Source organism: Nelumbo nucifera, chromosome 7, assembly GCF_055504915.1.
Source record: "Nelumbo nucifera cultivar China Antique chromosome 7, China Antique-T2T, whole genome shotgun sequence".
NCBI classification, from domain to species: Eukaryota; Viridiplantae; Streptophyta; class Magnoliopsida; order Proteales; family Nelumbonaceae; genus Nelumbo; species Nelumbo nucifera.
In genome coordinates, this window is record NC_142655.1 from 33,044,747 (window position 1) to 33,116,835 (window position 72,089).

Below are 72,089 nucleotides of genomic sequence, written 5' to 3' on the forward strand. Positions count from 1 at the left end.
AAAAGGAAGTTATTTCTCTCTAAGACATGGTTGTTCTCACTCGATGGATGAGTGGTGTGTGTGAGTGGTTCTATTTATAGAGCCTAAACCGCCTAGAGAGAGGCCTCCATTCATGATTAAGGATCTGAAATACCAGAGGCTCAGCTAGTTCCAAACACTATTGGGTCCCCCAATGCTTGATTCATCTCAAGCCACCCAATGAACTCATAACCGAATGAGTTATAATAATCTCCCACTTGGCTCAGATGAATCTTTCTATTTATCTTTATATGGCCATCAATGACCCAGTAAAGTGAACCTAAGGGTATCTATTCTATTTAGTTGAAATGACTAATCCCAAATCATCAAGGTCGATTGAGTTCTATCAACTTGAAATGGTTATGGAGTTAGCAACTTCAACCAATATGAACAACCTGCATATAATGCTTAGACAATGTAAGCATGGCCCACATATCTCTGCCTTTAAGTTATGTGTACATGTGTAAATTGAGAGATAAGACAGAGACATATTTATTAGAGTCAATAACTTTATTGTGATCACACATCATGGTGTCAATAAAAACAATTGCACTCAATTTAAATCCAGCTTATCAAAACTGTCCACTGACCCTATCCATGCTATATGCTCCAAAAAGAGCTTGGGTGGAAGTCCTTTCATTAATGGATCAGCTAGCATGAGTGTAGTACTGATATGCTCTATTGATACAATCAGATCCTGAACCCTTTCCCTCACAATGAGGTACTTGATATCAATGTGCTTCGACCTTGTTCTCGTCTTTTTATTCTTTGAGAAAAACATGGCAGTAACATTGTCACAATAAATTGTCATCTGTCTCTGAATTGAGTCCACTACCCAAAGACCTGAGATAAAGTTACATAACCATATGGCATGACTAATTGCTTCATAACATGCTATGAATTCTACTTCCATGGTAGATGAAGCAGTCATTGCAGTTTACTTTGCACTTCTCCATGAAATAAGCCATCCTACCACCATGAAGATATAATTGGAGGTAGATGCATGTGTATCCCAACACCCAGCAAAGTCAGGATTTGTGTACCCTATTACCTCTGGTTTTCTTGTGTATTGGCCCGTTTCGGGATTGTATGGCCGATACATAATGCATATCGGCCTGTTTCGGGATTGTATCAGTCGATACATACCCGAAATGGTCCGGTACGTGGCCAATACAGACCCGTATCGGTTTGATACGAACAAAAAAATACAAAACTATCTAATTGTATATGTTTTGTGTATCGGAACTCTTTTGAAACAATACGTATTAATCAACATTTCGCAAAGTCCAAATCCATACACCCTAGAACAATCATGATTTAGTCCTTCCACTTGTTAAAGTTTGTACCAGCCAACATTTCAACACCAGATCAATAATCATTAACCAATGTTGGATTAGCAAGTACAAATTTCATAATAAGTGTATAAATATGTCATGCCATATGTAAAACATGCACATATCAATAATCTAACTCTAAATGGGGTAACTACAAGTTAGATTTCATTAAGACCATTGTATAATCCTGATTAGGTCCTGACCCAAAATCGATGTAGTATATTGTCCTGTTGGGTTGAACAATAATCTTACAGATGATCTCTATGGTCCAAACTAATTAAGTGATCTTTCTATTCGGGTATACCCATAACCGTTGGGTTTATGGTTTTCCCAACAAAACCTCTTATTTAGTCTTCCCATCCCACTCTAACTATTGTAAGTAGTATCCTTCCATTGGACCAATCCACTACCTATCATAGTTAGAGTGTAAATATATGACTTATTTATGGAGGAAAACCTCATAGTCATACCCCAAACAAAAACAATATAAGTCTTATATATGCACAATAATCATTATCACGTGCCTTTTCAAGAAAATAAATAACAGGCATTACAAAACTAATAAATATTTACAAAAAACTACAATAATTAACAAAATAACCACAGAACTAGATAAAAATATGCATATCCATAAGTTAGTTTTGAATTAAATTGTGTACATAGGTAGAAAACAGAGTCCTTTATCAGCCTTCCAAATTTCGACCCAATCCGAGGTCAAAAATCCACCTAAACTGGCCTATAGAAGAGGCGAATCAGTTATTTAACCCGCCCAATATCTCCATATGCAAAGGGAGATTTCCTCTCAAATTTCATACATAAAAGGCTTATAGGATCTAGTATGGGCCCATAAAGCTTCAGCCAAAACAAAGTCAAAAACCCCTTAAACCGGCCCCATAAAGATGACCCTGTCAAAATCTGTCTATTTGAACCAGATCAAATTTAATCAGTCCGAGTTGTATCGAGTCACAATGATCTGATCTGCGCGAATTCGAGCCAAATCAAGCTGAATTGGGTCAAGCCGAGTCAAGTTGGATCGGAACGGATCAAGCCGGTCCAAAGTGAGTCAGGGAAACCCGAATTTTTTAGTCAAATGGGTCGGGTCGGTATTTAGACGGATCTGACCCTCAATGGGTCATCTTCTTCGCCCATTTTGGGTGCTACAGTATTCACTCGATGGAGTGAACACAGTAGCATTGAATGGGCATTCAAGGGCGGTCGATCAACAGCAATCGGTCCCCATGTCGCCACCAACCACCAAAGAGCCTTTTTCCGGCAATAAACTAGCCAAAAATGACCAGAATCCAGAATTTAACAAATCTGTAATTTTCTTGAAACAAAGAAGACAAAAGCAAAAATCTCAGCCATTTCAAAGCTTAGAATGGCTCTAATACCAATTGTTAGATTCTAAATAAGCTTCTAGAAATATTAAAAGCATAAATAGATTGCTCTAGGCTCAAGAAGCGAACTGAAATAAAGATGAATCGACCTTGATCTATTGAGGTATAGGCAGCTTCCATAGCTATATTGTGACGTCTAAGGGCTCCGAAATCACCTCCTAATTTTGTCTCCTTCTCTTCTCTTCTCTACCTGAAATTGGAAACGGAGAGCTCGTCTCTCTTAGTTGAACTACAAAACCGAAAGCTGAGGAAGTTCTTTCTCAATCACAGCTGCTATCACTCGATGGATCAATGGTATGTGCGAATGGTTCTATTTGTAGAGCCTAAACTGCCCAGAGAGGGTTCCATCAACCTCTGTTTTGCAAAGTATTAACAACAAAACCATGCACTCCTTCTCTCAATGATAGACTTAGGTCGGTTTCTAGAGCCAATTTGCCATCTCAACACTACTAGGTCCCCCAATGCTTGATTCATCTCAATCCCCCAATGAACTCATAACCGAATGTATTCTAACAACATTCGGTAGAAGGGAAGATTAAAGAATCCAAAACAAGGATCCAACTTTAGATAGGCACGCACAAAATAAGGTAGAACAACATAGTCCTGTAGTCATATTTCCACAATGTTTTGATTAGATAGGGAAAGAATGAACCTGGTTTTGGTAGTTTGGAGAAGGAAAGGAAATAATCCAATTTGAAAAGTTTCTTTTAAAAGTAATTTCCTGTTATAACATGATTTGATTTATTTGATTTATTGAGAGGGAGGATGATGTGGCATAATGGGAGAGGCTGAAAGACTGGTGACATGGCTTAATGGGAGTAGTGGGAAGGGGAAATGGGAAGAGAGTTAAGGAGAGGGCAGCATAGGGGGGTTTGGACCACCTTGCTTTATATTTGTAGCATAAGCAGGGGTGTCAATTGGATTAGATTTGGTCTAAACCGATCCAGTCCAGTGTGAGTCCATTATAAATGGACCAGGTCCAATCCAATCCAATGTAATGAATGTTTTGGACCAATTTGGACCGGTCCAATTCAATGCCTTGACTGTTCAATCTGTTAAAATTCGTTTTGATTTAGATTGGTTTCAACCTAAACCCAGTCCATTGACACATATATTCTTATCTTATATCAATGGACCAGATATTGGCTTAATCCAACCCAATCCAATATAAATTTATTACGGACAGACTAGGCTCAATCCAATCTAATAAATATTTTGGACCGGATTGATCCAATCCAAAATGTCTTGTTAGTCCATCCAATCCGTCTAAATTGATTTTGAACTGAACGGAGTTCAATCCAAAACCAGTCCATTGACACCCTTAAGCATAAGGTAGAGTTTGTTAAATTTATAATAAGTTTTAAGAAATATCAAGAGATTGAATTCGTTATGATATGATAAGATAGAGTTTGTTGAGATGGGCTAGGAGACATTAAAATAGATTATGAGGTCTCTTCATATGGAATTATCTTTTATAAATAGTAATGTATTTTTTAAGATTTAACCAGTGCAATGTTATAGTGTTCTCAAATAGTTGAGTTTCACTTATCTCCTCAAAGAAAGGATGCTTTCATCATAAAAAATGTTTATTATTGGCCCACATCATTTATCTTGCCACATCAAATTAATGAATCATTATAGGACTTGTAAATGATGTTAGGTTAATTACAGGGACCTTGTTATTCTTCTCCTCCATTCTCTTCTCCCATTCATTGGCATGATTAGCAGCCGGTAACCGAGTTCTCTCACCAAAATACTTCAATCGGAAACACAAAGCATGGTAATAAATAAATCATCGATCGGTTCTTCTTCCTTGTCTTCCTACCCTCATCTCCCCTTCATTGGCATGACTATACAAGGTATGGTGTTTGAAACATACTGCAACTTTATTCAGGAAATCATATAGAACTAATTTGCTCCATATGCAAGCTCTTCGATAGAGACGGTCTGAACAATATTGGCACCAACTCACCTCTATTGCCTTAAACCATGTTTTTTTAAAATCGACCCGGAGATCAAACCAGTCAGGGGTCCGGTTACCGGGTCAAACGGTCGGCCCATTCTGACAAAAATTTAAAAAAAAATAAAAAATGGTCAAAAACCATTCAAATGGTTCAAACAGTTTGAATGGTTAATCGCCCGGGTCAACAGTTTGCTGACCAAAATCAACGGTTTTTGAAGAAATTCTGGTTTTGGAAAAAATGAGAACCGGCACCTCTGGTCCGACCGTCCGGTCCGATCCAGTTTTGAAAACCATGCCTTAGACTCCATTTTGCAATTGAATCCCTACTATAACACTCCCACATAGTGATTTAAGTTTTCTGGTGGGAGGAGTCGATGATAGTCGCACTAAAGAAGGAGAGAAGAAAGAGGATAGGATTTTTAGGGTTTTGGGGACAAACTAACCTAACTCCATTGTAAAGTCCTGCCTTCATTCATTAATCTGGTGTGGCAGAATGAAGGACATAGACCACTGATTTTAGTATTTAGGACGAAAGTGTCCTTTGCTCAAGGAGCCAAATATTTCTCCGTATATTTTACATGGTATCAAAGCCCAAGGTTCAAGTCAAAGGTCTCTCAAATGCTCTTCTCCACTTCCGGCGGGTGGTCGACCTCTTTGCGACTAGTTAGGTTTAGTCCCCCTTCTCAATTCTCTTAGTTTAATAGTCTAGTTTTATATCTTGTTTCCTTTTGTATCTATGTATATCTGTAGTTTAATTCATAGAGACACCCCACCAATCTTTCTTGATAGAGAAATCTGCCTAATTCATACATATACATCATCTAATATTTCCCACTTTGCTCTTATCCTATCCTTGAGCATAGTTCAGTTCCACTTATGGCAGTTTGGCATTTGGTTTGGTCGCATTGTGCTTCTTCTAAAATGCAACAGTTTGATGGCATTTGTTTGAATTGCAACTTAATTTTAGAATGCAGCAGTGTTAAACATTATGATCTTCTCATCCATTCATTCCACCATCATCTACAATTGTACATCATTGATCATTCATTCATTCAATGTAGGACTTAGTATTGTTGGCGAGCTACTTGGGGACTCACCCATCGATGCAGCTTTACTGCATTGGGTGTTTGTGTTTCTACTCGACTACTCATGGCATTCAATGTGCTTTTTATGCCCATGCTGCGCCACTGCGACACTCCAAAATAAATTAGAGTTATAATAATTAGGAGAATTCAATAAAGGTACAGACTTAAATTTGAATAGTTGCCATAGACAAAATAGATAATTAGGCGCTTGAATGTAAAAGTTGATGAAAGAGATTAGGAGTGCGAGAAAATTTTAAATTTAAAAAAAAAAACTAATAAAAATTTGGAATTTATCTTGGCCAATATGCTCATACCAATACAAATCAAATACAAACTGATATCGTGGGCATGGTTTTTAAAAACGAACCGGTCAGGGAATCGGTTAGTGGTTCAAAGTCCGACCGTTTGACTCAAACGGCCAGCCCATTCTAACAAAAAATAAAAATAAAATAAAAAAAAATAAAAAACGATCAAAACTATTCAAACGGTTAACCAGCCGGTTTAACGGTTTGCTGACCAAAATCAACAGTTTCGAGAAAAAAACAGTTTTGAGGGGAAACAGAGCCGATCAAGTGACCAGTTCCCAGTTTTCCGGTCCAACCGTCCTGTCTGATCTAGTTTTGAAAACCATGATCGTGGGAGTAGTGGTGAGTATACGGGTGGAATAAATTTGAGCTTTTGGGCATTCCACCTATGCCATTTATTTATAAACTTGAACCACATCTATGATCTATCACCCAATAGGCCAATACATATCAATAATTCAAGCTTTGGCATTTCTAAGTTTGACTATGATGCTGGAAAGACGTATGGAAAAACTGTAACCAATCGGGTGGGCTTTCATCAAAATTCTCGGAGAACCCTGCTTGGTCAAAGTCTTTCTGGTATCAGGTCTTTGGCATCATAGATTCTTCCCCAATACTTCGAACCTCAATTGCATAAATATAATCCAGCATTGAATTTTTTTTAAATGATATTTACATACACAATCTTCTCCTTTGGCTAATACGATTTAATCTATTTTGGAACCCAGAGAGTGGCAAATCTCTGAGAGACTACTGGTATTCTCGGAACTGCTTTGCCCCTTTCTTTTGGATCGGTTCAGTTAGCCATACTGCAGTGTGCACTATGAGTTGCACGATCAAATCCAAACAAAGAGAACCAATGTAGACCTTACTACAAAAAGTGAAAAGGATAAAGACAATAAATAAGCTATCCATAGCTGTAAACAGAAAGTTGAAATATAAAAACAAGAGAGCAAAATATTCAACTTCGAGTTTAATGCAGACTTCATTAGCCCTCAAATTCCACTTTTTCTGAAAATTGGAAGCTTTTGAATTCGGTTCATGGCATCAGAATTCAAATTGTGAGCAAGTAAAGCTCATTTGAATGTCAAGCTGTTCGGTCCATGTATAGCAGTCTACTTGAATGAAATCTTCCATACCTCCCGTAAATTAGACAAACCATCCGCAACTTCTGCAATCAAGCTAGCTTCCATAAGTCCTGCAAGATGATAAAAGGGTTATTCTGTTTAGCAACCCCAAAATGTGAGGAACTGTAAAGGACAATGATCACGCTACCCTCTTGTTCTATATTTGTGTACACAGACAACACAGCATGAGCATGGTTTGCAGATGGCAATACCATTATTGCCAATATACAGGTTAATATACAAAACTATTATGCATTATTAGCATTATGAAGAAGGCTCTGCAGAACTGAGATTAATAAGTGGATGATGGATACACTGATTTGTCAATGAAATTTATTGTGTGCGTGTGTGTGTGTGTGTATAGTAGTCTATCATAGTAATAGTTAAATAGAGAATTAAGTCAAATCAAAGAAATCAAAAGAAGAAATCATTTAACTCTAGTAAGCTGGGGCTAATTATAAAGTTGCAGTTAGGAAATGTTTATCAACTGAATTTGCAAGCAACTTGTTTATAAATCATTAACGTACATCTCAACGAGAATGTTGATAATGATGATGTATAGTACAACTTAGTCCTATATATTCATAAACACACCACAAGAAAAGGGATATAAAAGTACAACTTAGTCCTATATACTCATAAACATTTGAAACACTATAAGAAAAAGATGATGATGTTGACAATGATAATGAAACACTATGACCAATATATCACTATTCAACATTTTGGTGATGTTAAGACTGTTGTATGTTAATGCACATTAATACATACATTTAAAAATAGTGTGTTACATCTTTTAGGATTTAATAGAATATAGATTCCTTTATCCAATACAACAATGGTATCTCGTAAGGTGATAGCTCACCATCTTTTTCTACAACAGACAAGAATTGTCTTGTTCCTCCTCCTACACCAAAATAATGCTTTTTTCCTGCCATGTAAACAACTCCATGGGGCCAGCTCAGGCACTGCAAATAAACATTTTAATGTTCAAAGTGCAATTAATTTTAATGATTAGTAAATCAGCAAAAGCAACTGAAAATGCGTTAAAACATGCCTTTTTTATTAGTCCATAGAGGTTTTGCAGAGAAGAAATTGAGTAAACTGTCTCTGCCATTAAAATAACATCATAACCTGCAGGTGGATCTTGCCCTGATGAAGAATCTGATCCTTTCTGGTAATCTTTGTCACATACATGGAAAAGAAGTTTATGTATTTCACTCCAATCACCAGCAAAGAAGCGGACTTCTGCCTGTGTCTTTTCTGTCTCGTTTGTAGCCAAATAGAGCTGTTGAGGCCCCCTTAAGGTATTTGCATTTACATTTGGTATAGTTAAACATCGTAGAACCTCAGCATTGAAGTCTTGGAAATGAACCACAGACGCACCCTGATGGAACAAAGCCTAAAAATAGTCAAAAGCACAGAAAACTAAAATTTGAAGCCTGGATGTCATAAAACCAAATAAATACAACCAGATTAAGATAAATTGTATACTCTACTGTACAGATATTAGCATATCTCACCTCAAGGCATGAAAAAATCCCAGGAAGTCCATGACCACATCCAAGCTGAAATCCATGAGAAAAGAATATCAATACTCAATTAAAGGAAAGGGTAGTAGATGGATGATCTGATTTCATCTTCTACTCGCAAACATTTGAAAGGTGGGATCATAAACAATCATGATAGTTTCCTTCACAGGCATTGAAATCAAAGTGCATAAAGACTTGTGCATACTGAAAAAATATTGTCTACAAGGCAGTGCTTTTTCATATAGAAATTAAGAACCATAGGGTTTCATATTTTTGTTTGGTATAACTATATAGTTTCAAAGGTAGTCCAATCCAAGCAACTGTTAGTTTAAAGAAAAAAGCAGATGTCTTTTGAGCAAGATGGGTCTGTTGAGAATGTACAAGGCAAGGGGCTTTCGGCCTTTTTCTTGCCTAATTGAATTTGGGCACCCAAGTAATGGCTTTCTTGTAATATTCTTCTCATAATATATATCAAATTTGAGGGCTTCTTGTAATATTCTTCTCATAATATATATCAAATTTGAGGGTATGAATAGTAACACACTCCTCTCATTTGTAATTGGCTCTTCCTCAAGTAAACCCTAAATCTTACAACTTGGTATCAAAGCGCCTTAGAGGCTCCTGGGAAGACTTTTGCTCCTAACCTACACTCGAAGGATGATCTGCTAACACCAGACCTGTTCACCCTATGTGCTTTGATGATAACAAACACATTGAGAGTAATAATGGTGTATCAAAGTGTGCAGCATCTTTATTATGCTTCTTTGTGCTTAATGGATATAAAAAGCTAGAACACTACAATTAATCAAGTGGAAGCTCTGCCAAGTGGCTACATGTGCTTCATTGTTAATTTACACCATCATCATTCTCTCTCCAGCTAAGGAAGAAATATGGGGAATTCAGCCCATGAGTTCAAGGGCAAAACAAAGGGATTTGTTTCCAAAACAAGCTAGGAGATGCTTGGTAGAGCTGAGATATGAGAACTCAGCATATTTCAAAAATCAGATGGAAAATATATGATCTAGGAAAAGAAATGAGAACTCACCATCCTCTCATCGTGATGGTGTACCTGTGTTTTGATGAGAAGGAAAGAGAAAATTATGCCATAATTTGATAAAGGCATCGGTCGAAATGGGGAGCTTCAGAATTTATACCCCTAGAGAATCTTAATGCTTAAGATGACAAATTTTGAAGCCACAGACTGAAAAACAAAAAAAAAAAAACATCTAAAAAAGGGAGAGTTTGAAAAATAAACCCCCAGAGCATAATATAGCTCAGAGCATATGAATGCTCAAGAAAGTCAAGGCACTCCCTCCTTGACAGAAAAGGTAAAATGCACCTTGAATGAATGCATGAATGGTACAATTTATATTTGATATATGATATGTGATTTGCTTCTCATTTGAACTTAAATTGTTTATATTATTATTGTGATGAGAATGTTCTCAGTTGTTATGATTTGTGTTATGATGTTCACCAACTGATGATTAGATACAACTATGCTTCTCTCCCATGCTATAACTTGTCTATCTATATGATTTATTTTTGAGAGAATAACATTTGCTATCAGTTAGTGCTGAGGTACTAATCCGAGCCATTAATGTTTCCAACTGTAAGCCTCATTCAGAAAAGTTTCCCTCTCATCATATGCTTGATAATTGATGCATGATGAGAACTTATGTTAAACCCCTGCCCCCTTCCTTTTTATTGATGACAAAATCGGGAGAAAATTTTGATTGGTGAAAAATGATTGTTGCAGAATTGTTGCAAAAAATGAGGGAAAAGATGCCAATGAAAGCAATGCATCTTCCCAAATAAAAAGGGAGATTTAAATTTCAACTCCCAAGTGAAAGTGGAGGAATTTCAGCATACCTCCCATATGTATGAAATGAAGGAATATGTCAGTAACAGAAATACATCTTCACAAAGTAAAAGGGAGAATTTCATCTCATCTACCAAATGATGAAAATGGAGGGATTTCAGTTCTACCTCTTATATATATGTATGCAACAATCCAGGGGGAGATGTACAGAAAAATACCCCATATGAATCAAAGGGGTCCACATAATGATACAGGGGAAGTGATGATCAAAATAATGATGGATCCAAGTGGGAACTGAATGAATAGTATTCCCCATGAGATGACATTGTTAAGGGGTAAATATTCAGAGAATCCCCTCTATGATTCAGGAGAAGCTAAATGGTATATATGCTGAAATTGAACCATTTAGCAAATTCTTTTCTTTGTTTTGTTGTTGGTGGAATGTGCCAACAGACATTAAGATGCTGTTTGATTCTTCAACTTTTGCTTGGCCGAAAAGGAGGGAAAGATTAATGTGGAGATGTACTACTACTAGAGCAGCGGTAATCTAAACCTTGTGGGAAGAAAGAAAATGCTAGGATCTTCCAAGAGGAGAGAAGCAAACAGCAAGTTATAGACTGTGTAATGAATAGAGTAATACATTGGCTACTAACTTTGGATCTGTTTAAACAGTACTTCTTTGATGACATTTGGAGGAACTGGTACTCGGTGGCTTCATGCTCAGAGCAGAAGGCCAGAACAAGGTTGGCTTGGGTACCTCCATTTGATGATTTCTTGAAACTAAACATTGATGGAAGCAGTCAAGGCAACCCAAGTGCTTCTGGAATTGGAGAGGCCATAAGAGATAAGGAAGGAAATCTAAAAACACTCTATTCAGCACCAATGGGGATTGGAGACTCATTGAAAGCTGAGTTATATGCAGTATTACAAGGTGTCCAGATAGCAAAAGAGATGGATGTTGAAAACTTGGTGATAAAAGGGGACTCTAAGGTGGTGGTGGTGGGCTGGATAAAGAATCTGGATTCGGTGATATGGTACTATAGAGATGAAATGAAAAAGTTCAAATGGCTAACACAACATATGAATCTAATTATACAATGGGTGGGGAGGGAAGCTAATTGTTTGGCTGCTTCTTTAGCCAAGCAAGGGGTAATGAGGGATCAGTTGTTTTGGGCACAGTTATAAATCTCTTGCTGCTTTTTCTTTAAGTGTGAGGCTGCACCTCGTGCTCTCCTTGGGATGCTTGTAACTGTTACTTATTATTTTTGAAATCAATAAAATTTTAACTTTATTCATCAAAAAAAAATCAACGAGCTCAACTGTTTATGTAGCATGATCCAGGAGAATAGTACTCTTATACTAAGCTTAATTTTTTATTATTATTTTTCATCAATGGTTTGTCATCAAAAAGGGGGAGATTGTTGACCCTATGTGTTTTGACGATAACAAACACATTGAGAGTACTAATGCCATATCTAAGTGTGCAACATCTTTAGTAAGCTTCTATGTGCTTAACGGACATAAAAAGCTAGAATGCTACAATTGATCAAGTGGACTGGAACCTTTGTTGAGTGATTGTCTAAGCTTCATTGTGAATCTACACCAATTGACCAACATCATCCTCTCTCTAGCTAAGGAGGCTCCAAGAAATTCAAGCACCAAGGAAGGTTGCTCAAGAACTTAAAGGGGCTTTGGAGCTGGTAAAGTTTGATCTGCTACTACAACTCAACAAGGTGTCAAAAATCAACATCAAGCTGTATTTATTTGTTTTTATCTCTTTTAGAACCTTGATGTAAATCAATTGTATGATGTTGCAATCCATTTGTCCCACGTTGGTAGTATGGGATCCTAATGTGAGATATCCCACATCGGTAGTATGGGATACTATTGTGTGGTATATATGAGATTGGGTTCCCTCTCTCTAACAGCTAGCTTTTGGGGGTGAGTTCTCCTAAGGCACGTATCAAATGGTATCAGAGCCTACACCATGCCTCCCAATTGCAATCATGCAGCACAGGTGGTGACGTCGGTATTGCAGTGTTCCCAGGACTAGGTGGACTAGTGCAAAGCCAGCCTGCGTGGGTGTCGGGACTGCAGGGGGTGGTGGAATGTTGCGATCCATTTGTCCCACGTTGGTAGTATAGGATGCTAATGTGAGATATCCCACATTGGTAGTATGGGATACTTCATACTGTTGTGTGGTATATATGTGCTTGGGTTCCCTCCCTCTAACAGCTAGCTTTTAGGGGTGAGTTATCCTAAGGCACATATCAGATGCACTTCATAAATGCTCAACAAGATTGAAGTCAATCACCCTTAGAAACCATAATCCTATTGGATTTGGTTCCTTGGCTTTCCTAAGCTTAAATTTGTTATAGAAGTTAAGAAAATATCTTTGAAAGCCAATGGAAGTGTTTCCAAACCTCTGGGCAAAATGTGCCAAGGTTTCTAAGTATTTGGTCTGCCTATCAAGCAAATTGGTCCTAATTGTGAGAAATAATTGACTACCCAAACAAATGTGTCAACTAACTATGACAGTCGAGGCATGCATGCCTAAAACTGTGAAAAGTAGTCAACTACTCCAGATACATGTGTCGACTAACTATGACAGTCAAGGCATGTAAAATGCCCACTCTCAGAAAATGTGTCAACTATTCAGACTGACCAAGTTCACAGGCTTACTAGTCGATTGATAAGGAGAAAAACGTTTTTTATTCCAAAACAAAAAATGAAGAAGGGGTGGAGCCCCAGTTTTTGTTCCATACCTTCTTCTATGATCAATTTCCCTTTCTTGTTCAAAGATGTACAACTTGGAACCCTCAAACTTGACTTCAAATATCATACCTCTCGAACTCAACATCAAATATGATTTATCAGAAACCTTGACAAGATAAGAAATTAATGTAAAAACATATTATCTTATGAAATAAATAAAAATAATGATTCGGTGCATCATGTCTATGTTTATATTACAGACTTGGAATATAAAAAATATTAAATATACAAAAATTACAATAGGTAATATATATATATATATACATATATCATATGGCATCTAGGCGAGGTGAAACCCAAAAGGCGCCTATATACGTGTAGAGGTGTAAATCAGACTGGACCGCCCGTAACCCGGCACGATTTTGGACCGTCCCAACCCGGCTTGGCACAAAGACCCAGGGCCGTGCCAAGTGCTAGGTCGGGGGTTCGAGGCCCATGGGCCGGCACAGCACGGCCCACCAGGCCCGTAACGGGCCGCACTCAACCCACTCGGGAATATAACCGTTGGGCCCCCCCTCCCAAAGGGGCCCAACAGTTAGTTTCAACTTTTGGGGGGTTTATAGAAATACTCCCCAACAGCTATACAACAACTAGTTTAGGGGAGCATTGGGTAAAGTAACAAGTAACTTCACAATGACCAAAATACCCCTCCAAACAACTAAATAACAGATAGTTTTTTGGGTATTTTAGGCAATTGAATTATGTTCAATTCCTATAAATAGCCCTATCCTCCACCATTCTCATCACACCAATTCAACAATTCTCTTAATCTCTTCTCTCTCTCTCTCATACTCATACATTCTCAATTATCTGCAATCTGAGAAATTTTGATTAGTTGATTGTTTGATTTTGCATTCTTCAATTCTCAAGTCTCAACTTTATCGAAGTTTCGACTTTCAACAAGAAGGCTTGCTCAACCAGCTCAAGTATCTCAATTCGGGAGGCTTGGACGTTGAAAGGCTTCAACCGTTGAAATCAAGTTGGGATTTTAAAACAGCAATCCGAGTGAGTCGAATTAAATTATTTTTTATCTTTTTAAAATTAAAAAAAATGGTTGGCTCTTCTCAAAACCGATTCTCCAACATGTTCACCATGGAAGTGGAACTTTTACCCCCGGTAGTAGTGATACTAGGGGAAAAAGGAGGGCTTCTAAGCTGAGTAGCCCGGTTTGGAAAGTTTTCAAAGTAGAGGATATTGAGGGGAAGGGGAAATGTAGGAAAGACTTTAGTTATTGTTATTGTAGCAAGGGTGGTACGGGTCATTTGAGCAGACATCTGCTCACACATGAGCGAGAGAAAGATGAAGGGAGAGAAACAACCCAAACACAGATTGGGAGGGAACTAGTTTTGGTACTTTTAGATATTCACAAGAAAAAATAAGACAAGAACGTGCTAAGTATATCATACATGTAGAACAACCATTTATATTAGCTGAAAATCCAAAGCTAGAAAAATGGTTGCGTAGTTCTGTAAACCCACAATATAAAAAAAGAAAAAAAAGTTTCTAGGAATACTATAAGAACTGATGCTTTAAAAAATTTTTATTCATATAAACAAAATTTAATTTCTTTGTTAGCAAATCTTAATTCTAAAATTGCAATTACTTCGGATGTTTGGACATCCAAATTTAATATTAGTTATATTTGTGCTACTGACCATTTCATTAATGAAAATTGGCTTTTGAATAAGAGAATTTTAGGTTTTACTAGGCCTAAATGGCCACATAGTGGCCCAGCTATTGCAGCAAGTATTTTAAATACTTTGCATGCTTATGAATTGTTTTCTATTAGTTTTGATAATGCCAGCAATAATGATTCTGCAATAAATATTTTAAAATTTCAATTAAAATCATGCTTAAATGGTAAATTATTTCACATTAGATGTGCATGTCACATCTTAAATTTATGTATTCAAGATGCCTTGAATACTATTTCTACTCATATTTCAAAAATTAGAAATTGTATTATATATATTTATATATATATAAAGTTCAGGGGCAAGAAAATAAGAATTTAAATATTTATGCCAAAATTATGGTTTAAAATATAAACATTTTATATTAGATGTAAAGCATAGGTGGAATTCTACCTATGCTATGATAGAAAGTTGTATATGTCATAAACAAATTCTTTCTGATTTTTATAATTCAAAAATGCCTAATGATATGATATTTGAGGAAGTCTGGGAAATTGCGGTCTGTATAAGAGATTTTTTAAAACATTTTTATGATGCAACAAATGAATTATCTGGAATTTATTATCCAACTAGTTGTAATTTACCATATCAATTAATGGTAATTAGTAATTTTTTTGCTAAATATAAAAATAACCCACAATTTCAATGTATTGTTGAAATTATGGAAAATAAATTTAAAAAATATTGGGAGAACATTTCTCCCCTTTAATGTTTAGCTACAATATTAGACCCTAGAATTAGGAAAGATGGTTTAGATATTTTACTTGAAACATATTATGAAAATATGAATATTGATATAAGAAATAAAAAAGAAGAAATTAATAATTTATTATTTGAAATGTACAGTTTATATGAATCTGAAGTTGTAGGAATCTGCTAGTTCTACAACAAGTTCATTTACTGAACTTAATTTTTATTTGCAAGCAATTTTTTCTAATTTAAGTGAAGTATCAAATAATTTTGATATTTTAGCCTAGTGGAGTGAACACTCGAAAAATTATCCGATTCTCGCCGCCATAGCATGTGATCTACTAACCCCTCCAGTGTCTACAGTTCCATCGGAGTCTTGTTTTAGTGCAAGTACCAAGGTGTTGGATGACAAAAGAAGTTGCATGAACGATGAGAGCATAGAGATGTGCATCTATTTCAAGGATTGGCTAGATGTAGAAGATAGATTACAAGACAAGGGAGGGCATGATATAACACCGAACATTTCACCCGAAGCAGATGATGAAAGTCATGAATGATGATTCATGAATTTGACTACTTGTAGAATTTTTCATTTTTCAAATTATTGTAAATTTTTTAATTTTTATTTAACTTATTTGATATATTTTTGTAATTTTTTAACAATGCAATTTTGTATTTTCAATTTGTAACCATATTGTATTTTTTATATTTTATTAATTTATTCCATTTTTATATTTCATTCATCCAAGTATGCAATGATCCAATCATTGTATTTGTAATTCACTAATTTGTACCATTCAAATTTAAATGAAATAAAATTCCTAGTTTTCTTCCAATTTGTTATTCCATCATTCTTATTTCAATTTGGTTAAGTATTTTTTTTCATTTATGTATTAAATAACTTAGATCTCTCATTTCTTAATTTTTTAAATAGTTCCTAATTCCCAAAGTTCATAGGAAAGTTAAATATTTTAGTTTTACAATTTTACTTAGAAAAGAAATCAAAATTTTCAAAAAAAATAAAAAAATGAAAAAAAAAAACAGTGCAGCCTTGGGTCGTGGGCCATGTCGGGCCGACCCCCAAATTTTCCACCGGGGAGGACGGCACAGCCCACTTTACACCTCTATATACGTGCCTTGACAACTATGGCATGACCACTCTCCAAATATTTCCCAAGACAAAAATACATGAAGATATTTGCCTTACTAGAGTTGGTCTGGTTCAATTATTAATCTGATTATTCCCAAGAAACTTGGGCTTCCGATGAACCAAGAAAATGAATAGCACATTAAGAGATAAGAGTAGATATATTCAAAAAAATTGCAATGAAAAAAATTAGAAAGAAAATACTATGATTGTAGAAATCAGTAGCTCAAATGCAGATAACAAAGTCCCATTAATATATAGGATCAGATTTCAGCATATCAAGTAACAAGAGACTACAGCATCACCTGAGCATGAACAGCCCACCTCTAAAACATGTTTTCCTTTCAGAGATAATTGTCCACCTTGAATCTCTGAATGTAGAGCCTTCACCAGATCAAGTGAACCCTCCCATAGCTTCAGTCCTCCTACCCAGAAAAAGATATTAGCAATATTAAACACTTCTTTCAATTTTGAATATTTCCTCCAGACTTCTAGAGTCTAGGGACAATAAATAGGCTAGAACTTCAAAATACCCTCATATTTCCCAGGAACCAGATCTGAATTTGATAAGGCAAAAACTTCATGAGTACTCACCCGGCCCTGACACAAATGCAGATGAGAGTTATCTAGGAGAAATTCTTAATATCTAAAGAGATTGAAATCATGAAAAAGAGCTAGTACCTTAAGCAAAGTAAGCCCATCACCCAAATTGACAGATTCTACTGTATATTTCACAGTCGGTGACATCTGTTTGTCAAAATATAATTAATGATCATTCTTATTTACATTCTATCATTGATCTTTCCATGTTAGAGGAGAAAACATTTTAACATAAAAAAAGATAATGAAGAAATTGAAAAACATAAAACAATTAAATGGGGAAAGAAATTACCTCAGAGGTAAGAACTTCAACAGAAGGAGGTGGTGGTGGAAGAGGCTTTTCGTTAGACCCAAAGAGAAATCCGAATCCAGATTGGTTCTGGTTGTTTGGTAATGAAAAGAAAGGGAACGACTCCTGTGCTGGTTTCTTCAAATGTTTCAAGGAGTTGAAGAAGTGTATATCATTTCCACAAACCCAAAGGCAAAGGAAATAAGAAGAAAAAAGAGTTCATTAAGGCTCTGTTACCTCAGAATTTGATGCCATTATTGTTGCTTTCTCCCAACTGCAGGGCATAATAAAGTATTACATATAGAAAACGGTTCAACAAGAAGCAATTTAAACCATTTTCTTCTTCTTCTTTTGTCTGATAAGCAGTCATGTTTTAGTTTTGCAACACTGAACTTTCAATCAAACTTTTTAGTACCACCCCAAATAGAGGAGGTGATAAGCCAAGAAGATCAACTCGAGTGCCTATCAGGAATCCAAGGTATGGGGATTGAGCATGCATCACTTTGCATGGGACATGCAAAGCAACGAGTGACCTGGACCATGGGCTTACAGATTACGACTTAAAGATTTACATTAGTTGTTATTGTTGTTATTTTGTTTGCATAGGAATCGTCAATTAAGTTAGAGAGGATAATCCCATTATTGTTAGCTATTTTATTGTCAATTAGCCATTTCACTCCTTTTGTTTAGGGAAGTAGTTGAGTCCTTTTTGTATTTAAACTCCATCACTTAGCAAGATAGACAGTTAAGAATTCAAATAAAATTATAAGGTTCATTCTCACCTTAAGCAGAATATTATTTTACAAATCTCTTAAATAGCTTTGACTGGGACCTATCAGTGGTATCAAAGCTATACATTATGGCTACCAACAAAGAAAGAATCGAGAATTTAGAAGCGAGTCTTGGGGGACTTCAAGCTAATTTGAGCAGAATGGAGTTGGGTGTTAATGACAAACTACATCAGCTAGAGACTGCTATTAGCAAGATCTCCGAAGTTTTGCTTACAAGGCAAGAACCAACCTCTAGCAATGTCAACAAATGCAGCGGACAGTCCTCCAACGGGCGTTCTCGTGAAAACACAGAAGGGGGACGGCCGATGTTCTCTTCTAAGTTGGCTAAGCTCGAATTTCCCAAGTATTCTGGTGATGACCCGACTGAATGGTTCACGTGTGTCGACCAATTCTTTGAATACCAGGGCACTTTGGAAACACAAAAGGTGTCTTTGGCTTCCTTTCATCTGGAAGGAGAAGCAAATCAATGGTGGCAATGGTTACGCAGGGCTTATCGTGAGGAAGGGAAGGAGGTGTCGTGGGACATTTTTGTAGAGGAATTATGGTCTCGTTTTGGTCCAACGGATTGTGAAGACTTTGACGAGTCTTTATCAAAAATAAGACAAATGGGATTCTTACGTGAGTACCAAAGGGAATTTGAGAGATTGGGAAATAGAGTGCAAGGGTGGACTCAAAAGGCATTGGTGGGCACCTTTATGAGAGGTCTTAAAACTGAAATAGCAGATGGGATTAGGATGTTTAAGCCAAAATCCTTGAAGGAAGCCATAAGTTTGGCTAGAATGCGAGATGAGCAGCTGAACCGTCAAGAGAAGAATACACATCCATTCAATATGACCACTATCGACTCTTCTCCAACAAAACTAAAGTCTGCTTCATCAATGAAACGACTCACTTGGACTGAGATGCAAAGGAGGCGTGATCAAGGCCTTTGTTTTAATTGCGATGAGAAATTTGAACCGGGGCACAAATGCAAAGGACCGCAGTTGTTGTTGCTTGAAGGAAATTATGACGAAAGCAAAACAAGTATATCAACTTGAACCTTGAGGACAAGGTTCCACTGAAAGAATGGGGCAATGATAAGCCAAGAAGATCAACTCGAGTGCCTATCAAGAATCCAAGGTACGGGGATTGAGCATGCATCACTTTGCATGGGACATGCAAAGCAACGAGCGACCTGGACCATGGGCTTACAGATTACGACTTAAAGATTTACATTAGTTGTTATTGTTGTTATTTTGTTTGCATAGGAATCGGTCAATAAGTTAGAGAGGATAATCCCATTATTGTTAGCTATTTTATTGTCAATTAGCCATTTCACTCCTTTTGTTTAGGGAAGTAGTTGAGTCCTTTTTGTATTTAAACTTCATCACTTAGCAAGATAGACAGTTCAGAATTCAAATAAAATTACAAGGTTCATTCTCACCTCAAGCAGAATATTATTTTACAAATCTCTTAAATAGCTTTGACTAGGACCTATCAGGAGTACCATCTAAACATTAAACAATTCAACCCTCAAAGTGCCATGGGATTCAACTCCAGCATTTCCCCTTTTTATCTCTTATTTATTTTATTTTTTAATTCAGATAATAGAAAAAAAACTAACCCAAGTGTGAATGTCGGGAAAACCCGCTGTTGTTTAGGCATCCCTCTCTCCGGTCAGTGTGAATGCTGAATTCCCCATTTTATTTAAATTCGGACTGGAAATCCAGGTCCTCGGCAGCCCGAAAGGATACCTCCTTCTGTATTTCTAGACCAATCCTCTTTTGACGCAGGGTCTGAGCAAAAGGACGACAGATTACTGCCTCACCCCTTCTATATCAGAGCCCCACTTTAGGACTCGGCTGAATGGTCTGAAAAAAGAGGAAGCACAAACCCGTCGGACTCCGGAGAATTCGCAAGTTCCCGTGTTCGAATTTGAACGCAAGAAAAAAAAAAAAAAAGAAAAAAGGAACGACTACAGATAACTAAATGCAATGAAATAAATTAAATAAATAAAGGAAAACTAGCACTACATTCGAAACATTCGATCATATTCGAATAGAAACTTGAAGGTATGAGGTAATCGGTCTTTACCTCTTGTGGCCTGTGAATCAGATCGATAATGCTACGAGATAACTCTAGGGTTCAACGTTCTAGGATTTTTTTAGGTAAGGCGTTCCAACTGGACTTCGAGCAAGAGGACAGTGAAGACAGAATCGCCAATGGCGAAACGTTCCGCCAAATAGAGAAATGGAGAAGACAAGGGTTCCTTCTCCTGCTCAACCGTCAATTTGGAGAACTCTTCTTCGGAGCTTGACGCGCATACTAGGGAGTAGGACCAGCGAACAGAGTTTTCTCCCCCTTCCGAACTTCAGCTCATCTTTCCCCCCTCTTTCTCTTCGAAGAGACCTCTCTCGTCTCCTTCTTCTTTTTTCTCCAAAGCGATTCTCTCTCCTGTTCAAGAAGAAAAACAACAAGAGACCCCTCCTTTTTCTCTCTTCTCTCTTCGAAGAGAACTCCCTTGTCTCCTTCTTTCTTTTCTCTTCTCCGATGAGCCTCTCTCTCCTGTTCGAGAAGAAAAACAACCAGAGACCCCTCCTATCTTCCCGGGAACCCCTCTTCTTTCTAACAGGGCTCCTCTCTTTGGGGTAAAAAGAAACTGAAAAATCTACCGAGATGCCCAACCGAGGGGTGGGGGTTAAGGGTCCAGGAGTGGGGTTTTGATGAGGTTTAAGATTTAAGGGGTTCCGAATTAGGGGTGGCAATGAGTCGAGCTTTTTATGAGCCTCGAGTGTAAGACTTGCGAGTCGGCTCAAATATATATAATAAAATTATAGAAAATAATATATATAATAAAAATATTATAATTATTAATTATTATTATTCTTAAGTTTTTAAATATAAAATATATTTTTTTATTTTTATAAAATATTTTTTTAATATTTTTTTAATAAAATATTTTTATAAAATATAAAATGAGCCAAACTTATGAACTCTTGACTCGAGCCGAGTTCGAGCTCAAGGTTCTGGTTCGAACTCGAGCTTGAGCCTTATGCCGAGCTCGAGCCTGTTACTATTCGGCTCGGTTCGGCTCAAATCTACCCCTATTCCAAACTTCCAATTGTGAGAATTAGTTTTTCTTGAGGGGTGTATTTTAGGAATTCTTAGGGTTTGAGGGGGAAATTTTGGTAGTACAAGATGGGGAATTGTGAAAATTTTGACTTCATGTCACGGGTAATGCGGGTTATTTTGATGATTGGTGTGAAGGTATTTTAGGCTCAGTTTGGAAGCAGTAGAAATGCAAATATGTACACATAAATTTATACCAAATAATACAAAATATAAGGTTTTTCACTTTACATATTTGCATTTGTGCTCCTTCCAACTCAGTCTTAGGAATTATTTTGAAAGGGTGTTTTGGTAATTTTCATTGATTCAGGTGGGGTATTTTGGGAATTAGGGCAAATGAAGGGTAATTATGAAATTTTGAATGATGGGGTATTGGGGGGTAATTCGGTTATGGGGTATTTTGGGAACTTTGTAAAATTTGGAATGATGGGGTATTAGGGTAGTTTGGGAAATTGGAGGGTATTTTGGTAATTTATCGTGAGAGGTATTTTATTGGCATTTTGGTCATTTAGGAAATGAAGGGCATTTTGAGAATTTTATAAGTAAAAGATATTTTGATAATTTGGCAAACGACGGGTATGTTTCAATGATTTAGAATGAAGGGTATTTTGGTCATTTGGCATGAAGAGGAGATTTTGGGAATTTGGAAAGAAGGGGTGTGTCTAGGTAATTTAGTCAAATGTATTTTGGATATTTAGTGAAGGATATTTTGGAGATTTGGAATGGAGGGTATTTCGGTAAAATTTGGATGAGGGGTAAATGGGAGAATTTTGGGTTAAAACTTTATGGGCAAGTATTTTTTATCTATAGATAGGATTTGATCGAGGCCATCAGATTGGTGTCAGGCAAATTTAACCATGAATTTGAGAGAACTCTTGGGACAAAATTCTAGTTCTTTGGCGTTTCGAAGGGATCGGAAGGGTTTGATTAGATGTTTGGGATAAATTGGAGGTTCTGGTTGTGGATTGAGCAAAAATCGGATGCTAACAGCTTGACGCCAAAGAATCAAGTTTCCAACATTCCTATTTTCACCCCATTATGCCCAATATTTGCAATAACAACAAGCTCGTTCATTACACATTTACACCTAGTTACTACTAGACATTAGGTTCCTTTATTGAACGTAGGCGTCCTTTAAAAATTGGTGGGTGTGGACTTGTCTACACTATACCCTGTAGCATGGACCAACCCGAAAAACAGAACAGTTCTGGCCACCAGTTTTCGAGTCGATGGTCCGACCATCCGGTTCAAACAAACGACCCATTATGACAAACAAATTAAAAATAAAAAACAATAAAAAACCGTTGAATGGGTTGATAGTTTGACCTTTCGATTAATGGGTTGTTGACTTTTTCAACGGTTTTTTGCCAAAAACTGGGTTTGGGCTAAAACAGAACCGCTTTCCTGGACGATTCCCAGGCTAAATGGTCCGGCCATCTAGGTCAACGGCGGTTCGAAAACCTTGATCTATACAATTAATCATAAATATCTAACTTTTGCATTTTATATGATAAATATATTGAAAATGCATATATATATATTAAAACTAGTCCTGCCATGTTAGCATGCCTCTCCTTTAAGAGAAGCTATTTATCTATTTTCTCATTTTATTGAATTTTTTATTTTTTTAATTCCATGTCATTTTTTAAACAACCAATGAGATGCACTTTCCCAACAACCTAAATAATCTCTTCTCCTAAAATTACTCCTAAACTACCCCCCTATCCCCCACTTTCTCCAAAATTATCTCTACTTCCTATTTATCTTCTAAATTATCTCTAATTTCTATTTATCTCAAAATGTTATCTCTAATTTAGTAGAGAGTTTCTCTCCTAAATTATCTCTAATTCCTATATATCATCTCCATACTTTTTATCTATATCTATCTAAAGAAAGTTTGGATTAAAAAATTTAAGAATTATTTAAATATTCTAACAAAATTATAAAATAACTTTAACATATTTATTAAAAACACAAAATAATTGTATATTTTTACAAAATATATCACGAAATTATGTACTAACAATTTAAATTATGTTCCTGGATTATCAATTTAAATGTTTTTTAAATATTTAATAATATGTAATAGCTCTAAATAAATAAAATTCAAATAACAAAAAATTTTAAATATTTTATAGATTACTTAAATATTTAAATAACTAAATATTTGTCATAACTAGATTTTAAATAATTAAAATAATAAATTTAAAAAAATTATTCAAAGTAGAAAAATAATTATAACATAATATTTAAATTAATAATAATTTAATATATTACAAATTTAATAATGAAATTATGTAGTCATAGTATAAATTATGATTTTATGGAAAATTAAATTCAATAAATAATTAATATTTTAAAATTTAAATATTTTACATATTATTTAGTATTTAAATAACTAAATATTTTAAATAACAAAATATTTAACATAACTTGATTTTAAATAGTTAAAATAAATAAATTATGTAATAAATTTAAAAAATCTAAAAAGTAGAAAAATAATTATAACATAATATTGAAATTAATAATAATGTGAGAAAATAACTTTAAAAAAAGAATATTTATTAATAATAATTTTAAACTCTTAATCTATATTTATTATATAATTATATACTAAAATTAATATTTATTGTCTTTTGTGATAAATGTATTTTCAATAAGTATGTATAAATATATTTTGTTAAGTTGTTTGATAGAAAACTTTCAATAATTGGAGACTAAATTACTATTATTGAAATTTTTAAATTTAATTTATTGTACTTATTGTGTTTTTGTTATAAGTTAGTGATTAATATTTAGTAGAGATTAAACTATTATTTGAGATTATACTATTTATTGACTAAGTTAATATATTTTTAGCACTTATTGTATTTTTGTAATTTCTATAATTATTGTTGTTTTCATTTTCAATATATTTTCAATAATTATGTATTTTTGCTATAAATTTTCAATAATTATGAGAGATTAAACTATTGTTATTTATTAGAGATAAGACTATTAATTTAGCTGAAATTATGAGTGTTCATGAGTTGGTTCGGTGTGGTCATAGGCTATTTGACCAACCAAATTGACCTAGTCAGGTTAGAGAGTTGGTCAGTTGAAACCGACTAACCTTTTGTGAAAATGGACCTGCTCAAGTTGTATTGGTTTGGGTCGATTTTGTGGTTTGGTTAGTTTGTTCAAAAGATTTAAACTTAAAAATTTAATTTAACTTTAAGAATTACAGTGTGATTATTAAATAATAAATTTAAAAATTAGATTTATGATATAAAACATTTTAGACTAAGAAATATGGGAAAATTCTCACTTTTTCATATTAAAAATTATATTTAAAATATAAAATATTAATATATATCCATGGTTAGGTTGTTCAATTTTGGTCAGTTTACAAATGACCAAAGTGGAACTGATCCAACTTGGTCGAATTGGGAGATTTTTGAACCAAAGCCAACCTAAAATACAAGAAAATCGACCAACTCGGGTTGAGTTAATTGGGTTGGTTGATTTCATCAGTTTGATAAATAAACCTAACTAAAATTAATTATTGTTAGTTTTGTATTATAAAAATTTTATTAAAAGTAGTATATAAAATATGAATAATTATTAATTATTTAAAAAGTTAAAAATATAAAACAATTGTATACTCTTATGTGTTTCTATTAGGGTCATTTATTAGAATACACGTTTAGGGATGGCAATTTTCCCCATCCCTGACGGGGACTTGACTTCCCCGATCCAATGGGGCTGGGGATGAGGATTGTTTTGGTGGGGCGGGGGCGGGGACAAGGATTAATAAGAATCCTCGATCAAGGTCAGGGTCGGGGATGGGGATTGAGGTCCCCGCCCCCCCTAACCCCGATTATATATATGTGTGTGTGTATTAAATGTTATTTATATTATATACATATACATATATATATATATCAAAATATATTTAAAACATTATTTATAATTTATAATTTTTATTTATTTTAAAAATATTATTATCTAAAAACATTTTGGGGATTCGAGTCCCCATGGGGAACCCATCCCCGTCAAGGATCGAGGATGGGGGTTAATTTCAGAATCAAGTCGGGGCCTTAGGCCCACGATTTCATTAAGGAGTGTTTGTTTTGCCCTTAGGTCCATAATTTTTTATTCCAAAAATACCCCTAACACTTTTTTTGTATAAAAACAAAACTGAACAAATGTAGCAAATAGAGTGGTTGCCTATGTCTTATTAAGGGCAAAAATGGTATTTTTATTTTTATTTTCTTTTGATTAAATTTATTTAAATGAACATTAGAGTCAACGCTGTCATTTTCTACTATCATCTAATGGAAGATTGATTAAATTCATTGCAAATTATAAGTGGTGTTTTAATAAAATGCTAACTATAGGGTAGATTTTAGTAAATCCATAAAACTATAAGGGGTATTTTAGTGTATGACCATTTTCATTATTTAGTTTTCTCTTAATAAATCCCCTGCATCACACAGGTCCCCGCTAGTCAATGAATTAATACTAACCAATAAATATGAATTTTTCTATAAAACAATAGTAAAATAATTAAAATTTTAAAAAATATATTTAAAATATAATTTTATTGATAAAATATTAAAATTTTAAAAAATTAAAAAATAAGTAAAATAATTAATATTTTATTGACAAAAATATTAAAATGTGAAACAAATAATAGAATAGTCTTTCAAAGAAAGTGTGAAATAAAAAATAAAAAATCAAGTGTGGATGATCCTTAACCACGAGATTTTGATGTGGACGAGAAATTGGGTTGTAAATGAGACACACTATATTGAGGTGTGGGCCAGGAGCAGAACACGACCAAATCCCGTGGACGGGACCGACCACGAGATTTATGCGGCTCCGAACACGCCCTAATCTCTCGAACGCCCAGAATCCCTTAAACGTCGAAAACCCTTCGGCTATTTACGACCTTCCCATTATTAATCACAAGCTCTCAAACCTCCCGAACCCCTCGAACGCCCAGACTTTTGGCACACAAAACACAACCCCATAACCATTTATTAGGGTGAAAAAGAGGATTCAATGAGCTTCGCTGAGTAGCGTAGATGGATGGATGTATTCAAAGTTTCAAACTACCATAGCACCACCACCGCCATGTATCCCAAGAGTTCATATCTCAGAACCTATTGGACACCCAGAAAATATTATGTAAATCCAATGACTAAAACCTCTTCTCATCATCGGTTCATCACCAGCTATTGACTAAAACCTCATCGCACTTTTGGCAGTGACGAACCGAATCAAACACAAAGACCCTGCTTTCCCTGCATCTTTCTTCTCGGTGGAATTGTATATTGAGTGGCATGAACGGCTCATTTGATGGAGACGGTGGATCTGGTGTGCTATTTCCTGCATCTTTCTTCTCGATGGATCTGGTGTGCTATTTCAACCTCCCTTCTTTTGGATTAAAGTAAGAAGCTGATAGTTACTGTTTGTCGTTGATCAAGAGAAACAACCGTAAGAATTCATCAAGTAGCAGCTCCATCAACGCCACCAGATACAAGCCAAAAGTGTTTTGGATGCAGACACGGCGTTTGATTTGGAAGTTTTACAAGAGGATGAGAAACAGGATCGGTTGACAGGGTAGCGAAGGAGGAAGAGGATGAGGAGGTAGCGAGGGATTTCTCGACAGCAATCTTGGCAGAGGAGAATGGAGGTCACCCAAGATTATTGTTTGCTATGAGGACGAAAAATGGAGGGGAAGTGAGATCAAGGGTTCGATCTCTACTGGTATTGTCTGAGCTTGTCGCTGCAAAAGTGCAAATGATGTTTGGATAGGCACTTTGGGGTAACGTAGAGAGAGATGGAGAGAGAGTTGAGAAAACACATAGAGAGAGAATTAGCAAAAAAGGGTCTAAGGAGAGGCAGAAAAGAAATCGGAGGAATTGTCGGCATGCAATATTCCCGTTTCGGGGTCGGGGACATAACAACCGGACAGGAAGGGGAGATTTCAAATTAGGTTAAATGAGGAAGAGCCTAAAGGCAAAAGTGACACTTTATCATTTTTGTTACCATTTAATTTAACAATTTTCAGAAACTTAGGGTGGTTTAAGACAATAGTTAAATAGTAAAGGTACAATTTGTCAATTAGCTAGTTTAAGATAATAGTTAAACAATAAGGGTACAGTTTGTCAATTAGCTAAATAGTAGGAATAGTTTAAGAAATTTGTCTTATAAATTTATAATCATTATTAATTTTTTAATTAATATTAATTTTTAACTTTTTAATTTTTTAATTATATTACTATTAATTTTTTTATCACATGTTAAATTAATTCATATTATTGATATGCATTTTGCTTAAAAACACCAAAAAATGTTACTCTTGATTGACAACGTAGATCACTTCACATTGTGCATTTGAGATACACGAAATCAAAATATAAGGTGTGACCTAGACCACAACACCTTGTAGAACGCCTATACAAGTGTGGTGTGGTTCAAGGTACCAAATTTTGACCATAGTATATAATGTCTATTTTGCTATGGCGTAGTGCGGTCTCAACCACACCATAGGTGTGACCACCCAATTTCTCGACCACATTATAGAATACCCCTTTAATTTATGCTAGGTCCCATTTGGCATTGTTCCTCCCTATTTCTGTTCTCAAGAAAATTCCTATTATAGAGTAAGAATTTTGTTTCCTGCTCAGGAGGAATAACCAAGGTGTTTGGCAATTTGTTTGTCGGGAATAGATTTCTGTTCGATAGAAACAAAAACAATGTTTTGATAGTCAATTAAATAAGTAATTATATCAAAGCACAAACTAGAACGGAGGTGGAATAACCATTCGATGAAGGAGGAAACAATAGGAAGATGGAATTGAAATGAAAAATAATTTTGGAAATGGTAAACAAGAAAAATATAAAATACATTGGGTGTTAGCTAGATGGATTGCTAGAAGGAATAGAAGATGAAGAAGGTGCAACGTTCCCTAGTGTCATTGGTGAAAGAAGGTTGTGTGTGGAGCAAGAGATAAATGGTTATTAGACATTATTTTAAAAAATCATTTGTCTAATAAGGGGAAAAGAAGAAGGCGATGTGATTTAACAGGAAGAAGGCAGAAGGTGATCTGCTAGAGGTTAAGGCATATCAATCTCTTGATATTTTGATTTTTTTTTTCTTTTTTGTGATTTAACTATAATACCCCATTTGCATGTGAATGAGGTTGCACACATGGTCAGTTTTTTTAGACTCTGTTTGGTTTGTGAAAGATTTGGGTGGGATGAGATGAGAAAGTGTAAAAAATTACCTTTTCATTGTTTGATTTTATATATGAGAAAATAATAGGAAAACACTATTACAAGGGAGAAAAGAGAAGAGGAAGATGGAGGGAGAGACAAAGCAACTCCATGACTGAAGCTCTGATCTGTGTTTGCGAACCTAGATCTGTGTTTGCGTTGATTTGGGTTCTACCATGGAGAAAACATCTTCAACGGTGGTTACCAATAGCGGTAGTGGTTATTAGTAGTGGCGGTGGTTACCAGCAACAGTAGTGGTGCAGTAACGGAGGGGAAGAGGATGAAGATGAAGAAACTCGAGTTTTTTCCACTAGGGTCGTACGGTTTTGGTGTGACCCTGATTCCACAATTTTGAGATCTCGCATCTCACTTTTTTTTCATCCCATCCCCCTATTTCCCTTGAAACAAATGAGAGAAAAATGAATATTCTTATCCCCATCTACAATTTAGAATATTTCCTTTTTTTCATCCCTATCCCACTTAACCAAACGGAACCTTAAATAAATGCATGGGAACAACATGTTTCTAAGTTCCATGTTACAAGTTTTCCTATTACAGAACAAATTATTTCATGTGTTATTTTTGTACCAAACGTATTCTTGTTCCATAGAAACGTCAGAAACACAAAAAATGTTCCCGTGGAGCAATGCCAAATTTTTATTGATGGCTCAACAACAATGATGAGGCAATTAGAATAATTTAATATTATTTTAATCATTTAAAAACTTAATTGACTTTGGAGGTGTTTGGCTAGTCTTTCTAAGTGATCTTTCAGGTTTTTCAAAGCTCAGAAGACATATAACGAGTTTTTCCCGTTTGGCAAACAAAAGACAAAAAGCTAAAAAGATATCCCCCCGAAATGCTCAAGAAAGCTCAAAATTGTCCAAAATCCGGAAGCTTCATTGAAGCTTTTGGTCCTTACGAGCTTATGGGATCTCGATAGGGGTCATTCCTTAAACCTTCATTTCACTCTCACATTCTGCTCAAAGCGCATATGCCTCCTAAATGAACGAATATCCACACCAGGTATGGAGCACTCCTTCCTTTTCTTTCTTCCTACTTTTTCTTCAGTTTTTTTCCTTTCTTCTTTGATCTGAATCTCTCTCTATTCATACCTCTATTTTTTAGATTGATCGCTATTGCTTCAGGATTCTCACTTTAGCATTCTTCGTGCATTTTCCTGTTCATTAAAGTTTCTAGGTTTCTAATCACCAAAGTCATCAAGCGGTCGAGACTATCTTTTCATTTTACAAGATCTAGTCATTGTGTGTATGGTCCAAGGTCAGAAATTGGAGTTGTCACTGGTTACCTAGAATAATCCAACTACAAAATTCGTAGTTGTTAGATTTTTCAAAATTTGTTATTTTCATGTTTTATTTTATGATTCCATTGTTCATTTTGTAGACTGCATTTGAAATCAAGCAGCCACTTGATTATTCCTTTCACCAGGTATGTTGTTTCTTTTTCTTGTTTTGATAGATGAAATAGTTATTATTCGAATAACCCAACAAATTAGAGTTGTCACCTCGCCTCTTCTTCTTCTCTGTGTCTTTGTGTGATGTGGATTTTACCACCATTCCTGAATTGGTGGTACAGAGTAAATGATCTTGTGAATAATTAAAGCCTTTAGGTTTCCTCAACAAAAGACAAAGCTTGACAACGAAAATAGGACTTGACCACTTCTCTAGTGAGTGAATCTGCTAGCTCATTTGTTAACTTTCTGTTCACTAAAGTGAATGGAAGAGGGGTCAATTGCTAAAACTTTGAAAGCCAGAACAAATTGGAATGATGGGCTGTGAATTCACATTTCATGGTAATTGTATTTTTCCTTTTTTAATCAGCATGACGTGGTAATTGTTGCAAGAAATTTTTGCATAAAATTGAAAGCCATCCAAATTGTTGAAACAACAGGAACATTTGTTTCTGTATGACTGTATCTGATTGAGTTGCATATGTTTTGTCATGGTGTCGTCATCATCTCTAGACAGGAAACTCTCTAAAATTAAAACGGGAATGTTTTTAGAAAGGAACTTGAAGTCATGAACAAACAAGCAATTGGTGGGCTTCCATAAAGACAATCTAGTAATAGATTGACAATCCTCCTATTGACTTCACTTATTCATAATTAACTCCCACTATTAATAGTTGTTAGATCCATTTAACTTTTGTAATTTAAATAACATCATTCTCACATAAAAAGTATATGTTGTTGACAACGTGTGTACCTAGTTAGGTGGGTGGTAAAATGTTCTCAATTTCTCATCACTATATTGCTATTCTAACCTATTAAAAGGGAAAATTGCAGGGAGGTACCCTGTAATAAGGTTTAGCTCAGTTCTTGAGATCACAAATGGCAGGGAGGTACCTTGGTTGTAGCTTATCTAGATTCACACCAAATTGGCAGAATGTTCAGCCACAGAAAAGTATTTAATTAAATGATTATGAGCTATTGATAGTTCTTTGCAACTATACAAATAGTTCCATTTGGTTAGTGTTCCCCCTAATGATTTTTGAGCAGCTCTACAAAATACAAGGTGTACCCACACGAGTATAATGTGGGACTTTTTTGATTTGTTCAATTTCATCAATCTAAGGCTCTTTTTTTTATTTGTTCAATTTCATCAATCTAAGGATCTTTTGCGTATCTTATCTTTGCTTCAACTTATGTGTAAATGATAACAAATATGAAGGATATACAGAAAATAGACTAGAAAGGATTGTAAAGGATATACAGTATATGTATATATTCTTTGAGTAGTTAGGTTTGAGGCCCTATTTTCTTGTTTATCAACTTTAAGTTTATATCTGTAGTGGTTGTTTCTCCATTAAGAATACATATGTTGTATTTGACATAAATTCATATGTGTTAGCATTTCCAGAATGTAAGGCATTAAACAACAAAGGATGACCTAATATGCTCGAGAGATGAATTTATAAGAGAAGTATTGTTGGAGCCATTCAATCAAAAGAAACAGAACATACTCTCAAGTGCTTTCAAGACCTGCAACTGCATATCATCTAATGAGCTTCAACAACATGTCCCAGTAACTACAGTTCACCTTTCTTGGTCATTCAGGAGGTGATTTTCACAAAAGGTTTCCATATCTAAAATAGAGCATGATCACCTACAACTACCTAGCATTTCTCCTAAACCTTCAGATTTACCTTCAGCTTGTGTTGCGAAACTGTACTTAACCTCTTCCAAGTCGAACCTCTTGGCAACATTGAAACCAATCCTGTGTAGATGCAATGGCGACAGCCACCTTCCCGTGGGAGCTCTTGGATAGTGTTGATTTCGTGTAATGGTTATGATCCAGATTCAGCAATGATCTGTACTTGACTGTCTTCCAATTGAATAACCATTTTATTCGGTTTTAGTTGATCGTAAGTGGGGTTTTTGATTGAATACATGTGTGCTTAAGTGGGTATAGTTGTCTAATTTTTACTTGCAGCTTGAAATTTTAGATTCAATCCTTAACGCTTTTGGTTTAAGTGGGTTGGGATTACTTTTAGTTTTATATCTAAATCTAATTTGCTGTAATAATGATTTGTTACATGGATGTTAAGGGAAATCATTTGTTTATCTATTGATTGTAGTTTTTAGGGAAATTCGAAGTTTTAAATAGACTCTTACCTGCAACTTGAAAATTCAGATCCAATCCATAATGTTTTTAGTTTAAGTGGGTTAGGATTTCTTGTAGCTTTCATATAAATCTAATTTACTTCAATGATTTGTATAGGGAAATACATGAGTGGGGCCCACTTTAATATTTTGCATAAGTAAATATAAGTGGGACCCGCAAGTACTATTTATATGTTTGAATGTGTTACTGGGTCCCATGCATGACATTTCACATGTAGGTAAGAGGGATACACTTGCCAAACAGTCTTTTGGTCTTTCTAGCTTTTGAAAAGATTTTTGAAAAATATTGCAACCAAACGGTCTTTGATCTTTGAAAATCTATCTATAAAAGTTCATCGGTCTTTTGATGTCTTGAGCTTTTGGAAGATCTTCCTAAAAAGATTTGCGCCTCCATTATCTTTTATGTGAACATTGGTGAATTATATTAACTTTCTTTTTATAAATTATGTTGTTTTTATTATTATTTTCATAAACCGTGAAATTGACTTTATTTTTGACCATTCTTTTTATAGTTTATTGACAAATTCATTAAATTTCTTATTTTGATTCTTTGAATTTGTTTATAAGTTTTTATTGTTTTACTCTTGAGTAATAAAACCGTGGTCGAATTATAAAGTATGTGTTTGGAACTGTAGACATTTATTCGCTAAACGTTTGTATTTGATTTACTTGCAAAATCGAAAAAAACAATAATAAACACCTTCCAGCGCTAAAATGAAAATTTCCCCAACTGTAAATAATCACATAAATAGCTCCCATGTGGCAGCGTTTATTCAATAAACGTCCTTGATTCCAAACACCGCCAAATTCTACCATACGAAACAAAAGGCAACCGATATGCAGCACGCTTGCATGGCTGCCATGAAACCGCACCACCGCTGGCACCGGCATTTTTAACGTTTGCAAGTAAATGCAAATTCTATCAAGCAGCTGCACATGATACGCACTGCTACATTAGCCCCACTCCAGAAAAAGTCATTTTTAACGTTTCATTTTGTGGGCCCATAGTGTCTGCAGCTGCAGCGCATCTAATGTAGCTAAACTGCTGGCTACTCTTTAATCAATTGGTTTCAATTTCTTACGCTTACCCAGCCGACAATAGATCCCGACCGTGTATAATTTACCACGTGGCAACCTACAGACATTTCAGCCCTTTATTGTGAAGGGACCCATTGAATCTCCAGTCTGTAAACATTCTTGCCTTCTGCATTGTTGACAAGCGTTGGGCGGTGACCGGAAGAAGGAAATATCCCTAGCCTGCCTTAATAAATAACATATCTTCCCGTCATCACCCTTCAAATGCCTCCATATTCGTAAAGATTCTAAACAAAAAGCTTAAAATCGGTTTATACACATTCTTAACTTGCGTCGCGTAACACATAATCTTCCTATAGCGGAATAGTCTGCTTCGCATAGTTTCTTTCTATTCTCAGAGGAAGAGCAGCAAGTAACTGCGATTCAATCAATCCATAAAGAGCAAGATATCGAGCGCAGACCCACCAAATCTGGAGACGAAACGGCTAAATTTAGATAGCTTTTGTGCATATTCATTTAATGCATGCTTTGTCTATTCCTTTTTCTATCCATGCATAAATGCAAAGCCTGCATTACATCTGTAATTTCCCCAGGAAAAGAATCCCCAAATCTTCTCTTCCAAGGCAAAACCAATGCTTCTCACTCGATTTGGATTGGAGTTTCGTGATGGAGGAGATATACCAGCTCGAGCGAGAGGGATTGAATTGACGAAGGATCAACGTCGAAATATTATTTAAAGGTGAGCTTCAAGGACTTTTGGGTTTTGGCTTTCTTTTTTTTTTTTTTCGAATTGGGATGATGGTTTGTAGCTCTGCGTGTGGGCTAATGGATTGCAACGATGAAAGTCGAAAGTGTTTTGGTTGGTATTTGATGGAAAGCTTGAATTTTTACGGGATTTTTAGGTGAAACCAGATAAGATTTACGTCAAATCTGAGGTTCTGGATTTGAGAAGTTCTCCATCGTTTACGTTCACGTGGACGTGAAAAGGGAAATCTCCGACACACACCGGTCTTTTCTCCGGCAGAAAGCCGTCGCTGCGCAGGGAGCGCATTTTAGCAATTTCCTTGGAGGGCTAAACCGCTGAAGTATGCTTTTTATGAGGTGACACAGCGGGGCTCCAAGTCCGAGTTTGGGGTTTCGCGCTGATTAGCGACTTTACCAAGTCAAGTATGCGCAACATCTGCGCACGTTAGCTGAAAACTGGTTTTTGCCTTTTCAGTCCTCTTTTTGGCAAGTGGCAACAGGTGAATTTTGATCTCCGGTGACCACTCAAGTTACTAACGATACTGATCGGACGGTTGTGCTTACTCCAACTAGTTCCCTCAGGCTTGGATATCTCCCATCTTCCCTCTCTATCCGTGTATACATCTTCCCATCTTCCCTCTCTTGAGTTCTTCTGCTATCTCAACTTGATTTCTTGAATAGCTGTCTGTCTGTATTCCGTAGATCTTTGTGTTTTGTATGTTTCCACTGTGATAATTAATCATGACAAACACGATTGTCTGATTGGTTGTTCATAGTGAGACACAACACCGGGGCTAATTTGCTTGGTGGGTCCTACTCCTACCAGACCAGACCCATTTCGATTTGAGATCAATCTGTCATCCTTTGCTTTGATTCCTTCTGCCCAAGTAGTTCTGGATCTCTGGTTTTGGTTTAAGCTATACTGATCAAAATTTGAATTCTAGCAAGCTCCCAACTCATGTAGAACAATTACTGGAATTGGTCATTTTGAATCCACCCATCATTGGCCATCTTCCGCCATGGCCGGAAGCGGAAGATCCAACAGGTTCAGCTCCAGAAGAGCATCCCCGAAGTGTCTTCTCATCTTCTTCCTCATACTTGTACCCATTATTGTGCTTGGTATCTTCAGCCATGGCCAGAAGATTTCTTACTTCTTCCGTCCACTCTGGGACACGCCTCCTGAGCCATTCATCCGCCTTCCCCATTACTACGCCGAGAATGTCTCAATGGAACACCTCTGCCACCTCCACGGCTGGTCCCTCCGCTCCCAGCCGCGGCGCGTCTTCGACGCCATTATCTTCAGCAATGAGCTTGACATACTTGAGATCAGATGGCACGAGCTTCTCCCTTATGTCACAAAATTCGTCATCCTAGAATCGAACACCACTTTCACCGGCATCGCAAAGCCTCTCTTCTTCGCTCAGAACCAGGCCAGATTCAATTTTGCAGAGGAGAAGATTGTCTATGGTGTATTCTCAGGTCGGAAAGCCAGTCGCCGCTCTTACGAGGACCCTTTTATACTCGAGGGGGAGCAACGTGTAGCCATGAATGCATTACTGAAGCAGGCAGGCATCTCTAATGGCGATCTTCTTATAATGTCTGATACCGATGAAATCCCAAGTGCAAACACCATGAAACTCCTGCAATGGTGTGATGGGATCCCACCAGTTCTGCATCTTGAGCTGAGGAATTACTTGTACTCCTACGAATACCTTGTGGATTTTAGCAGCTGGCGAGCAACGAGCCATGTATTTGGACCTAGAACACGTTACAGGCATAGCAGGCAGACTGATGTTATACTTTCTGATGCTGGCTGGCATTGCAGCTTTTGCTTTCGGCACATTAAGGAATTCGTGTTCAAGATGACTGCTTACAGCCATGCTGATCGGGTGAGGCGACGAGATTTTCTCGATTACTCAAGAATTCAGAAAATCATCTGCCGAGGCGATGATCTGTTTGATATGTTACCAGAAGAATACACCTTCAGAGAGCTGATTAAGAAGATGGGTTCGATCCCGAGATCAGTTTCTGCAATTCATCTCCCTGCATACGTGATACAGAATTCCGACAAGTTCAAGTTCCTTCTTCCTGGAGGATGCGTACGGTCTCCAAAGTGAGTTTTATTTTTTTCTTTTCTGGGGATCAACAACAGACTTCCCTAAAGTTGTAGGGAATTTTGGGTAACTAACTCACTTATAAGTACTTTAGTTGTTTATAAAAGAAAAATAGAAAGGCTGGTTGTTTAATTTCCCTTTTGTTCAATTTTTTCGTTACAAGCTTCAAAGCACTGGGGATTTGGAAAATTTTTAGTTCACAGAAAAATCAGAAACTAGATTATGAGCTAGTCTGTCTATACACTTGCTGAAACCATCTTTGGCTCAGCTCAGTTTGGAAAGAGTACAAATACAAATATGTACGGTGCAAATACAATGTTTTGCACCGTACAAATTTGTATTTGTACCCTTTCCAAGACTGAGCCTTTGGCTATGTTTTTCCTTGGTGGTGGTCAAGTGAAAGAGCACCCACCTATTTCGAATTTGCATTATAAACTCTGTCATATCTCATATGGAGGACTGAGGTAATGGGGTAGGGTATCAATTGACCGGTTTTGAGTTGGACTCCGTCCAAAGTCCAAATCAAAATCCATTTGGATGGATTGGACGGACCAATAAGACATATTGAATTTGGATGGACTGGATGGACCAATATGACATATTGGATTGCACCTGATCAGTCCATAATGAATTTATATTGGATTGGGCCAATATCTGGTCCAGTGATAAAAGATGAGAATATAGGTTTCAATGGACCAGGTTTGAGTTGAAACCAATCTAAATTAATAGGAATTTGAACAGATTGAACAGACTGAACAGTCCCTAGACCAGTCCAAAATATTCATTGGACTGGACCGGATTGGACCAAATCCATTTATAATAGATTCACATTGGACTGGACCGGATTGGATCAAATCCATTTATAAACAAAATCCAGTCCAATTGACGCCCCTAGTAATGGGGTAGGGTGTAAACTGCAAACGGTATCTCAACTCAATTAAGCCTTGTGTATATAGCTGTTCCATCATTTAACTGATCTGCTCATCAAATCTTTGCAGTAATATCATTTGCAATAGTTTGAGAGAAAATAAAAAACGGAGTAACCACCACATGGTCCATTATGGGCTAGTGCGTGAGCTGCCATGTTAAAACCCATGTGGGGAGTTCGCTTCAAGTTTGGGTCGGCTACCTATTGAAGGTGCCAACAATGTCCAAACCAGCCATTGCAGCTGTACAAGTACAACAGGAACATCTCCCCATCAATGACAATGGAAAATGTTCCCAATCTAATCTGTTCATGGGCCGGTGGTCGGGCTTGTCTTTCGTAAATATTTGACTGGTTTTAAGCCCTACATGTGGAAAGTAAGGCCTGAAGCCATGCCCGTGAACATGTCTATTTTTAGAGGTCGGATCTGCCACCCACGAGATGTCCCACATCTCTACTCATGAGATATGATACCTACGCATTGGGAATATCTCCCGGTATCGGGAGATGTTCCAAATACATGATGGTGGTGCTCGGTGGGTATGGGTGTGGGAACTTGTGGGTAGCAGATTCCAAGTCCTATTCCCAATGTAAGGCTGCAGCAGCCTATTGAGACAGGGTTGGTAGCATAATCCAATTGCAACTTAACCCATTTGTTCTCTGAATCTGTGACCAACCCCATCCATTCTATGGTCTGGTGGCAATCACACCAATGCTGGCCACACCTCATTAAAGGACGAAGATATGTTTCCAAGTCTGAGCTTCTTAGCGCTTTTGAACTTTTACGATTTTCAACGATTGTTGGAAGTGATGTAGATGGTATTTTCTCCTTTGGCTCAGTTTGGAAGAAGTACAAATACAAATATATAGAATGCAAAACCTTGAATTTTGTATTATTGTGTATATATTGTATTTGTTCTCCTTCCAAACTAAGCTTTTAGAACTTATATGATTGAAAAATGTTGAGCCCTCGTAGTAAAACATAGGGAAATATCACCTTCTATTTTTGGATGGGTGAGATTTAGTTATGGGCACCGATGGTGGAACTCTGCCACAGAGTTCTGGCACCCAACTCTCAATGCGACGTGAGGAGCCATGTTTTCTAGCGGATTTAGTTTGATGAGTTGCTGGAGCCGGAATTTTCACCTACAAATTTCTTTGGAAGATCTATGTCGCTCCATTGGGTTCAGATTTGGTATGCTCGTTCTATATTAGACCGAGTGGTTTATGGCCGTTGATATCATTCTCGACGTATAGGACTATACATAGGTCAACAGAAATAACCACACAATTGATGGTATATTTGTTTTATGTGGACTAACATGCACACACTATCAATACCCTCTTTATTATTATTATTATCATTGCTATTATTTTCTTATGAAACAAAATTTTGTTTTTGGTTTATCTCTTTTGAACTTGTCCACTAAAAGTAGTTACTGGTTGAGAAAAAGTCTCAATTGTAGGGACCTGTGCCTCATCCTAAGGAGAAAGTACCTAATGTTTTTAGAGGAAAAACAATGAGGAAAGTCCCTAATGTTTTTAGAGGAAAAATAGGACTTCTCCCTATTATTGTAGAGCACCCATTGTATTATATGAGTGTTCTTTTGGATTAATTAATGCTCCTGGCACTTTCACGAGATTTATGATTAAGGTACTTCGCCATTTTATTGGTCATTTCTTGTTTTTTTTTATTTTTTTTATTTTTTTTTATTCTTTGATGATGTTCTTATATACAACCGTACTCCTAATAATCATCTTGACCATCTTCATCAAGTGATGGGTCTTATTTCAAGAAAATCTCTACATCAACTTAAATAAATATTCTTTTATGGCACATAGTGTTGTCTTTTTAGGATTTGCTATATCCTTTAAAGGTTGTCAAGGCTGATCATAACAAGGTGAAAGCTATACTTGACTGGTCCATCCCCACTAACATCCACGAAATGAGAAACTCTCATGGATTGACTATTTTTATTTATTCTTTTACAGACGTTTTTATAACAAACTTTGACACTAACTATAAAAGCTACAAAAAAGGGGGAATTTATTTGGTGCAAGGTTGCAACTAAAGCCTATGAGATTGTTAAGCAAAGGATGACTAAGACCCTGTGTTACAACTACCTAACTTTTCCAAAATATTTTAAGGTGTTTTGTGAAGCGTCCCAAATTGGAATAGGTGGTGTGCTTATGTAAAAAGGACATCCTATATTTTTTAATAATGAAAATCATAATGAAACTAAACAAAAAATACTGAACATATGACAATGAATTCTATGTTGTTGTGCAATGTCTTCAACATTGGCATCATAATTTAATTCCCTAAGAGTTTGTTTTATATTCAGATCATCAAACAATCAAATATCTCAACATATTAGAAGCATCATAGTAGTCATAAAAATGGACTAATTTCTTAGTAGAATATAACTTTGTGATTAAGCATATAGTTGGTGCAAAGAATTGAGTAGCCAATGTGTTGAGTTAAGTGGTGCTTATAGTTCATTCTATGTCATGTGGGATTCAATCATCTGAAGCAAGTTTATGCTAGCTTGTAAGGATTTGAGCATCACTTGTCGTTCTTTACAGGTTGGACACCAATTTATATATCTTGTCTTTTCTATCCATAATGATTATTTGTTCAAGGGAACTTGGTTGTGCCTTCTTGATACTTTACCACATGATTATATATATTATATGAGAGTTACATGCAAGTGGCATTTTGGTCATGTTAAGGCCATAGCTATGGTTGAATATTGCTTTTATTGGCCTAGCTTTAAGGCTAATGTTGATCATGTTATCAAACAATGTAAAATTTGTCAACTAGAAAAAATGGAGAAAGAAAAATACAAGTTTGTAGACATGTTTACCAGTTCCACATAAGCCTTGGCAAGACCTCTCTATGAATTTTATCCTAAATCTATCTATGACTGTTAGACAGTGTATGCCTTTAGCTCTAATTAGACTGATGTACATAAACATTTATCTGTAAATGAATAAAGTACATTATTGTTTTATGTTCATATTAGTATGTTTTCTGTGAGTTATTCTTTAAACTAGACATTTAAGAAACTTGTGCTAGTTTAGAATGTTCTCAGCCATTGGATAGATTTGGAGAGTTTATCATGACAAGGCTAACACTAGTGTGCTACCAAATAGTTGGAGTAGCTTGTCTTAGCAGGTAGGGTTAGACCCTAAGTACAGGTAGTGGGTGTTTACAAGAAACATTGAACTCGAATCAACTTCCAGTTATGTTTTGGACCTTGGAGATAAATGTACAAAACTGAAAAGTTGCACTTTACCCTAGACTTGATTATGATACTACGCTAGGTGTTAGACTGAGCTGTCTTTGATATGTCAAGCAGTGAGATCCATCGATGGTCAAATACCTGGGCATGTTGGACAGTTTGGGAAATCACTTGAGTGAGTGATCATAGTGATAGGATCGACCATTTGGTCAAACAAAATGAATATTAGGGTTTACATTCTTTCTAATGGAAGCATAAACTATTGATAGTGAATTTCAATTGTATTTGAAATTTGATTTGCAAAATATATTTATATATTTTAAAATATTATTTTATGAAAAAGGTTTACAAAAGGATTTAATCTCGAGATTCATTTAACCAAAGTATAGCATTGCATCTTACAATTTGGGGAGAGGTCCTTCCCTATGGACAGTATTTTGATAATTATAGGCAGAGAGGTCACTACAAGAAAATGGGGCTATAACTATTGTGTTTTAGCTACCGTCGTAAAAACCGTAGCTAAAACATGGGATATAGCCATGGCCACTACAAACAACTTCATGTTCGTGGCAAAAAGATGAACTTTAGCTATGGACATTTTGCCCGTGATTAAAAGCTCTTTGTCTGTGAATAAGAGATACTTATAGCCATGGTTTTAAAGTATCCGTGGCTATAAGTTATAAAAGTAGAATTGCTACGATTGTTTTTTTTGTAGCTAAAGCTCTTTATTTGTGGGTAAAAGCTACTTATAACTATAGTCATAGATAATAGTTATCCGTGGTTATAAATTGATTAGAAAATATTATAAAACAATAAATATATTAAGAATTAATAAAGTAATAAATATATAAAAATTAATAAACAAGTAAATATTTACTAAAATAATATTTAATAATTAATGATTGCTATTTAATAATAATTAAACTATCAAATAAATTATTAATAATTTTATAAGTACATTAATAAAAAGATAATAATTTCTAAAATATAAATAAAAATATTGACTATTGTTTAATTAATTAAAACTAATCATAAAAAATTAATTTAATTATTTAAACAAAATAATAATTTAAATAAATTAATAATAGTTAATTATCAATGAAAAATAATATTGACAATCTAAATTATTTAATTTCACAAACAAATTATTAATAAAGTAATAGTATAGTAATTATTAATGAATTAATTATTTAATAAATGAATACTTAATTAATTAATAATTGTATGTTCTTCATGGGCCAAAGGCACATTGGCTCATCCATTTTACTAAGAAAACCCCTTTTTCCTCAAAATGTAATTTTTAGCTTTTTTATTTATAAAAGATAAAAAACTGAAAAAAGTTATAAATTAGATCTATATATATATTGTTTATTCTATATATTTCAAAACCATATTATTTATTCTATATATAAAAAAACATATACACACTACCGATGTTTAGAAAGGTGAACCAAACTGGTTAGCTAGTTAGACTATATACTAGTTCGATCCTACCACTAACCTTGTTCTCTTAAAAAAAGGGCCAAAACTGTCCACCTAGCTGATCCAACCTAAGAACCAACGAATTAGTCCTGGTTTTGTGTAATCATTGACTAATTTTCTCAATTTTTTAAATTCCGGTTAAGTGTAAGAGACCATTATAGGATTGATTACCTGATAGGCTTTATCTTATATAAGTTCATTATCCTTGGTTTTTCATAGGGTGATTGAATCCAATGATACATTCATTACCTTGAGTACCTTTTTTTTTGAATTTTGGAATATTTTTAATCCATCTCATTTTCGAAATTACCAATTAGAAACTCTACTTTCCCAAAAAAAATCTTCCTAAAAATCTCTCTCTCTCTCTCTCTCACACACACACACACACACACACACACACACACACACACACACACACACACTCCAATAACCTAAATAACCTAATATCCTAAAATTTCTCATAAATAACCTCCCCCATTATCCCCAACTTTCTCCTAAGTTATCTCTAATTTAGTAGAAAGTTTCTCTCCTAATTTCTCTCTAATTTTTATTTATCTTCTCCCCCACTTTTTATCTACATCTATCTAAAGAAAGTTTGAATTAAAAAATTTAATAATTATTTAAATATTCTAACAAAATTATATAATAACTTTAAAATATTTATTAAAAAGACAAAAATAATTATAATCGATTTAATAATATTCATATTATTAATAATTATATATTTTTACAGAATTCATTACGAAATTATGTACAAACAATATAAATTATGATTTTTTGGATTATTCAATCTAAATATTATTTAAATAATAAAAATCTAACATAAAAATGAAATATTATTTAAATATTTCAATAACTAAATATCTTAAATAAAAAACATTAAAATTAATATTTTAAATCAATTAATAATATATTTTAAATAGTTACTGAATAACTTTCAATTATAATAAATAGACAAAGAATATAAATTATGATTTTTTGGATTATTCAATCTAAATGTTATTTAAATAATAAAAATCTAACATAAAAATGAAATATTATTTAAATATTTTAATAACTAAATATCTTAAATAACAAAATATTAAAATTAATATTTTAAATCAATTAATAATATATTTTAAATAGTTACTGAATAACTTTCAATTATAATAATCAGATTAAGATTTTAAATATTTAGTTAAATAACTACATATTTTAAATAACAAAATATTTAACATAACAAGATTTTAAATAGTTAAAATAAAAAAATCATGTATTAATAGTACTATTATTTTATGGATTATTAAATTCAACAAGTAATTAATATTTTAAAATTTAAATAAAGATATTATTTCAATAAATAAATAATATTGTAAATAACTAAGTTATTTGTACCAATTAATAATTCTAGAAAATAACTTTCAAAAAATTATTGTTTATTAATAATATTTTAAAAAACTTAATCTCTATTTATTTTATATTTATCTATACTAAAATTAATATTTATTGTATTTTATTAATTATTTATTTTTTTGTGATAAATATTTTCAAATAATTATGTATAAATCTATTTTTATTGTGTTATTTAATAGAAAATTTTCAATAAGTATTGGAGTTTAAACTGCTATTATTTAGCTTTATAAATTTAATATATTGTGTATTTTTGTTATAAATTTTTAATAATTATTGGAGATTAAACTTTTGTTCACGGGTTGGTTCAGTTCAGTTGTTGGTTGTTTGGCCAATCAAATCGACATGGTCAGGTTGGGGGGTTGGTTACTCAGGTTATATCGGTTTGGGTCTATTTTTGGTTTGGTCGATCAATTCAAAAGATTTAAAATTAAAAAAATTAAGTTTAAATTAAAAAATTCAATGGCATTATTAAAAGATTAAATTTATGATATAAACTATTTTAGCCTAATAAATATTGGAATTTTCCCACTTTTCTGTATTAAAAAATATATTTAAAATATAAAATATAAATATATATCTATGGTCAGGTTGTTTGATTTTAGTTAGTTTACAAATGGCCAAAGCAAAACTGATCCAACTTAGTTGGATTGAGAAATTGTTGAACCAAAGCCGACTGGAAATACTAGAAATCAGGTTGGTCAGTTTTGTTAGTTTGATTTGGAAAGGTAACGGATTAAGGCGGGGACAAGGAGCTTCTCCCCATCCCCATCCCTGCGAAAATCCTCATCCACGTCCCCGTCCCCATCCTTGCTAACGGGGACAAAGTTATCCTCATCCCTGTCTCCACGGGGATCCCCACTCCCCGTGATTCTTTATAATGTCAACTGTGAGTAGGGTGGTTAGGCTACGTATGGGGGTCTCCTTAAAGGACAAAGGAAGACCGAGTGTAGGAGGTAGGCTAAAGGCTTAGGGCAAATGGGATGATAGAATGATGATCTCGTTATGAGTTGGACCCCTATTTATTGGGAGAGATCCCGAGGTCCCAAAAGGAAGGAGCCAAAAGCGTTTGATTCTCATTAGGAAAGGGAATCTCAGATACGCTATCAGTTGTTAAGGAGCATTACTAGGGTTTTGCCACGTGTCTTATGAGATATCTTAAGGACAAAATTTTCTTTTGTTTGAGGATTCTTATAATCCACATGTGCTACTTCCTTTTGTGACCCTTTTAAACTGATGTGGCATAGGTGACATCACTATTTAGCTTGCACGTCCTTATTAGGCCCATGGGGTGTCCCGTCACGCGCGTTATTAATGACGCATGTGTTTCTATCATTTGTTTCTGACCTACGGTGAGTCTGCGCTTGTCGCGGTTCTGTGGTGGCTTTAAGCTCATCGCAAGTCCATGCGAGTCCAAAACTCATCGCAAGTCTGTGTAGGGCCAAAGTTCATCGCAACCTATTTCGGGTCAAGAGTTCATCGCAGGTGTACGATGAGTTGTGGACTCATCGCAGACATTTGTGTAGTATTGGTTTGACACCCTCTGTATTCTAATGGTCTGAGTGACCACTATGTACCTACAACAACTATTATGTTTTTGTTTTTTATTTTATTTAAAAAATAAAAATAAAATAATTAAAACTTACAATCAGATTAGAAAAGATACAAACATATTTGACCATATTTTTAAAAATATTAACATATAGATGTATGTGTTCATATACACATATATGCGTACATATACATGTATATTAGTGGGGATCCCATGGGGCGGGGTTGGAGTCCACACGGGGCAGGGAGTGCTCTCCCCATCCCCACACTGTCCTTGCCAATAGGGATGAAAATTTCCCCATCTCCGTTCCTATAGGGGGAAAATCATCCCCATCCCTGCCCCATTCAGGGCAGATCCCCACAGGGATCGGGGAAATGGGAAAATTTTCCATCCCTAAGTTTGATAAACAACCCTATCTAAAATTAATTATTGTAAAAAATTATTAAAAGTAATATATAAAACATAAATAATTATTAATTATTATATAAAACAATTGTATACTCTTACATGTTTCTATTATTTATCTTGGGTAAATTACAAAGACCCCTCTATACTATGGGGTTTGTGACAAAGACCCCTGTACTTTGTTTCATGACAAAGAACCCCTTGTACTATAACCGTGAGACAAAGACCCCTTCCGTTAGCTTTCTTTTATATATATATATATATTTATTTATTTGGTAAAAATGGGATCTAGGTATCTGTTGGGACTGTTTCTAGATGAGTTTTGGCAGGAAAGCGATGCAAAACGGATGGAAAGAAATGGAGATGCTCGAAAGAAGCATGCCCAGATTCAAAGTACTGCGAGAGGCACATGCACAGGGGTAGAAACCTTTCAAGAAAGCCTATGGAAGTTATTACAGTAAACACATCTACCACAATCTCATCAATACCCATAAACCCCTCTGCCATTACCAACAACTCCTTTGCAAATTCCTCTTCTTACTCCTTTCCTTCACTCTCTTCATCAGTTGCTGTTGAAACCAATCAGCAACACCATTCTTATTACAACATCCCACATCATCAATTCCTTTATGCCCATTCGTCCTCTTCCAGACCTCTTGGCAATGGGTTCTTGCTTCAAAACAAGTACAATACCCATTTGTTCTTGGACTTTGGATCTTGTGTGAGACCTTTGTGAGGTCCCATGCTTGATAAAGAAAGATTGGCTAAGCTTAGGAGTATAGGTAGAATATCAGAATCAGTTTGGTGTCATTTTACCTCGAAGAATCTTTCAGTTATCTAAGAAACCTCTACATGAGTTCCATGTCATAGTGGTGAGGTCTTGGATTTATCATGGTTGAATAATAAGGTTAAGATGGCTCTTATAGAAGAAATTGCATTTTCTTGTTTGTTGGTCAACTTTGTTACCATTAGCCGCTACAACGAGTTGTGGTGGCTATGGACGAGAGGAACGAAAAATAAAGGAAAGTGGGAAGAAGAATGGGGAAGGGGAAGAAGAGAAATCGGGAGAGAGAGAGAGAGAAATGTGAAGGAATCTGAGGTAGAAAGGATTACCGCATCTACTGTTCTATTCGTGTATCGTGAGGTCTGGGAAGATGAACAGTGTTTTTCTCCCAATTACCCGGATAGTTATTACAAGGGTAATATAGAGATTAAAAAATATTGCAACAGTGGATTTCAACGGAAAACTAATGGAAGGGGGTCTTTGTCTCACGGTCATAGTACAAGGGGGTCTTTATTGCGAAACAAAGTACAAGGGGTCTTTGTCATAGATTCCATAGTACAGGGGGTCTTTGTAATTTACCCATTTATCTTTAACTTAACAAATCCTATGTAGTCCCCGCTAGTTTCGGTATAAATATTGGACCCAAATTGAGCCCAAGCTAATTGGGTCAGGGGTTCAGTGTCCTGAGTAGTGAATTCGACCTAATCTCTTTCAAGGGTAGGGCTGAACCCTTATAGACTTGTGTGAGACCTTTGTGAGGTCCCATGCCATACTATATTTAGGACCAAAGTGGCCATACATCACTTAGGGACGTGAGCCTTTGAAGTAAATGTGCCTAAGGCCCTTTACTAATGTAATTAGTAAAGTGATAACTTGTCATGTGATTTGGGTCAAAACTAGGATCATTTCCTAAATAGGTTAGGAGAGTGCTCTATAAAAGGATTAAGAGAGAATCGATAAACTGGATTTGTTTCCCCACTTACTCTCTAATCTTCTTTTTTGTCTCCTAGTAAACCTAGCACGACCTAGGGTTTGCAAGAACTGATTTTTATCAGTTTTTCCTTTATGTTTTTGCAAGAAAAACACTAGGGAAATCAGGCTCACAAATCTCATTCGATTCAAGTAAGTTGGATAGAAATTTTGCTGAAATAGTGTTGTTGAATCGACTTCTTCCATACACTGCACCATTTTCAGTTGGAGGCTGGTTTTTGGGACTAATATTGTGAATGAACTACCACTATGGGAGCTGTGATTTGTGGACTCCATATCAGGTATAATCAATTTTGATTTTCGTTTCAAATCTGGTTCGGTTCAGATCGATCCAAAAATTCAAATTTCAAAATTATTGGGAAATTAGTTCCTGAGTTTGGTTAGAAATTTTTTGAAAATTCGCTCAATCATCAAGCATGGTTTGACCATCCATAATCTAATTTGTAACCCTTCCAACAAAGACAACAATGGGTCATGATTCAATTTATGTTGTGGTAGACAGCTAGGTTTTCTAAAATGGCCCACTTTATTCCTTGTAGTAAGACATCTGTGTGGAAAACTTATTCTTTAGAGAAGTTGTCTATTTACGTAGTGTTCTTGTTACTATTGTTTTTGATAATAATATTAATAGTTTGAGTTACTTTTGGAAGACACTTTGGAAACTCTTTAATAGAAAACTAAAATTCTCAATTCTTTCTATCCTAAGACGGATGACCAAATCTAGGTAGTTAATGGAAGCCTTGATGATTTGTTGCACTACTTAGTTGGTGACCACACTTCAAAATGGGAGCTCATCCTACCTATGGCTGAATTTGCTGACAATAGTTTAGTTAATAGGTCAACAAAAATAAAGTCCTTTTGAGATAGTCATTGGAATTTAGCCTAAGAGGTCTATTGATTAGTCTCTTTGCCACTAAATTCCAAAAATAGCTAGAGGTTGAAGGCTTTGCCTAGAATAATAGAGAAATCCATGATGAATTTAGACATAAGATTGCTCTTAGCAATAATGCATACAAAGCTACATCTGATTTACATAGGCACCTACTTGATTTTTAGGAGGGTGATATGGTTATGGTGTGCATAAGTCTTGATTGCTTTTCCATGGGCTTCACTCTAGGAATGCAGGTCCCTATAGGATTGCTAAGAAAACCGGTTCCAATGCCTATGCCCTAGAATTGCCAAGTGACATGGGGATTAGTCCAATCTTTAATGCTGAAGACTTGAGTGTGTAACTATTAGACAATGTGTATGCCCTTAGTTCCAACGGATGTATTGTATATGACATTGTTATGAATGAAATAATATTTATTTCTTGTGTTATGAGTTTGTTCTTCTAAATCATCCCTTAGTTCATATTCCCTTAATGTGGTGTTAAGTATTGTTAGCAGAAGCCTTAATTGCAACTGATTAATTGGGATCTATCGATTTGATTATTACATAATGGGTTGTACCAATTGACTTTGGGCCTTTAGGATGATAAGGTCCCAAGAGATTTTAAGTGTTTAAACACTTAATGGGCCTAGCTACTGAAGCCCATGACAATTATGGCCGAAGTAGTCTATAGGCTAATTAAAACATTAAGTGGGCCCTACTAGCTTACATAAATAATATAATATGTTAGGTCTTTTGTTATGTTTTAGGTCCTATATATATACTATACAAGTTGGAATCTCCCAATGAAAAAATAATTTCGAAAATTATTAAGGTGCTAATGCTTAATTAAAAATCTCACATAAGAATCCTAGTCAAACTATCAACTAAATAGTCTAGTAGGACTAGGATTTAACTAATATGACTAGATAGAGAAGTTCTAGTTTTTGTGTTGGATTTGGTGAGTACGATTCTCTCAAACTTTATCCTAATTATTTTAGAATTCCTAAATACACAAGGAGAGGACTCTTGTAACCCTCCATAAATAGGATGAAAGATATGGGGATTGGATGATGCAAATTCTCTCTTACATTGCTGGATGGATCCAGCCTAGTGAGACAAATCTTGTTAGGGTTTTGAACCCCATCCAACCAGATCTATTAGCCAACTTATCTAGCATTGTTCTAGAAATATTTAGGGTAAAATCTATCACCAAAATTAGTGATAAAGGTCAGACCTATGCTATTGTAAATTCAGGAAAAGTTTTCTAAAACTACAAACCAATAGTTGTGCCATCTTCAAGTAGTTACAGTATTTTGGGAAGATCCAATCTTGGGTGTGAACACCACTTCAATTTTCTACATTTGTGGACACTACAATTAGGTACTGTACTCATTCTTGATCCAAAGATTTGATCTTTCTTGGTTTTACAATCTCAAATAATTCAAAAAGAAAAACTGGGGTTTTTTCATCATATGCGATTTTAGCATTAGGATTTCTACAAAATTTTGAATTTCAACCTCTCTAAGTGTTGGAACTTTTGCATATAATGATCACTAGATGGTCATCTTTTAGTATCATGGCCATAGTGATTATCCCATAGTCCCATTGCCTAAGTTACCTTTGCTTCCTTCTACTAATGTGCCTAGGGGTGTTCAAATTCGGTTGATAAACCGAAAACTGAATCAAACCAAACTGAATAATTATTATATTTCCCAATGAACAATTAATAATAGTTAATTAATTGTTAACAATTAATAATAGTTAATTATATCAAATTCGGTTGATAAACCGAAAACTGAACCAAACCAAACTGAATAATTATTATATTTCCCAATGAACAATTATTAAACATTAATGTTTTATTTAATACTTTATGCTAATTAATTATTATATTTCCCAATGAACAATTAATAATAGTTAATTAAAACCTAGACTCATTATTAATTATTTACTAGTCATTAATTTTTGAAAATGGCCAATTCGCCAATTCTCCATTGGCTTAGGGCTTTGGGCTTATTTTAGCTTTTAATTAATAATAGCTAATTAATTAAAACCATTGGGCTTTGGGGTCATTCTAGATTTTAATTAATAACAGTTAATAGTTAATTAATTAAAACCATTGGGTTTTGGGGCGATTTTAACTTTTCATTAATAAAACTTATTAAATGCTTGTCATTTATGTGGAACCAGGGTTCAACCGAACCGAATACTGAACCAAACCAAACTGATTTCGGTTAGGATCGGTTCGGTTCTAAAATATAATTCAGTTAGGGGAAATGGTAAAACTGAATAGTCGGTTAGGTCCTCGGTTTGAACCGGACCGATCGATTGTACACCCCTAAATGTGCCTGAAGACATTCTTGTTGAGAAGTTGATTTCTATAGCAAATGGGAGTTGTAAAAAGTTTCTTATAAAGTGAAAGAATCGACCTCTTTCAAAATTTACATGGATTATAGCTGAAAACTTCTACCATCTTAATCGAAATCTTTATGAGTAGTATCATACCTTTAACTCGATCCTATTGAGTTGAAGTGAGTGAGAGATGATGGGGATTAGTCCAAGCATTATAAGACTTATTCTTGTAAGAAGAAGGCCAAGAAATAGGGTTGATTTGGCATGGGGAAGACTCTTGGGACATGGACTGAATTGGTCAGGGGCGTTTTTTTGTTATTTTGACCAATCCCATGTGGACCTAGGCCATAATTTACATGCATTAGTAGGTAGATAAGGCTATTGTGTTTCTTGATGGACAAGACAAGAAGAGGCATTTTTGTAATTATGATGAACAGTATACCATGCTACACAAGTCATTCTATAAATAGATGTATTTTCTTCCTTTGAAGTTAATAAAGATATCTTGAAAGCTCTTTTACAAGTTTGTTGTATGAAGTTCCTATAAACTCTAGAGCTTCTATGACCATTGGAGTGATTCCTTGGGCTTTCTTTCTCTTCATCATGAAGTCTTCGTTACAACCTAGAGGAGATCTTACCAACCAGCCATTGGTGCGTAGCTTGCCAGCTTGAAGAGCTTAGGGTCCGTTTGGTTCGTGGATAGGACCATAATCAGAATCAAAATCCCCTAGAATTAGAATTGGAATTACATATTCTTGATGCCTATAAGGAATCATAATCAGATTTAGATTGTTGCTATTTGGTTCATTAGGAGTTGGAACCAGAATCAACTAAAATTTTTCAATTTTTTATTAGTTTATTTGTCATTTTATTAGTACTTTGTTATTATTCTTTTATTATTACATAAAAATATTTTTATTACTATATTTTATTAATAATTTATTATTTTATTATATTTTACTATATGTTATTAGTATTTTATTATTAGTGTATTAATTTTTATTGTTTTTTTATTATTTTAAAATTAAGTTATTATTATTGAATAATTAATATATTAGTATTTTATTATTACTTTAATTATATTATATTAATATTTTATTTCCACTTAATTATAATTATTTAATAAATAATATTTTTTCTTATTATTATTTATTTGATTAGTATTGAATAATTAATATCTTGGTATTTATCATTAATTTATAAATATTTTATTAATATATCATTATATTATTATTAATTTAATAATATTTTATTATTATTATTATTATTATTATTTTCTTATTACCTTGTTAATATTCTACTATTTTTTATGATTTTCAAATTAACTTATTATTATATAATAAATAATATGTTAGTATTTTATTATTATTTTAATTATAATATATTAATATTTTATTATACTTAATTAATTTTATGATTATTATTAAATAAATAATATCCTTGCCTTTTGTTATTATTTTGTTATAGTATTATTATCTTATGAATATTATAATTATTAGTATACTCTTATTATTATTATTATCTTATTGTTCCTTTCATAATATGTTATTATTTAATTATTAATTATTTAATATTGATTTAATTATATTGTATTAATATTTTACTTATACTGTATTATTATATTTAATAATTAATAATTTAATATCATTGTTTGTTTTTTTAATTTATTAATATTTTAAAGTTTTATTAATATTAGGATTTTGGGGGGCTTTTTGTCATGAATTCTTTAAATTTTGACAAACTTTGGAATGGGAATGTCATTCCCTTGGGGGGTTGGAATGGCCATTCCCCCATATGGGGGAATTTCATTCCCCCAAGAATGGGAATCAGGGTCCGATTCCTGCCAAACAAATAGCAAGATTCGAAATGGGTCATTTTGATTCTGATTTTGGCACCTATTCTTGGAAACCAAACAGACCCTATGTCCAAAGAATTCCAGGACCTCGTTCACAATGGAGCTTGGGACCTCATACCATATCATTCATCCATGAATGTGGTGGGCTCTAAGTGGGTATATAAGATTAAAAGGATACCATATGGATCTGTGAATCACTATAAAGCTCGGTTAGTCGCTCAAGGCTTCACTCAAATACCGGGTGTCAATTTTTTTGACACTTTCAATCCTGTCGTTAAACCCACCACCATTCGCACAATTCTGTCTCTCACGGTGTCCCGTTGGAGGGTCATTCGCCAGCTGGACTTTGACAATGCCTTCCTTAATGGGCTTGTCATAGAGAATATTTATATGAGGCAGCCTATGGGTTTTGAAGATGTTGATCGCCCTTCTCGTGTGTGCAAACTATCGAAAGCTCTCTATGTGCTTCGATAGGCTCCCCGGGCTTGGTTCTCATGACTCAGCACTAAACTTGTTGAACTAGGTTTTTGCACTTCACGTTATGATCCCTCTCAATTCATTTATTTTTTGCATTGAAGGCTCTCTATATGCGAATGATGTGATACTCACTAGCACTTATCTGACTCTCATACAATCCTTGGTGAACAGTCTGGGGCATATCTTCCAACTTAAGGATCTTGGAGCCCTACATTATTTCTTGGGTATTGAAACCCACAAAGATGAAACTAGCCTTTGCTTTGCCAACACCGATATATCATTGATCTACTTAATTGTGCAGGGCTTAATGGTGTGAAGCCTCTCTCCGTTCCAATGGCGGCATCTACTAAGATCTCAAGACTTCATGGCTCTCCTCTCTCTAACCCTTCTCAGTATAGGAGTATTGTTGGAGGTCTGTAGTATCTTACTCTCACTCATCTTGACATCAGCTTTGCAGTTAACAAGGCTTGCCAGTTTCTACATAATCCCACAGACAAACACTGGGTAGTAGTCAATATGCATCCTTTGGTATCATAAACATACCTTAGATCATGCGTTGTTTTTTTCTTCTCAATCCTCTGCCGATCTTACTACCTTCTCCGATGCTGATTGGGTCGGGTGCCCTGATGATCACCGATCTACTAGGGGTTATTGTATCTACCTCGGCTCTCACCTTGTTAGCTGGAGTGCCAAGAAGCAACAAACCGTTGCAAGATCTAGTACGGAGGCTAAGTTTCGATCTCTTGCCAATACCATTACTGAATTACTTTGGTTGCAGTCCCTCTTGACAGATCTCAAGATTCGTCTCCCCTCGGCTCCATCTCTTTATTGTGATAATGTAGGTGCTTGCTACCTTGCTGCTCACCTGATCTTTCATGCACGTACTCGCCATATTGAGGTCGATTTTCACTTCCTTCGGGATCATCTTCCCAAGAGATCACTTCAGCTTCATCATATTCAGTCTCTTGGGCAGCTCGCTGACATCTTCACCAAGCTCCTCTCCTCATTTTACATCAATATTACACAAACTGCATGTGCTTCCTATCCCAACATTCGGTTGAGGGGGCATATTGAGGATAATAATGCCACATCATCAAAGGTTGCCACATCACCAAAGACTGCCAAGTCAACAGATATGCGATTTAAACCTAATATCAGTTTTATCACATATCTCTTCTAGAGATAGAATTCTACTAACATCTTTCTTATGTTGATAAACTCTATCATGTAGAGTTCAATGTAACCTAATCTCTTAGATTGAGTGTTGTATCCAAACACTAACAGTTGTATCTATAAATTCACCAAGGTTCGACTAGTCCACAAATTCGAACCATTTTAGACAATTCAAGCTTCCGCTATTCTTTAACTTTAAACAACATCCAGATGAGCTATATAGTGTCTCAATCCCATTAAGAACAAATCATTATCATCACAATCAGAGCCTAATTGGACTAGAAGATGGAAATTTATATATATCATAAAAAGAAAAAGAAAACAAAGAATTTGGTGAACCAATGAAGAACATCTTGTGATGAACCCTGCTAGGAAGCCTTGTCAAAACTGTAGTTGGAACTTCTTCAAATTTCTTGATCGTTTGTACAAATTACAATTATTGAGGTTGTAATGACATTCTATAAACACCATAGCTTAAAATTAATTATGCAACTTTTTCCAAAAACCTCTTCTAGTCCATAGTTCTTAGTTAAAGCAAGATGAAATCAATTAGCTCTTGGAATTCAGGAAGGCAAGGTGTTTAATAGTCATTCATGTGCACAATATCTTACCATATCATTTAACACATTGTAGAAAGTTTCAAGTTTCATTCTTTTTTTTAGACTAGTATGGACAAGTTTATACTCGTCATTTAGAGATAGTATGTCTAACCATTAATTTCTAAGATTTCATTCAAGGCATGTCTCCTTTGCAAGTTCAACTAGCTTAGGTGAGCATTTAGGACAGAAAATTGATTTGTACGTTATCAGGAAAAGAAAGTGAAACAAGGGAGGTATAATAATGATTAGGAAGCCTTAATTACAGACAAATTGGAGGGTGATACAGTATAGGAGAATGCCAATAAGTTCTATGCAAGTTGGGACCACTCCAAAACACATAATAAGCTCAGACGATGTCACTAATCCAACCGAGTAATCAATTACCAAGTTAGTGCCAGCGTAAACTTCTATTCTGGTTCGAATTTACCAAGTTAGTGCCAACACGGAATTTCCACCTTAGTTCAAATTTACCAAGTAGCGCCAACACGGAGTTTCTATCTTAGTTCGAATTTACCAAGCTAGTGTCAATGCAGTACTTCTATTTTAGTTCATAATTATCAAATTAGTATTAGATTATGATTTCCAAAATTTTGCTCAATTAGGACTTTCTTTTTGAAGAGTTTTAGTAGGATTTTATTATAGAGTATTTTCATAGATTAGGAAGCTTTCTTGTAGGAGCAGCCATAAGGGTGTGTGCCTATATAAAAAGTAGCTAGGGGAAGGCTAAGGGAGTTTTTGATATTGAATTTTCTCTTAATTATTCAATGAAGAATTCTTCTTCCTAATAGTTCGATTTCTGTTCTTTTCTTTGAAACTTTTCTCAATGTGTTTTGTTTTCATATTGCGCTATAGGATCTACCTTTAATTTAAAAACTTCTTTGCCCACATCAACATTTTCATTCTCAGAGGTAAAATAATGATTAGTTGTAGCTAGATTTAATATGTTGTGTGGTGGTATGCTGAAAACAGGTTTGTTAGTGGTGTGAAATTATTATTTTATATCATTATGTTGCTAAAAGTTGGTTTAAAAATTTGGGAGCATCATAGGTGCATCTGGAAGAGGTGAGATTAAACCAAGTGGCTTGGTTCCACCTAAATTTTGGACCAAAACAAAAATCTGGGCCAACCAAATTGAATCACCCATAACCAAACCAGAGACTTTCAGTTTATTAAACTAAGATGGTTACAATCAAATGATCACATCAACTACTTTTGGCCTTTATGGCAGTTTATATGGTCATCACCATCTCTAGCTAGGGATGAATAACCTTTTGTTAAGTTGAAAGAAATAAATGCATGGATGAACCATATCTTTTCCATAGCTTCTGTCAATATTGCCCAAACTCCTTGCATCCACAAAAATCCTCACTTTGATTTCAAACTTCCCAAATTCAGTTTTAAGTGGAAGAGAAATCCAACCCCCCATAAATAGTCCATCATATAATTGAAAATTGAGCATTAATCCAGAAAACCAAAGATTCCTACTTCTTCCATCTCTATATCTTCTCTTAATTTTTTTTTATTTTTCTCATTTTGGTATATCATCAATTCCTCTTCTAACTCAGAAGAGGAATAATCCTTGTTCAAATACTTGAACCAACAAAACAAGTAGAAAAAGAAACCAGATGTAAACAAAAAGGAAAGAAATGCATATGAGTCACCATGTGTTTGATTAAACCACACTGAGGCCTCCCTCTAAATGACTCATATATGTATCTTCCCCACCATGACAAACTCAAATCTGTCAAAGACATTTGATGTACATCTCAAATCCCTGGCACAAAATCTGCAGCTCTTTTTTCTCCATGTTGCTTCAAGTTCCTGAATTTTTCACTATTTCCAGTTCAAAAAGTTGTTAGAGATGATTTGGAGAATGGGTAAACATTAGAAAAGTAAATCTCTCTTTCTTTATGGTTGTTAGAAATAGTTAAGCCTATGTTATTTCCTTATTGGTTTAATGGATAATTATGTGGAATTAAAAAAATAAAAAATTCAAGAAAAACAGACAATTAGGAAGGGGGTTTAGAGCAAGGAGAGGCATAGTGACATGGATTTTCTTGCTATAGATAGATAGATAGATAGACTAGTGCATGGTTCTTAAAACCAGATTGGACCAGACGGTCAGATTGGAAAAACTAGGAACCAATCAGGTGAACGGTTCCGTTTTACCCCAGTACCATTATTTCGCAAAAAAAAATTGTTGATTTAGTCAGCAAATCGTTGGCTCGGGTGGTTGAACTATTCGAACTGTCCAACAATTTTGGCCGTTTTTATTTTTTCGTTAGAATGTGTCATCTATTCAGTTCAAATGGTCAGACTGTTCGACTCGAGAACCGAACCCCTGACCGGTTTGTTGTCCAATTCGCTTTTAAAAACCTTGGACTAGTGAGGACCCATGCGATGCATAGGAATAATTATTTGTTGAAAGAAATAATTAGGATTTTTTTTGAAATAATCGGAAAAATGCATATTATTAATTTTAAAATTTTAAAGAATTCTTTATTAGATAATTTTCTAGAAATTTTCTACAATTAATTTCCTCATAATTACATAATTAGTGTAAATACAATTTTCCAGAAAATGAAATAAATAAATTCGTTATTATTTGCCAAAAATAATTTTCAATATTCTACAATGAAAATTATAATTTTTTAATAATTTATGCTTTATTTTGCAATATAAATTAAGCAATAATTATCTACAAATGTAATTGATGATGCACGATCTGGTAGCTCCCTACTGGAAGGCAACTCAGATGTTGAACTAGCGAGTTCACCGGGTCAACCTACAAAAGGACAGTATTAGAGTGCCCGGGTTGCTTTACCTAGGGTAGGCACTTTGATGTTTAAGTTGGTGAACTGGAGATTTTGGAGAGAGCTAAAGAGCGAGAGAGCTAGAGTGTTTGAGAACTGAATTGCGCGTACCTTCTAGAGCAATAGAGCTACAATTCGGCAAAATACCTCAGGAGCAAAGTTCATCATCCCGTCCTCAAGATGGGCTTCAAACTACATGACTGCCTCCTCAGGTTACTCCACTTATGTAGACTTCAATGCAATGCCCCTCAAACCAGTCCTCAAAGGGGTACCTGACAAGGTCAATGCAAAGCCTAAAATTGAGGTGGAGGACAACTGTGAAAGCCAAGTTTTCATGTTTGCCGAGGTGCTGAAAGCGAATTAGTCTTCCTTTGAACCGAAGTACACTTAGGTCATTGTGCAAGAAAGTGGACTGGCCAATTAGGGTAGCGACAAAGTCAAAATGCTGTCGAGCTAATTAGATGGGGGCTGACCTGCATAGATCGGTTGATGTGTCTCGAGGTAGGCTTGCTATACATCTTTGGCCCGAAGTGACTAGGTACAATTCGTCCCTCTATGATAGCTTGGTACCTCGGTGTTTGCGGCGAGGGGGACTTCGAACTTCCGAAGATAGGGCATAAGCTACGGGCAGCAAATTCAAATTTTGATTTAAGGTGTGTAGGAAGTAGCGTGTGACAAAATCAAAATTTGCTTAAGGCATGCTGAAAGTAGTGGGCGGCAAATTCATATTTTGACTAAGGCACACAGAATTCAAATTCAAATCGCTCACCATGTCTTTGCGCGGGACAATCCCTAAGCCGTCTGATCAATATCATCGTGTCCGTTCAAAAGTCAAGCCCCTTTCCTATAAATAAAGGGGCACTTGGTGGTCTCATTTTCACTATGCATTGCAAAGATTGCTTGAGCATGGAGAGCTCTACTTGTTGCAAGCGAGGTCACTTTTCCAATTCGTCCTAAAATTCTTTCATCATGATCCTATCTAGAGAGTGGCTTTTCTCTTCCAAAATGTCTTCCGAGGGTTTTGACGGAGAGTTAAATCTGCCCACTCGAGATGAGTTCGACACCTCGGCTCTAGAGTGGTAGGCCTCTTAGAAGGAAGCCTCCACCTCTCAACCCATGTGGGGGGGTTGTCCCTAGCTCGCTGACTAACAAGGAGGTTGTCAGGCTAATGATGACTTTTTGCATTCCTTTATCTTATGCTTGCATCTTGCCCATCCCTAGCCAATATCCTTGGGACCATGGCCCGAACCAAGTATGTGTTTTTGAAGAGGCATTGGTCGCCGGACTCCATTTCCCACTTCACCCCTTCTTTTGTGAGGTGTTCAATCACTAAGGGATCTCCCTAAGACAACTCCATCCGAACTTGATTTGGTGCATCGTGGGGATGATCTCTCTTTGTCACCACCTCGGTATTGACCTGGACATTGACTATTTTGTCAGGCTCTATAATATTAAGAAAATGCCCAGGGCACCCTATTATTTTTATATCAGTTACTGCCTTGGGTACAAACTCCTTCACGGCTTCCCTTCGAAAGTATGAGATTGGAAGCATAGGTACCTCTTCCTATCTTGGGAGGAGGATTGGTTGGTCGATACTACTTGGCAACCTGAACCAAGGAAGGTCGCTGATGTCATGTTTGATAGCGAACTGGCTAACGAAGTCAGGTTCCTTGTAGCACGCCAATCTCTGGCTGAGGAGTTCCTAGCCGAGTCAATGCTCATTGAGGTCGGCCTTAGTCTTGTTGGTAGGTCTTCTATGATATTTTCTTTGTTTCAAGGTACTTTTCCTTTTGTTTCTAGTTCGACTAACTATAATTTCCTATGTAGAGATGTCAAGCACATCCAACATCCTTTTGCGGCCAAGGAAGCCAGGGTGAACAAAAGGCAAAGAAGGGCAAGGGAGGCCACCAACTCGTTGTCACTGAGGAGGTCAACCGAGCACATTACGATCGACCCAGAAGAGGGCAGGGATGTAGTGCATTCTAATCCTACCCATGTTCCTGCCACAACCTCCAACGCGCCCCTTGGAACAACTCCTAAGGTCGCAGCAAGGGCCTCCATCTCTAGGGTTTCCCCTTTCATTCCTAGTTTGTCTAGCGTCTTCGTCACCGATTGGATTCAAGATCCCCTAGTCACCATTTGAATGGGGAGAGGTATTCTTCTTCCCAAGGACATTGGGGCCTATGGAGAGCTTGATCTAGCCAACTTGGCTGCCCAGAAGGCATTTGCATGGGGAGAGGTATTCTTCATTCCTAGCTTGTTTTTTCTATCCCATGTTTTACAAAAGGCATTTGCAGGTTTAAGGTTTGAGTTCGTAGAACATCCACCGCTGGCCCTTGTATAGGGGGCCTTCAATTCTCTTTGGGGTAGCACTGCTAGCTATGTGACCATGAATCCTATTGTATTGTTACTATCGCTGCTTGTAGTGATGTATTAGTATTATACTAGTGGGACCCATGCAATGCACGAGCTTCTTTGCCACAACTAGTAGGAGACCTTACCAATCAACCAATTAACACTTAAAACTAAATCAATAAAAATAATTTCTATTTATTGTTGTTTGCACATTAGAAAAATAAAAAATGGAAAGAAAAACTTGAATAAATTTCAAAAAATTACGAATGAATTTCTGAATTTATATGAATAATTTTTTCACGATTTATTGATATGAATAAACTATTTTTGAAAAAATCTGAATTTATTGTTGTTTGCACATTAGAAAAATAAAAAAATGGAAAGAAAAACTTGAATAAATTTCAAAAAATTACGAATAAATTTCTGAATATATATGAATAATTTTTTCACGATTTATTGATATGAATAAATTATTTTTGAAAAAATCTGAATTTATGAATAATTAATTACTGAAAATATAAAAATTATTTAGTAAATTAACTTTCACTAAATTAAATTAACAAAAACTTGAAAACTAGTTTATCAAATCACAAAACTAAAATTTCCTAGTAAATACCAAAATCCAAAGTAAATTACCTATAATTTGGAAATTATTAATAATTACCAAATATAAATTATCAATATTAAAATTCACCAATAATTTTCTAACTTCGTAATTACCAAAAACCAATGTAATTAAAATTTCCCAATAAATGTAAATTACCCAAAAAATACAAAAACTAGTGTAAATTATTGATAATGATGGAAATAATTAATTACTAAAAATAGTTATGGAAAATTATAAAAGTTCCCCAATAATTTTACAATTTAATGTTTAAAAATTTCCAAAATTAATAATTTGTATTACCAAAACTAATTTTTAAAATAAATAATTTTCTAAAATTACCTAAAATAAATAATTATCTTAAAATTACGAAAATTCTTAGGTAGTAATATCAATTTCATGTAATACTATTATATAATTAATTTTATATAATATTAAATTAATATTTAAATATTAAAAATTGATTATTTAATAATTATTCATATGAATAAATTAAATTTCAAAAAGATATATATTTATGAACAATTAATTACTAAAAATATCTAAACAAATTGATATTTTAATTATCCTAATTGTTTAATGTTTGGAAAATGTCCACCTTTGTAACAGTAGTGAAATGGGAGGTAGGGTTATGTGGCCAATAGCTAAGTGCCCAATGATGTGACAAAGTGAGGAGCCTAGGTAGGGTGAAGGCAAAGAAAGGCAAGTATAACAATATGAAAATAACAATAATTAGTTTTAGCTAAATTAATAGCCTAATCTCTAATAAATAACAATGGTTTAATTTCTAATAATTATGAAAATTTACTGTTAAATAAAAAATGAAAATAGATTTATGCATAAGTATTGAAAATATATTTACTAGAAAAATACAACAAATAATTACTAAATACAATAAATATTAACTTTATTATATAAAAATATGTAATAGATATAGAAAAATATTTTAAAACTATTACTAATGAATATTAATATATCCGAAAATTATTTTCAAAAATTATTAATTGATACAAGTGAAATAGTGTTTTCAAGTATTATTCTATTTTTTAATATCTATTAAAAATAGTTTATGAAAGCTATTACAATTTTTTGTTTTTTGGAAGCTTAAATGCCTCTAAATTATTTAATTTATATTCATTATTTCAATACTAATTAAAATTTTAAAAATTTTTTATATCTTATATTCTTATTATGAAATATTATTAAATCTTTTATAATTATTTTGTGTTATTTAAATTTATTACATTATTTTGTTATTTAATCTGTTTTTGAAAATGATATTAAAAATACGATTTAGTTATTAATTTCCTTCATATTTAAAATATTTAAAATTTAGTTACTTAAATTTTTAAAATACTAATTATTTGTTAAATTCAATACGCCATAAAATTATAATTTATAATATGATTACATAATGTTTTAATTAATTTTTCAATATATAAAATTATTATTAATTCGAATATTATCAAGTCTGTTATAATTATTTTTCTATTTTAAGAAATATTTTAAATAGATTACAAAATTTCGTTATTTTAACTATTAAAAATTTATTTATGTTAACTATTTTGTTATATAAAATATTTAAATAATATCTCAAATATTTAAAATTTTTTTATTTAAATTTTATTTATTTTAAAGTTATTACATAATATTAAATATTTTGTTATACAATTATTTAGCTGTTTTTAATTTTGTTATTTAAATCTTGAAAATACTATTTAGTTACTAAATTGAATTATCCATAAAATTATATTTTATACTTATTTTTATAATTTCTTTATAAATTTCATAAAAGTATAAAATTATTAATAATCTGAATATTATTAAATCTATTATAATTTTTTGTTTTTTAATAAACATTTAAAAGTTGTTACATAATTTCATTTTAATATTTACGTAATTATTAAATTTTTGAATCCAAACTTTATTTAGATAGATATAAATGAAAAGTGGAAAGGATAAATAGAAAATAGAAATAATTCAGAAGATAATTAGGAATTACAGATAATTTAGGAGAAAGTGGGGGATAATGATGCCATGTAGCTGAACATCAGAAAATGAACTCTCTCTTTCTTTATCTATTGGTTGTTTGTAAAAATGACATGGAACAAATTATAATAAAAAATTAAAAAAAAAGGATGAAAAAGATAGACTTCATTGTATTAGTGTGTGTGCGTGTGTTTGTTTATATATCAAGAGAGAAAGAGAGAGAGAGGGAGAGATAAGTTTACCCCCTTACATTAGCCTCCTGCTCAAAAGTGGGCTGCCCTCTCTTGAGGAAGAAAAATGGACCTGGTATTTATTTTTAATACGAAGAAAATTTAGGGAGAGATTTATGGAGAAAGATTCCTCAGAATGGACTGAAAAGGTAAAAAGAAGTCTAGATGCTAGGGCTATGAACTATTTATTTAATGCTCTAGATATTATTAAGAACAAAAGAATCTCAACTTATAAAATAGCCTAGGAAGTTTGGAGAACCTTAGAAGTAACCCATAAGGGAATCGATTTGGTTAAAAGTTCAAAATTAGTATGGTGTTCCATGCTTATGACCTAGCCAAAATGAAGCCTCTGGAGACCATCATTGACATATTTACAAGATTAACAATTATTGTGAACAAACTCAAATCCTTCAAGAAATTCTATCCTAAAGAAGAGAAAATGAGAAATATTTTAAGACCTCTTTCAAAAGAATTAGAACTCAAAGTTATAACCAACTAAGAACCAAAAAGCTTATGCTCTATGCATATAGATAAGCCAATTAGGTCTCTTCTCACTTTTTTCTTTTGTATTAGTCCATAGGCAAAATTACTGACTATCCACACCAACACCACTCAAAAAAGACACCTCTACCAAAGTGTTTTGAATGCAAGGAGGGGTCTATTGCCATTGTTTAGGAACTAAGAGATTTATAGCCTATTGAAATAGAAGTTGAGCCACCTTGTTTCTCAAACATTGGATGTGAATGATTTTTACCTAATCAAATTGATGGAGTGCTCTACAATTGGAGATTATGATTCTAATGCACCAAGGAAGTGTTGAAGAAACCTATGATAGGGACTGTGTAACCTGTAACGAATCTCCTTCAAGGATAATTCTTTGAAGAAACATGTCTCTTCTCACTTATGAGATGAGATTAAAAGAGGGAAAAAAGAAAAGGTCTTTAATAGGAAGAATATTGCCCTGAAGTTTGCAGCTGAAGATAAAGAAGAAAATGAAGATTATAGTGATAATGATGAAGAAATGGCCCTACTTTCAAGAAGATTTCTAGAAATCAAAGGCAAGAAGTAGATTGAAAGAAAGCTACTTGCTTTGAATGCAAGGGAGGACACTTTAAATAAGAATGCCCTAATTTGGAAAAAAAAAAGCTCATAGGCAAGAAGAAGGCACTAAAAGCCACTTGGGATGGGTCAAACTTAAGTGATGAAGAATTAAAATGTGAACAAGGCAACCTTGGCTTCTTGTTGAGGACGAAAAGGAAAGTTCTAACTCCTTATATCTTAGTTTTGATTTTTACTGAAGAAGATCTTATAGATTCTATTTAAGAACTATTAGAGATATATAAGACAATAATAATTAAAGACAAGGAGCTTAAGAAAATGTTAGAGAATTAGAAATTAAGATAGATAAGTTAAAGGATGAAATGGATAGTCTTAAATCCTTCAAACAACAACTAAGGAGAATCATCAATTGATGGTGGCTCAGTTGGTAGGTTCTCTGACTCGTTGGAGTAGAGACCTGGGATCAAATCCAGCTGCCACCAGTGGTTGGGGGGTTAAGGGAAAAGGGATGGGCTACCCCTTGTTGTGTAAGAAGCCCCATGAAGTGAAAAAAAAAATAACTAAGGAGAATTAAATTCTAAGAATTGAAAATATGGATCATTTTTCTCTTTTCAATTTAAAAGAATACATTTGTCTATCTGTTACCATTGAGTTTATACCATTGTTAATGTTATTCTTTTGGACTAATACAGTTGGTACTCTCTTGCATGCATTTCTCACCGTTGCTATTCTCTTGTACTATTACCATTGAGTTCATTCCATTCTTTTCTTAAATGCATTATCTTGTTTTTTGTTTTTTTGTATTGTATGCATTTGGTGAGGAGGCTAACAAGGGTGTCCCTGTTATGCTTATCTTTTACATTAACAAAGGATACCCCTGTTTCAAATTCAAGTTGAAATTTTGCACCATTTTCCAATAGTATAAACTAAATGAGAATGAATTGAACATTCTATTATGTTTTGGGTATGAATCATTTGATGGTGGGCCTAAATACTTGAAACATAGGGCAGCTAAGCAGGTTGCCAATTTTGGGGGCATTAGTCCTACAAGCTTAGTTTGGAGGCTCTCTCAATATATGCAAATTTGCATAACGATTATCTAGGATTTCTTAGAATGCTAATTATGGTTTGTCATATCATGTGACTCAACAAGTGGAGTTTAACTTCTATTTCCCGTCCAAACAATCAAATTGGATAAGAATCCCTTGACTAGCCAAGTTTTTTTTTTTCTTTTTTTAGTTTACCCTTTCAGTCCCTATAGTTCTATATATACCCATCATTTGCAGTTTTCCTTATATAAGTTTAAAAGTATCTTGTTTTTGGAACATGGAGAGATCTTATATGGATAAAATTTGGCACACCAATTAAGGAGACAATTATTGGAACATTGGGAGAACATTTGAAACCCTTTGTGCTCTAGCAAACCCACTCCCTTTATATAACCCAGTTAAGAAGTTGTCAAGCTGGTTTAGATTGAAATGAATATACCTAGGCCTATAATTTGATTAATTAATAATGAAATATGAGAAGAATTTTATCCATTGGATTCACTAAGGAGGATGAGGACCCAATATAATGCCCTACTTTCCCATACAAGGTTTTCCACTAACCTTGAGACTAAGAAGCCCATTGCAAATGAGGATGTTTGGGCCACTATGTATCAATATATTTGGTGTTAAAAAATATGATTACGTAAATAGAGTTAATTTCAATTTAAATAAATTTTGTAGACTTGTGAATGGGCCCAAAAGTTTAGAACCATAAACTGTAGTTGTTGAGAAGAGTTGGAGTTTATATTTTTTAGAACTCAAGCCATTGGTAAACATGCTTATAACGCCACAAAAATACTATCTAATGATGATGAAAGGGTACCTGAAACAAAACCACTTCCTCAAGTATATGGTCTTAGAACTCCTCTAACTGTTGAACCTGAGGTAGAGAAAGAAGATTTGTTGGATGCTCAGGGTGATTGCCACACTAGAGCTAGTGGCATGCCAAACTCAAGAAAGAAGAGAAAGACTACCAAACCATCTACCTCTAATGTTGCACTATCAATTTGGATTGAAGCTAGTATGATTAGATATGAGATTCAGAAACTCAAGTTGAAGTAAGAAATGCTTGTCATGAAGGGTGGAGAGGGGTCATCAGATGAATCAAAGAAAGAGAAGTGAAACATCACTAATTGCATTTCTATATTGAATGACATATATGCAACCCACAATCTCCTCGACAGTGCTATTTATATGCAACAAAGTTATTCAAGGATGATATTTGGAGGCTTATGTTCATTGGCTTGTTAGATGAGCTTAGGGTTACTTGGTTGCACACTCTAGATGGAAATGATATTAGGTTCAGGTTTTTTATAATACTAGTAATTGAGCACATGCGTTACACATGGGAAATTTTTTCTTCATATTAATTATTTGGATTTTAGATATATCATAGTTAAGATAGAAATGATATTATTTGAATTTTATAATACTAGTAATTCACAATCATCTTTATTTGCTCAATGACTATGTGATTTGAAAATAAATAAAAATGGTTTTTGGTTTCTGTATTTATGTTCTCTATATCAATTTCTCTCATTCTCTCTCTCTACCTATTGTTTTTCCTCAATTTCTCTCATTCTCTTTCTCAGTTGATTTCTCTTTCTTCCTTAATTTCTATCGTTCTCCCTCAATTTCTCTCTCACTCCCTCTCTCATTCTTTTTTATTTTCTTACACACTTATATGGTATTAATTAGATTGTATAAAAGAATATGAGACTAACTTGGTATGGTTCAAAAATCATTACACCAATTTGGTAAAAATTCACAAGAAACTCTTGGCTATGAAATTTACACCAATTGGAGAATGATAGAGATTGAGGGAGAAGGAGATATTGATCGAGAGAGAGAGTGAGGGAGAAGGAGATATTGATCGAGAGAGAGAGTGAGGGGGAAGAAAATGAGAGATTGAGGGAGAACGATAAAGAAAGAAAGAGAGAGAGAGAGAGAGAGAGAGAGAGAGAGAGGTTTTGATTTGGCTACAAACTAAAGCTGAAAGAGTGGGAGAGACAGAGGGAGCGAGAGATTGAGAGATGACTACGAGAGTCAGAGAGAAGGTAGAGAGATCAAGAGCCAGATGGAGTGAGAGAGAAACTAAAAACCTATTTTCAGTATAGGCTTTTTGCTGTGTCCAACATGGACTAAGAGTCCCATGTTGGCAACAACCACATAAGCTTCTAATGACATAGCGGGTTTCCCTTTAAATTAATTATATATTTCATTTACATTATATAAAATATTTTTTACTTATCGCACTTAATTTTTGTTTGTTTGTGGTATCATTTGACTCAATACACTAACTCACCATTTAAAAAGAAAAATAGTTTAATTTCTAGGTTGACATTAGATTTTGTATTACATTTCCATCGTTGATAAAATTATTTCTTATGTATAAAACTTATTTTTGTTCAATATAATAAATGCATAATATTAGAGATGTCCCAATATTTTATTTTTTATAAATATATAACATTAGATATGTGCCCAAAATTTCTTTATGTTTTTTATTTTTATTTTTGTGATTCTTTGTATTTTCTAATATTAAAAATTTTATTATTTGACTATGACATCATTTCATTTCTAGGTAGATTTTAAACTTAGAATTCCATTTTCATCATTAATAAAAATACTTCTTACATTTCATAGTTATTTATTTTAATTTTTTATTATTTAATTATGACATTATTTATTAATCCATTTGACCCCAAATGGTCGAATTACTTGCCCACCACCAGGAGGGAAGAAAATGGTTTTGTTTTCAAAATATGTATTTTTATATTACAAAAATTAATATTGTGGATTTAATTACAATAATTTAAATCTTTTATCAATAAATTTAAATATAGAGGGTAAATTTTATCCTTAAAAAAATTTAGAAATATTCTTGAGGCCATTGGTGCTTTTTAAAGTAGTATAAATGATAGGGGGATTAGGGTAGAACTGACTAGTTAAAGAACTTATGTTATTTTTGTTTCACAACTCCTAACTACTTATACTTGTGAATGTACATCTATTTTTTTAATGTGATAGTATATGTTGATACGATGATGAAAGTCTATGTTTGAGTGACCGTATATATTTTGATACATAGTTGATACTAGCTTTTTGGTATACAAATGATACTCTCTTGTAGGTTGTGACCATATGTACTTTGAGTAGCATGTATGTGAATTATGTATGACACAAAAAGGAAATATGTACTTGAATAAAGTGAATCATGTCTTTAGAATCTTCGGATTCATCAAAAAATGTTGTAATATAAAGTTTCATTCTGCCCAACATCTTATAGGTTGCCACAAAGGCTTGTCAACATAAGTGTATGACATCTACATTGAGAGGGCATGACTATGTATAGGGAGAGGTTTTGAATGACTTGGAACATCCTCATCAATGTTACAATTCTTTTAGAATGGAGTGTCAATTTTTAAAACTATGCAAATATGTTGAAACGTAGAGGGTTGTTGAAAAATACATAATAGGTAATGGTTAAGGAATCCTTAGCTTACTTCTTGTTGATTGTTGGCCATAATGAAAGGAATTGAATCATGGCAAACCACTTTCAACATTCAGTATGGACAATTAATACACATTTTAGGAAGGTTGTTAAAGCTATATGTAGGCTAGGAGGAGAGCTCTTAACTCCTCCTTTATTTATTGAAACTCCTACACATATCAATGGATAAGAGAGAGACTTCCCATACTTTAAGGTAATAGTTTAGTAGTATTAGCAAATAATTTATAAGATTTCCTACCACAATTATGCTTACATTGATGATTCCCATCTTCTAGGATTGTATTGGTGTAATAAATGGCATTATATGTTAGTGCATCTGTGCCCACTAAGGACCAAGTCTCATACAAGGGAAGGAAAAGATTTGCAGATTGAATGTATTAGTTGCATGTTCCTTTGACATGCAATTTACATTTGTGTTCACAAGGTGGAAAGGTTCATCACATGATTCAAGATTACTTGTAGAAGCCATTGCCAATCCTGACTAAAAGTTCTTAATGCCCCCCACTAGGTTTAATTTAAGGTTCATTTTTTTTTTTTAATTTAAGGGCAAATTTCTTAAATTACCCTTATGGTTTAGTTAATTGACTAACTCTACACTTACTATTTACATATGTCTTAGAGAACCCCTAAGTTTTCTGACAATCGACAAAATCCTTCTTGACATTAAAGTTTATTAACAAAAAATTGAAAAAGACTAATTTACCCATTATTCTCTTCCAAATTTTCAAAATGAAACATTAACTCATTAGATTCAAACCTCTATGGTTCAACAACATCAACTGATAGAATCGTTGCTATAGTTGTCACTGGCTACGTTCATCGAGAGAACGGAATCGCATCTTGAATATGAACAAACCCTAAAGTAGAGTTTGTTCTAATTTCAAATCATCACCCACTAGACAAATTCTAAATCGTAGCTGTAGATCATCAGTGTTACCCAACCGCAACATACACTTAGCCTAAACAAATGGGTCAATACGGCCCTCTGATCTCACTGCATCTAATACCAAGAGTGTTTTCACTAGCAGCACTTCTAGAGGACAGGAATGTAACAAGGTTTCTCAAGGTTGAACTGTGCCTCGTGGAATCAATGTCCTTGCAAGGTTTTTGCAGGAGACAACTAGAAAATTACGGCATTTGCAAGACCCTAGTTTGCCATTGTCCATAAATACTGGCTCAAGGACAACAACCCCTTCCAAACTCATTCCATCTAAGAAATCGGAAAGTGATACTCCCATATCGTCTCCTCAAACAGTCCAAGTGGTAGTAGCAAGCCATTGTCACCAGCTTTGGGGGCACATTAGGCTTGCATCCCCTATTAAGCTTATAACAAATTCAACCTCTTCTCCATTAAAGGGAATGCCAGTTTGTCACAGAAGAGGAATGTAGCAACAACCCCATTGAGTGGTCATTACATTAGCACGCCTTCAATTCTTAGTTTTTCTATTGATGTTAGGAGAGGGAAGACGGGGGAAAACTGGATTGTTGATACACATCTCTTGAGGCTTTTGTATAACCGCCTAGAGGTGTAAATTAAACGGTCATGCCAGGCCAGCACGGCATGGCCTGCGGGTGACCCATGCAAAGTGTGGGCTATGTCGTGCTGGCCTCGTAGGCCATCCAGGTCGTGCTGCCTTCCCTAGGGATAACTTGGGGGATTGACCTGGCACAACCCATGACCCAAGCCCGTGCAGGCCCATGTCGTGTCATGCCATGCCGCGGGCATAGGCCGGGCTAGGCTGCAAGCCGTACTGTGTGCCTGGGTTGTGCCAGGTTGGGCAACAGGTCAAGCCTTGGGTGTAGGCTGAACAAGGCCAAACAGGTTTTCTACCTATTTTTTGTTTCTTTTTTGAAAAATTTGATTTTTTTTTTTATTTCTTTGCTAAGTATAAGTGTAAAACTAAAATATTTAACTTTCCTTTGGCCTTTGGGAACTATTTGAAAAAATAAGAAATGAGAAATCTAACAAACAAATAAAAATAGGTATTTTATTTCATTTAAATTTGAACGATACAAATTACAAAGCATGCAATGGTTGGATACATGGATGAAAGAAATATGAAAATTAGAAAATGGAATAAATTAATAAAGTATAAAAATACAATATAGTTACTAATTAAAAATACAAAATTACATTGTTAAAAAATAGCAAATAAATTAAATAAAATAAAACAAAATTTACAATAATTTGAAAAAATGTTATACAACTATTGTTCATGAATCATGACTTTTATCATCTGTTTCAAGTGAAATATCGAGTTTAGTGTCATGCCCTCATTTGTCTTGTAATATGTCTTCAACATCCAGCAAATCTTTAAAGTAGATGCACATCTCTATACTTTCATCATTCACACAGCTTCTCTTGTTGTCCAACACCCTAATACCTGCACTAAAACGGGACTATGATGGAACTGTAGAGACCGAAGGGGTTAGTAGATCACGTGCTATGGCGGCGAGAACTGGATAATTTTTTGAATGTTCACTCCATGAGGCTAAAATATCAAAATTATTTGTTCCCTCACCTAAAGTAGAAAAAAATTGCTTGTAAATAAAAATTAAGTTCAATAAATGAACTTGTTGTTGAGGTAGCAGATTTCTTCCTTCTACTTATTAAATAAAAAAGTTTTTCTCTTCTACTATTAGGCTCAAGTTCAGAAGTAGAAGATGCAACTATACAAATTGTAGAATTATTTTCTATTACTTCACATTCACATAAACTGTACATTTCAAATAATAAACTATTAATTTCTTCTTTTTTATTTTCAATCTCAACATTCATATTTTTACAATATGTTTCAAGTAAAATATCTAAACCATCTTTCCTAATCCTAGGATCTAATATTGTACCTAAGCAATAAAGAGGAGAAATGCTCTCCCAATATTTTTTAAATTTATTTTCCATTATTTCAACAATACTTTTAAATTGTGGATTAGTTCTATAGTTTGCAAAACAATCACTAATCATCATTAATTGATAAGGTAAATTACAACTACTTGGATAATAAATGTCAGATAATTCATTAGTTGCATCATAAAAATGTTATAAAAAAATCTCTTATACAAATTTCCATTCCTCAGTCTTCCTCAAATATAATATCATTAGGTATTTTTGCATTATAAAATTCAGTAAGAATTTATTTATTAGAAATACAACTTTCTAACATAGCATAGGTAGAATTCCATTTATGTTTAACATCTAATATACAATGTTTATATTTTAAACCATAATTTTGACATAAATATTTAAATTCTTGTTTTCTTGCTCTAGAAATTTTAATATATATATATATATATATATATATATATATATATATATATATATAATTTTAGAAATATGAGTAGAAATAATATTTAAAGCATCCTGAATACATAAATTTAAGATGTGACATGCACATATAATATGAAATAATTTACCATTTAAACATGGTTTTAATTGAGATCTTAAAAGATTTATTGCATAATCATTATTACTAGCATTATCAAAACTATTAGAAAATAATTTATTCTCAATTTCATAAACATGTAAAGTATTTAAAATGCTTGCAACAATAGCTGGGTCAGTATGTGCCGATTTAAGCCTAGTAAAACTTAAAATTCTTTTATTTAAAAGTCATTATTCATCAATAAAATGATTAGTAACACAAATATAACTTATGTTAAATTTAAAAGTCCAAACATCAGAAATAATTGCAACTTTAGAATTAAGATTCGATAACATATAAATTAAATTTTGTTTATATGAATAAAAAATTTAAAGCATCTAATCGAATAGTATTCCTACAAACTTTTTTATATTGTGGATTTACAGAATTAAGTAATCATTTGTCAAGTTTAATATCTTCAGCTAACAAAAATGGTTGTTCAACATGTACAATGTATTTTGTTAATTATTGCCT

At 34.3% G+C, this 72,089-nt stretch overlaps 2 protein-coding genes across 15 annotated transcripts; one reads left to right on the forward strand and one right to left on the reverse strand.

Annotated features, from left to right (window-relative positions):
• Positions 1 to 6,835: 6,835 nt before the first annotated feature.
• Positions 6,836 to 21,341, reverse strand: LOC104598287 (Putative methyltransferase family protein). 6 transcript variants are annotated; one of them, XM_088891528.1, is made up of 11 exons: positions 20,643 to 21,341; positions 18,016 to 18,052; positions 17,782 to 17,916; positions 17,571 to 17,636; positions 17,423 to 17,489; positions 17,214 to 17,314; positions 8,753 to 8,797; positions 8,287 to 8,616; positions 8,095 to 8,197; positions 7,242 to 7,300; positions 6,836 to 6,973 (listed from the first exon to the last, which is right to left on the reverse strand). In XM_088891528.1, exons 2-11 carry the CDS (start codon positions 18,031 to 18,033, stop codon positions 6,971 to 6,973), a joined length of 927 nt encoding a protein of 308 aa, XP_088747654.1. In that variant the 5' UTR covers positions 18,034 to 18,052; positions 20,643 to 21,341; the 3' UTR covers positions 6,836 to 6,970. The 6 variants fall into 6 exon arrangements, with proteins under 6 accessions (XP_088747654.1, XP_088747653.1, XP_019053513.1 ...); XM_088891527.1 differs by lacking the exon at positions 20,643 to 21,341 and adding an exon at positions 20,173 to 20,335 and having other exon boundaries at positions 8,287 to 8,631; XM_019197968.2 differs by lacking the exon at positions 6,836 to 6,973 and having other exon boundaries at positions 6,984 to 7,300.
• Positions 21,342 to 26,589: 5,248 nt separating this feature from the next.
• LOC104598289 (beta-1,4-N-acetylglucosaminyltransferase family protein) lies at positions 26,590 to 36,687 on the forward strand. Of its 9 annotated transcripts, none has more exons than XM_088892442.1 (4): positions 26,590 to 29,969; positions 30,072 to 30,224; positions 30,348 to 30,392; positions 31,814 to 36,687. In XM_088892442.1, exon 4 carries the CDS (start codon positions 35,385 to 35,387, stop codon positions 36,480 to 36,482), a length of 1,098 nt encoding a protein of 365 aa, XP_088748568.1. In that variant the 5' UTR covers positions 26,590 to 29,969; positions 30,072 to 30,224; positions 30,348 to 30,392; positions 31,814 to 35,384; the 3' UTR covers positions 36,483 to 36,687. The 9 variants fall into 9 exon arrangements, with proteins under 9 accessions (XP_088748568.1, XP_088748569.1, XP_088748566.1 ...); XM_088892443.1 differs by having other exon boundaries at positions 31,823 to 36,687; XM_088892440.1 differs by having other exon boundaries at positions 30,137 to 30,224.
• Positions 36,688 to 72,089: the final 35,402 nt, after the last annotated feature.

What these genes read in the sequence shown, in the direction of transcription:
- LOC104598287 (XM_088891525.1), bottom strand. Translation starts at nt 20,213, where the DNA reads ATGCCTAAACAACAGCGGGTTTTCCCGACATTCACACTTGG. An exon ending in AAGGAAAACATGTTTTAGAG is followed by an intron (nt 8,798 to 17,213) that starts GTGGGCTGTTCA and finishes CATGGATTTCAG; the next exon opens with CTTGGATGTGGTCATGGACT. An exon ending in GGATTTTTTCATGCCTTGAG is followed by an intron (nt 8,632 to 8,752) that starts GTGAGATATGCT and finishes GACTATTTTTAG; the next exon opens with GCTTTGTTCCATCAGGGTGC.
- LOC104598289 (XM_088892442.1), top strand. Translation starts at nt 35,385, where the DNA reads ATGGCCGGAAGCGGAAGATCCAACAGGTTCAGCTCCAGAAGAGCATCC.